The sequence below is a fragment of the Glandiceps talaboti genome, chromosome 16 (assembly GCF_964340395.1).
Source record: "Glandiceps talaboti chromosome 16, keGlaTala1.1, whole genome shotgun sequence".
Lineage (NCBI taxonomy): Eukaryota > Metazoa > Hemichordata > Enteropneusta > Spengelidae > Glandiceps > Glandiceps talaboti.
This window is the reverse complement of record NC_135564.1, coordinates 18,562,497-18,624,256: the sequence shown is the minus strand read 5'-3', so window position 1 is coordinate 18,624,256 and position 61,760 is coordinate 18,562,497. Positions and strand designations below refer to the sequence as shown.

The following is a 61,760-nucleotide window of genomic DNA, read 5'->3' as shown; positions in this document are numbered from 1 at the left end:
CCATTGGAGGCATGCATCAACATTATATACTATATATATATAGGTCATTCAATGCACAGTTCTATGTAATAAGTAGTTTTCATAAACCAGCTAAGTCCAAAGATATAAACTCAGCTAGTCCCACTTCCAGGTGTTGACTTCATATCTGTGTAACAAATACACTATTTCAGTTGTAAAGATTTCCTTGTCATATCATCCATAAACTATTACCATGGTAAATGACAATAAATATCAAAGTCAATTGTACACTTTCTGAAAGATCATCTGGAGTGGTTGCAAACTTTTAAAGCCAGCATGGTCTCCGTTCAAAAGTCTCCCATTTTAGTAGTCTGTAAGGTGTGCCACGACAGGGCGCCCTCACACATCAGAGAGAGGAGGCCAATGAGTCTAATTTTAGACATGAATTATCACATTTGTTGTCATGTACTAGGGAAAGATGAGGATAGTCACTCAAATTCAAGTTTGTCATACATTTATAAAGAGAGCTGGATCCTTGATTTAAAAGTTATTAAAATTAAGGATGATTTAGGTGAAATATTTTTTGGGGGTCTTAGTCTGGAGAAGAAAGAATTCTCTAGAAAGGTGACACTAGGTAAAGAAATTAACAGAAATTAGTCACAGGTTATTTGACATGCTGAGGGGTGGGGGTGGGGGTGGGGGTTGGCTGTAGTCTATAATGCTATGGAATAGAATAGAATAAAAAGTTTCAAGTATAGAAAGATGCAGAGAGCACAAGTTGACACTTGAAAAATTGAAATGAGCCCGTGACTTGGCAGACGTGTCCAAGACACAGACTTGGGCTCTTTGTGTAATATTTGAATCAAAATGGTGTGACTAGCACATGAATTTGTTAAAAAAGAGTACATTTGTGTTGAAACTTGTGCCAAATACTTATGCCGAGGGCTGTGTGCAAGCAATCAAGAACATAACCACCTGTGTCCCCTACTGCCTAATGGATTGAACCATCTTGTTATTGGACCATACCAAATTGTCAGCTGTGGTTAGAGGGATGCAGAGTGGATGTTTCTCGCTATAAAAGCTGTTATAGTATGCAAATATATATCTTAGAGTAGCTAATTTTTTGTTAAACTTCAAGCTTCAGTAGCTGTGAATGACATTTTTGATAAGTTCTGGGTTTTTATTATGTTCTTGTACTCACATAAGCATGTATAATAGGCCTTTCCAAAGTATGCCACATGGTGGCGCTCTACTTCCTGTCTGTGTGTACCTTGGGGGTATACGCAGTATAGGTTACTCAGTTAACATAGAGCACTGCTGCTTTCCTCGATGTCTGAACAATACGAAAAACATCCCTGATTTACATTTGTACAGAATACCAAGGGACAAAGCTCTTAAGAAATGGTATTATGAGGTGATGATACCCCCAATTTGAGTGAGGGCGCTGTATTCTCAATTTCCTGTTTGCGTTCTGGAATGGCTTATTGACTACTCAAACCCTATCAAATTATGTACATTGAGGGTTTGTTTATAAACAAGTAACATGATACATACTACTTACAAACAGACATCAAGGCAGTGTACAGAGTACCACCATCAATGGCTAGTAGTAATACGATCTGAATGATTCTAGTGTTGCCTGGTTGGTGCATTTTTTCAATTTGCAAATATTAACAAAAAATGTGAATTCACAGGTACTGGGACTTTTAGTAACTATACCTCAACTGCTGAGTTAGTTTGAACTGTTGAAGGTCAAAGTTCAGAAGTAGATATCAACTATTACATCTCGCATTATAGACTTGAAAGCGTATTTTCCATTGGCTTGTTGGAATATTATATCCTGGTTACATGCAGGAAACCAGTGTATCATATCTTTATAAGAGGATTTCTCTGAGTTTGGTAGAAATCGCACAAAAAATAAAACTTCAAATGTAAACTGACAACAAAAAAGTAACCACTGTAGATTTAGAAAATTGTAGCATTTTTAATTAAGACATATTATTCTTTTTCAGTTACCGTTTTTTTTTTAATTTTAAAAAGAAAAGAGTACGCGAGCTACAAATTTGGCATGTTTCTGCAAAAATATTGGCAGTTATATACATGCATTAAAAACTTCTTGAATACATTTCATTTTGTGACTAGGGTAATTCAAGTTTTTGATTTGAACTTGGAATTGAAATAAGTCTGATTTATGGTGCAAAGTCAACCGAACTCTTCCGTAATTGGAGGAAAGTAATAATCCTATAACTGCTATAATGAAAATGGAATTATTAATTGTGAAATATCAGAATTAATATGGCATAATCCCAGATTATTTAAGTTGTAGTTTAGTGATGTTTTTGCACTTGGATAGAGCGTAGTCAAAATATGTGCAAACAAATTGAAATTTAACATCTGTTTCCCCTAAATATTTGCATATTAGAAGGTTCACCTGTATGTGCATTTGTGGAGTAGAATGTACAGTAAGGCTGATACACATGTAAATCAGTTATATTTGTTTTCACTTCCTTGGCTTTCACTTGGAAAGGTTTAACCAATATCACAGTTTTGTGGGACAGATTTTACACAATATGATTATGAGAACAGACGAGGAAGACTTGTGTGTTATGTATGAGTTATGAATTATTTATGTCCTTGTAAATAAGTTTAAATGCATGAAGTTGTAAGAAAACAGTTCATACAAGACTGATTGGCTGATAGGATGTGCAGATACTTGCCATCATTATATTAAAATGAGTGTCGAAACTCATGCTCTGATTTTCTGCCACCGTAAATTCAAATATTGTTATACTGCCCTCTTTTGGCTAAAATTGTTGTAACTTTGTTTTTATGCACATATACTGTTAAAATAGTTATGACATTGTCTTTATTGTACAACAATTTCTGTAAAGAGTGCAATTGCTTATTTAGGACATCTTATAACCTGCTTGCCATACAAGAGATTCAAACACCCTGGGAATCATGCCAATTCTTAGAAATTTGAAGACATAAGACAGACTTTAAGAATCTTTGTAGCCAAGAAACTGTATCATTACCATCATATCTAACACCTATCAGCTTAAAATAGACTGTTACTGGCACAAATGTATGATAAATATGGCTAATATTTGAACAGCGCCATCTCTGGTCCAAAAAAAGAGTACTTTTGTTTTTTCTAAGGTCTTTCCAATTTGCCAAGGTTTGCCCAGTATTTGGCGCACTTGATTTATAGCCTGTAAGTGGACAGAGTATGTTTATAACGCAGTAGGAGGTAGTAGTCATAGTAACAAGGTTTTAGTAAGCACTTTGTAAAAATAATTGATAATAAGAACAAAAACACAATGATTTTGGTTGCTGAATGGTAAAGTACAAGTTAGTTTTTTTTTTTTTTTAAACATAGTGATGTTATCAGTGCAAAAAAATGACTTATTTCTATTTAGTCCTATGTGGACTTAAAAAATCTTATAAATTCCGAGAACCGTGACTTTTCTTTCTCCTTTTCCCTAAGGCATAGCCGTTTTGTTATTATGTATAAGGTCCTAACTCAATGTATGAAATACAAATCTCGTCTAACTAGATATTATTTTAGAAAAATACTGTATGTATCTAAAAAAATTATGAAAAAAATTATTCACAACATATTTAGGTCACATGCATATGTGACAGATGACCTAGGTGTCATAGTTCAAAAGTCAAGGGTCATAGATAGTACCGGTATATATATGTATTGTACTTAAAAAACAATTTGTCTCCAATATTGTTGGCATGGCGATAGCAATTTTCAAGGTGACTTTCTTTAACTGTGTAGTAGTGCTGTGAATTGACAGTTATGTAGATTTTTTTTTTCAAGTATTGTAAGTTCATTTATTTTGCAATTCTCTCTCTCTGCGACTGTGGCTATGTAAAATAGCGATGTCAACACCAGTTTGGAATAAACTGTTCCCTGTTTTGACCTCCATGGTGATGTCATGGTGTGCTGGCTTACTTGGAAATGTAAATTAAAAAAAAAAATCATTTATGGCAAAAGTGAACAATGTCTTGCGTCTTTATTGTGTATTTTAAAGTAGTCCTGTGGATGAGAAAGAGTGTATTTATTTTTGGTTTTTGATAAATTACACATCAAGCTGCCCTAGCTATAACTTGGGTATTATTTGGTTGACCAGACAACCAATGAGATATACACTGAAACACTGTTGATGTGCAAAGAATGGGACTATATGACTACAGAGGAAATGAAATGTGGTAGGGATGTTGATAGCTAGAGATGTGTGGATGAAAGAACTATTTATAACATCATTATCCCATTTATGATATACAAATTGAATATTTACTAAGTTCAGTCATGTATGTATGTATGTATGTATGTATGTATGTATGTATGTATGCACATTTGTGTGTATATATATATATATATATATATATATATATATATATATATATATATATATATATATATATATATATATATATATATATATATATATATATATATATATATATATATAACTTGGTGAGTATCAATCTGCTAAGACAGTGCTCTATACCGCAGTGGCAGAGCGCAATAGTTTTGGTAGTACTGGAACTCTTTCTTGGTTGTAACTCGGAGTTTCACGCATGGTGTGATCGTCAGACAACTTTGTTCAATACAACATGACCTCATCTTTGAAGATTGTTTGCTGTTTGCCCTTTAATAATGTGTACAAGTGTCTTTCTAAAACACTACAGAATATAACACTCCAGTGACACTGACAGGTAGTCTCGTTGGACTTTTAAAAATTGATGTAGCAAGTTTATCAAAGGTAAAAATGTCTGGTCACACCAAAATCACATTCTCATTTTTACTTTCAGGTATTGAAAAATACAAACACAATTGCAGTTTAGAATGGAGAAAGACTTTTAAGGAAATATATGGTTGCTGGTTTAATAATTATTCACTGTTGAGAAACATCACTTGAACATATCTAGAACTTGAACTTGACCTACAATGTATGTCTATCGCCCCCTTAAGTGGCTTTGATAATCATAACATGTCTATATGAATTCTATCCCACAGTCTTTTCTATGCAAGGACCTTCATGAACTTTCATGTGTTTCTTAAGAAGACTACTTATACGAAAACACTTCCCACACTGTTCACAGAGGAAAGGTTTTTCATTTGTGTGTATAGTAATGTGTACCTTCAACTGACCACTTTCATTAAATCGTTTCCCACACTCTTTGCATACATATGGTCTTTCATTAGTGTGAATTCTCATATGTGTTTTCAGATTGGTATTTCCATTAAAACCTTGCCCACACTCTTTACATATATACGATCTTTCTGTTTCATTTGTGTGGGTTCTCATCATATGTGTCTTCAAATCACAACTTCTGCAATAACTTTTTCCACATTCTTTACACACAAATGGTCTTTCTTTTGTGTGGATTTTCAAGTGGTCCTTAAGACCACGTCTTTGTTTAAAACCTTTGCCACACTCCTTACAAACAAATGGTCTTTCGTTTGAGTGGATTCCCATGTGTGCGTTGAGATTGGAACTATGGTTGAACCCTTTGCCACACTCTTTACATACAAATGGCCTTTCACTTGTGTGGATTCTCATGTGTACCTTAAGATCAGATCTTAATTTAAAACCTTTCCCACACTCATTACACACAAATGGCCTTTCATTTGAGTGGATTCTCATATGCACCTTCAGGTGATTACTTCTACAAAAATCCTTGCCACACTCTTTGCAAACAAATGGTCTTTCATTTGTATGGATTGTCATGTGTATCTTCAAAACAGATCTTTGTTTAAAACATTTCCCACACTCCTGACATACAAATGGTCTTTCGTTAGTGTGAACTACCATATGTGTGTGCAGATTTTCACTACGATTAAACCCTTTACCACACTCTTTACAGAGATAAAGATCTTCTTTAGTGTGAGTTCTCATATGCATGTTTAAGTGGTGATTTTTATGAAAACCTTTCCCACATTCTTTGCAAAGAAATAGTTTTTGTTGACTCATGTTAACATCTTGACGGGTATTGTCATTGACAACTGAGTCTGTACTCGAGTGACATTTTTCAGAAACGTAATGACCATCGCCTATCTGTGCATGGTATTTATGTGTCACTTGAGGACCTTCAATGAAGTGTTTTGGGTCAACATTTACATTTGATGGCTTTGAATGAGAATCTAACACAATTTGATTTATTCCAATTCCCCAGGCAATGCGTTCATAAGTCATAGATCCTGTGTTCTGGTCAACATCTTCTACTACCTCTGTTTGGTCAGTTGTCTCATGATGGACAGTTTGGGCAGGATCAGGGTTTTCATCTCTTTGACAATCTTCACTTGTTACTTTCCAATAATTTTGTACAGAATCAACATGTTCTCTTTCTGACTCCGATTGTTCTTTCTGTTTCATATGTACCCCGAAGAAAACATTTTCTTCATTGGTATTTGACTGAATTTGAACTTTGTCAGACAAATCATGACTAGTGTTACAAGTTATTTTCTGACAACATGGAGTGTTTATGCTAATAAGAATATCTTCCTGTTTAATCAAAACATCCTTTGTACCTTGTGACTGTCTTTCATCTTTGCCAGTGGATAGTTCAGTGGGACAGTGAAATGAATCTACCAAATTGTCCTGTACGATATCTTTTCTATAATGGTGTACATGAAGCATCCCATGGTTGCTAGTATCTTCTTGATTGATTATCAATCTCTCCATGTCTTGTGTCTGTTTGTTATCATCTCTGTCTTGGTTTGGTTCAGTCAGAGGACAACTTAAACTTGACAAGTTACTTCTTTTATTCTGCTTATAAATACCTTTTCCATTTCTTTGAATCTTCCCACGTGAAAGTCACCATGTCAATGTTTTATGGATACTTGTCCTTTTAAATACACACCATAAATATTAGCCAGGATAATCAACCAATCAGGAACTCAAAGATCTGTAAAAAAAAACCCCAAAAACATGAATATATGAATATTTTGTATTATATGTATGCATCCAAATGTACAGAGAGAAAGTATCAAAAATAAAATATTTTTCAGAGGCAAATGAAGCATACAAATATTTTGTAATTGTGTAGTGGGAAATAGTGTATCCCCCCTTGTCAGTGCCAGGGGAGGGGGAGGGGGGAGGGGCACTCAAATCTAGGATTGTGTCTCCTGCACACAACAAACCAGGACTGCCTCTGCCAAATTGTAACACAATTAGATTCTGCATGTAGTGCAGAGATGTAGAGTTTTGGATGTTTACTTCCCAGAATCCCTACATATCCCAGTTTTCTTTGCAATATCTTTACATTTACACCACCATCATTTAACTGTTGTTATTGGCGGTCTTGTTGCTAAGCATATTTGCATACATTTTTGGCATATTGGCATTTGGGTGTTGCTAAGGACATGGTTATGGTTGCTGGGGCCAGTTGAGGCAGTGTATTGAATATCTATAGTTTGATATCTCTAGAAACGTCCCCATCAAATTTAAGCCTCCCCCCCCCCCTTTCCAAGCAGTTTTCTAGAAATAGCCTAATTTATATATCATTCATCATCATCATGTCAGGAACAATTCTTTGTTACACACTCCTAATAACATTGCCACAACATTTGAATGAGTTCAGACCAATCTGCACCATATATAGTTTTTGACTACAGGTATTTTTTTTACCAAAAATTTACCTGTGGTGCAATCATTTTGATCTCATGTACACACCCTGAATAATGTCCCCCACCAAATACTAAAGCAGTCTGGCAGTTGACAGACAGACAGACACTTTGCCATGGGTAGAGTTGACTTCTCAGACAGAGGCCTCTGTTACAGAGGTCGCGCACAGAGTTCAGACACTACATCAGACCCTAGATGATTTCGTCCAAATGATCCATTTTACAGTCTGAACCGATGGCAATCTTGATGGTCTTTCATTCTTAGTGAAAATGTAGTCAGATATTAAACATATCTCTGTATGAAGTGCACATACAGATATGCAATGCAATTTTTTAGCTCAGTTGCAGAATCCTCACTGTCGTCCGACATGATGGCAAAACCGAACACTCTTTTTTTAATGTATCACTGCAAGTCAAACTCTCATCGTCTTTCTTGTTTAACAAACTTTAATATGCATGTGCTAATAAGTCTAAAATTTATTTGTAAATATGTTTTCAGTAGGGAATTACGTAGACGTGGTCACAAGTAAATGTAATAAGCATAAATATAGTGTGCTACTTTGCTCTGAACAAATATTCTTCTGCTCTGAGGTAGGCTGAGGTCGCAGTCTCAGCTCTGATCGATAAAGTCACGTCTACTACAAAATCTTTTGTAGTAACCGTGATAAAGTCAAGTTTATCAGGAATATTTTGAACGGGCCGTTCGTGTACATCTTCATACATGGACGTTTTAACTCGTACATGATGAAAAGGTCATCAGGATAGCTTTAAACTTTACGAAATGATTGATTTGGACAATATCTTTTAAGTAACCTCTCAGGGTCTGATATACATGTGATATAGTGTCTAAAGCTCTGTAGGCTCTGCGACCTCTGTGACAGAGAGCCCTTTGTCTGAGAAGTCAACTCTACCCTTTGCCATGCCTATGGTACTAGTACTGAACATCAGTTCAGTTATGCTAACAATGGAAAGAAACATGTTGACACTTTTTTGTTGTGTATTTTACAGTGATCAAAGTTTTGACGTTTCAATAGCAAGCAATTTTCTCACAAGATAATGTCAATGTAATACAGTATATTAAATATATACTATAAATTTTGTAGTACTACATACTGATTTGTAATTAATTGTACTGTCGGAATAATTATCAATTTTGGTCAATTAACTTGGGGGGGGGGAGGTGTCGTACAGCCTAACTTTAATTAATTAAGTTTTTAACCAAAAATTGACTGAACTATAGCTATTGGCCTCACCCAATGTAGGCTTGAAACAATTACAAATATTTTGAAACCCAGTGGAGAAGTAAAGTGGTACAGCTTACAAAGTGGCAGGGGAAAACCAAAATAAAAAAGCAGTGTCCCCAGGGCACAGGGACACACATCATTGCTTAGTTATGGCATCTAGGTGGGAGGGGGAGAGGGGTACTAAAGTTGCTATCCAGTTGGCAATCCTGAACTTGTCTCTCGATCAGCTGTGTGACATGTTTGCAGGCTAGGCCAAACAAGACGGACTCGATTCTGACACTGTTCTCCCAATACAAAACAAACGTACGTACCAAAGCACAAGACAATTATTAGACAGAAACTAGTATGCATACCTAATGTCTGGATATACATGGGTTACGAGTTGTTCTGTCTGTGACTCTGTTGTGTTGCTGTTCACGAACCGACGATGTTGTGTGAGAGCTTGCAATCGCTATCTATCACGTGATGGTAAAGCGCCCTCATACAATTCTGGCTGACGTAGAAATTGTATTTTGTTTTCCTGATCTTTTAAAATAATGTAAGCTATTAGAGAATACAAGTTTGCGTGTGAATTTTTATTATTTTAAAGGAAACAATTCTTTTTATAGTGTGTTACTCCTGATTGTTTCGTGCGTGCAATATCATGAATATGCCCTATAAAAATCACACTTCAATCGATTCTTCATCCCGGGGAGGGGGGGGGGGGGGCAACTCCCATAGACGGCAATACGGGGAGGGTCGGCGCGAAAGGGGTCGGTTTTTTATGCTGGATGGTATCACACTTTGGGTTTCAATGTTTGAGCGGAGCCTCCCCGTAAGCTTAATGTTACCTATGGAGTTATCCCGCCTCAAATTTACCTGTGGAGTTATCCCCCTCAAATTGACCAAACATATGAAAATTGAATCCAAACAACAACAACAACAACAACAACAACAACAACAACAACATGAAATAATTGTTCAAATGCTAATGAGCTTAATAATGTGATAGTGTCATTTCTTCTGAACCTGAAACATGTAATGTTAAACATGCTACGACATTTAATGTAAAATTGCGTTTAAATTTCAGCTCAAGATGCATGGGGGTATGATGTCCATGTACACACGTACAGATGCACATACATTGAAAACGACAAACAGGAAACAAGCAAGCAGACAGACTGACAGACAAACAAACAATCAGACAGAAAAACAAACAAGCAGGCATGCAGACAGACAGACAGACAGACAGACAGAGACACAGACAAACAATCAGGCATGTAGACAGACAGACAGACAGAGAGACAAACAATCAGGCATGCAGACACGAGACAGACAGACACAGACAATCACACATGCAGACAGACAGACAGACAAACAATCAGGCATGCAGACAGACACAGACAAACACAAACAATTAAACAAATATAAATGTGCAATTTTGAATAGTGGTAATTTGTTTTATTTAATTTTTATTTCATCAGGTTTATCTTCAGCAGTGATTCATGAACAGTAAATAAATGTCATTCTCTCAATGAAATGTGTCTTCACTATTGTAATATTTTACAACGGTTTGTGAACTGTTATGTGTTAGCTACAAACATGTCAAAGTCCATGTTGCTAGTGCTGTGACTGTACTAACTTGACCTAGACATTACAGTGCCAGCATCAAGGACATTCTAGCTGTACGGATTGCAACCATTTATTTTTATGGGGGTAGGGATCACAATCACAAATACTGGAGAAAACAGGAAACACACACACACACACCTTGATCAAGAAACTGGTTTTATTACCCAAACTAAAATGAAAATACAACTCTTTGTACAGTAAAACTGCTTGTACATGTACTACACATATAATTTAATTTAAGAAACTTAAATTCCACATTTGAAATTACTGATGGCTGGTTGTGGTAAATAATTAAACAACTCACACAGTTTGATGTAAAAGTCTCTGTTTTTGTCGAAGTCTGAATTGGTACTGTCCTTATATATGTAATACAACACACAAATTATCAGTGACTGTTCACACAAATGAAATATTCTGTTCCACACACAGTTCACAGTCGATCTAAGATGTTGAGCTTGTCATTGGGATAGCGTTCAGGATTTCTTCACATAGAACTCCACAGATACAGCAAAGTTGTAAGTCCATGCATCACAGACATGATGCAGTGGAGCGTCCAAGGACTGTTTACATAGTTTTTTTATATATAGATATGTTTACCATATACTTCAGTCATATGTCAATCTAATATGCTAATTATCTGCTAACTGATTTACATTTCACATAAACCACTCAACCACCTGGTAGTATTAACATGATAATTCACTACCAACTAATTCACATACAAAGTAAACACTCACTGATTTCCATACAGTGTAAACATGTTTTAACCATGGTTCAATCCTAAGTCACTGTCCAGGCAAATATACTTTTACAAATCATGTCACCTCTTTGTGACACACTTTTTACACATTTCTTAGTTTCTGACACACTGTTTGTACATAATTATAGTAATATAGCACAATACACAGTACAGTATAGTAAGGAGAGATTGCTTTCAGTTTTTTATTAATCATAATTTTGTTGGATGATGTATCTCATTTCAATGAAGTTTCATGTCTTTCCAGATCACTCCCCACTAAAACATTTCCCATACATAATAATGAAAATTTCTAATCAGAGTCAAAAAATTCTTGGAAGTAAATCCAAAATTTCTGCTGATGTCTCATCAGCATTATCAGGGGGTATACTACAATGGGTTATATACATTACAGGTCTTACTTTTTTGTTTATCTATGTTTTAAATGTGCATGGATTCAAACATATAATTTCACATAATTACATGTACAATAAACTGTTGGTACACTCGTTGCATACCTATGATTTTTCCATTTGTGTGGATTCTGATTTGTCTTCAGAATGTTCAATGTATGAACCCTTTACCACATTCTAACTGAGAAATCAATGATCTCTCATTTGTGTGCCTTATCATGTTTGTCTTCATACCCATTTTTTCTAAAATGGAAATACCCTTCCCACACAACAATGGTCTTTTATTTGTGTGGATTCAAATATGTTTCATCAGATTATCAATTCTACAAAATCCTGTGCCATACTATAATAATAAGACCAAGTGTTCTTACTTATGAGTACTACTTACGAGTAACGCTTCATCTGTTCAGGTCGCCAGGCTTTATCAAACTGTTTGTTTGCTGGCTTTAGTTTGACAAAGCCTATTGACCTGAACAGGCAAAACGTTACGAGTAAGTAATTAGAACCCATGGTCGGGGTACAAGAACATATTATTACTAGGTTTTTCTGACCTGATGAACATGTTTAAGGATACTGCTGTCCCACACTATTTGCAGATAATGGTCTTTCATTTCTATGCGTTTTCTTATGTTTCCTAAGATCGCCATTTCTACAAAAATCCTTCCCACACTCTTTGCATACAAATGGTCTTTCATTTGTATGGATTATCATATGTGACTTCAGATAGCTCATTTGTATAAACCCTTTACCACACTCTTCACACAGAAAGAGTTTCTCGTTCGTGTGGATTCTCATATGTGTAGTCAGATCACAATTTCTATAAAAACCCTTCCCACACTCTTTGCATACAAATGGTTTTTCTTTTGTATGGGTTCTCATGTGGATGTTACAATCGCCACTTTTGATAAAAGTTTTGCCACACTCTTTGCATACAAATGGTCTTTCGTTTGTATGAATTCTCATATGATATTTCAGAGTGCTAAATTGTCGGAACCCTTTGCCGCACTCTTTACATATAAATGGTCTTTCATTTGTGTGGGTTCGTACATGTGTTCTAAGATGGCTATTTTGGTTAAAGCTTTTGCCACACTCTTTGCATACAAATTGTCTTTCATTTTTGTGAATTCTGGCATGTGCATTCAGACTCCCAATATAATTAAATGCTTTCCCACAGTCTTCACACACAAATTGTCTTTCATTTCTATGGCTTTTCATGTGCGAATTTAGAGCTTTAATTTGTATAAAACCTTTATCACACTCTTTACATTTGAATGGTCTTTCATTTGTGTGGATTCTAACATGGACTGCCAGATGACAATTTTCATGAAAGCCTTTACCACATTCTTTGCATACAAATGGTCTTTCATTCAGATGGGTTCTCATATGTGTCTTTAGGTTGGAGCTATAATTATACCCTTTACCACACTCTTTACACACAAATGGTTTTTCATCTGTATGGAGTCTAACATGGGCAGCAAGATGATTATTTTCATGAAACCCTTTACCACATTCTTTACATACAAATGGTCTTTCATTTGTGTGAGTTCTTACATGTTTCTTCAAACTTAAACTATAATTAAACCCCTTACCACACTCTTCACATACATATGGTCTTTCATTTGTGTGGTTTTTAAGATGGGCTGTCAGATGACTATTTTCATTAAACCCTTTACCGCATTCTTTACATACAAATGGTCTTTCATTTGTGTGAGTTCTTACATGCTTGTTCAGATTAGAGCTAAAATTAAACCCTTTACCACACTCTTTACATATAAATGGTTTTTCATCTGTGTGGATTAAAATGAAATGTAATTTCAACTTGCTATAGTTTTTGAATTGTTTCCCACACTCCTTACATACATGTACAACTGGTTTTTCATTTGTTGGGATTTTAGTACCATCTAATTTTACATCATCACCATCATTACGTTGTTTCTCTCTTTCTTTACACACAAATGCTCTTTCACCTGCGTGAATTCCTATATGTTTCCTCAGACTAGAAATATGCTTAAACCTTCTACCACATTCTTTACATGCAAAAGGTCTTTCATTTGTGTGGACTACCATATGTTTCTTTAGATCACCACTTGCATGAAAACCTTTCCCACACTCCTTACAAACAAATGGTCTTTCATTTGTATGGATTCTCAAATGTACCTTCAGATGCCCAGTGCTAGAATATCCTTTCCCACATACTTTACAAACGTATGGTTTTTCTTGGCTACTCATGTCTGGGTGACTGTTATCATTCACAAATGCATATGTTGTTAAATGACACTTTTCAGAAAACAAGAGACCATTGTCTATCGGTGCACGGCTTTCACATGTCATTTGAAGACTTCCAATGTTGTGTTTAAGGTCAACATTAGTACTTTCTGCCTTTAGATGAGAATCAAACACAGTTTCATTTATTCCAACAGGAAAGGGTTCTCTCAGGGCAAGATGTTCATAAGTCATAGATCCTGTGTTCTGGTCAACATCTTCTGCTACCTCTGATTGGTCAGTTGTCTCATGATGGACAGTTTGGGCAGGATCAGGGTTTTCATCTCTTTGACAATCTTCACTTGTTGCTTTCCAATAATTTTGTACAGAGTCAATGACATGTTCACCTTCCGTCTCTGATTGTTTGTCATAAGTCACAGCTGCACCAAAGACGTTTTCTTCATCAGTATTTGACTGAATTTGAACTTTGTCAGACAAATCATGACTAGTGTTACAAGTTATTTTATCACAACATGGAGTGTTTGTGCTACTAAGAATATCTTCCTGTTTAATCAGAACATCCTTTGTATCTTGTGACTGTCTTTCATCTTTATCAATGGATAGTTCAGTGGGACAGTTAAATGAATCTACCAAATTACCCTGTACGATATCGCTTCCATAATGGTGTACATGAAGCATCCCGTGGTTGCTAGTATCTTCTCTATTGATTATCAATCTCTCCATATCTTGTGTCTGTTTGTTATCATCTCTATCTTGGGTTAGTTCAGTAAGAGGACAACTTAAATCTGACAAGTTACTTCTTTTATTCTGTATATCTGTCACCTTGTCCATGTTTTAGGGATAACTGTACTTTCAAATATGAATTAGGTATCCAGATAATCATCAAATCATCAGAAACTTAATTATCTGTTAAAATAACACAAATATGAAATTATTGAATACTTTGTAAATGTTATATGTATATTCTGAAATGTGCAGATAATGAAGAGAATGAAAAGTGTACAGTATTTTTCATTGGAAACATATAACACTCAAGTATATCATAGTCTGAAATAGTGTATCCCCAAGCCAGTGCCGGGGGGGGGGGGGGGGGGGGGGGGGCACTGACAACTAGGATTGTGTCTCCTGGACACTACAACCTGAGATTTAGTGCACCACCCCAAACACTTACAACTAGATTGTCCATATAAATGTAGTACCCCCCCCATGAAATATTTATATCATGTTGCTATTAGTGTTATTTCCATGACTGAAATCTAAGTGTAACTACATTGCAAACTTCTTGTAAAAGCTCTCACACTCATTACTAATGTGCTATTTATCATTACCCAAGACAAAACTATGAGCTTGGTTAATAAATTCTGGAGCAATCACAGGCAACGTTCGGTATTTTTTGAATATCGCCTAATAACGTCATTAGGGACGTCAGTTTCTTTGGCCGAGGAGGGGGGGGGGGATTGGTAGGGGTCACTCAGCTTTTGAAATTGGCAGTAGGGAGGGTCATGCTGTTTTTAAAATTGTGGAGGGGGGGGGGGGTTATTGTGTTTTGGATTGTGTTGGAAGAAATAAATCCTTTCTACAATGGCATATAGTGATATATTATAGGCTTTGTCTCAATCTGATTAAAATCTGATGTAGATGTTGGCTAATCGTGCGTTGCTATCTTACCATCGTTATTTAGCCTCCTCTACGATCAGACTAAAAATGTAAACATGTACTACAAAGGTCAATTCAAGCTAAATAACGACGGTAAGATAGCAACGCACGATTAGCCAACATCTACATCGGATTTTAATCAGATTGGGCTTTGTCTGCAATGTGGTACATGTAAATATTTGTTCTTGTCCCTGTTTCTTACATGAATATTCTTTAATATTACTTATTAGTTCAAACATAACTATACATATACATATACACGTATTACCTAGCTACCACGCTAGTTACAGAACATATGTAAATGCTTGGCTGTTTCACAATCAATGCTTCATTTATATTGCACTTTGGGGCAAAAGTGAACTTGAAGGTTTCATAATGGTAATCTTTTATTAATAGTTTATAAAAGAAGTTAAACCAAGTTGTTCTACTCGTCAGTATGAACTTGTCAGAAGGGATTAATACACTTTCTATTTTGGACACTACATGTTATTGACACTACAAATCACCACATCTCATCAGATTCCAGTTTTTATTATACACTACTAGGTATGACATGTTAGTGCTGTCTTGTATTTGAGCTTGGAAATTATTGTCTGAAAGGGTCTGAATAGTCTAATAATTGACTTTTCAGAGTAAAAAAACTTCAGGGCTTTTAGGGGACACCCCCTAGGACCCCCAGCCCACATGAGGTGTACACATCCCAGTCTCAAGCTCTTCCCCCTACCTCTTACTGTCAAGATGCTATCAAATTATATTTCAAAAATATTTCAACCCTATGTAGTTGCTTTTTACATGCTGGTGCTGTCTTATAAAGCGTGGAAATTATTTTCTGAAAATGTCTGAATAGTCTCAAAATTGACTTTCCTTAGTAAAAAACCTTCCAGAGGGAGACCCCTATGACCCCCCCCCCCTCCCCATAAGAGTTGTACATATTCCCTTCTCAAGCTTTCCCCCTACTTTTCACTGCCATGATGCTATTTAACTCCTTTTGGAATATATTTACCATGTGTAGTCAATAATTATAATTATGATAGTGCTAACCTGGGATCTTATAAAGTAGATGCAAGACAATCAAGCAGTCCACACTGAGTCAAGATCAAAAAATACCTGTCATGTGAATATTATACATGGGGGGGGGGGGGGGGGGGGGGTTCAACCTGTTTTTGGTTTTACAGATGGGGGCGGTCAGTGACTTTTTGTCAGCCCGATTTAAGAATCTACGGTGCTTCACCCCCCCCCCCCCCCGCCCCCGGCCGGAGAAACTGACTTGTCCCTTATTATGTATTATGATCATCCTGGACTAGCACCATCCTGGAATGGAATATGAGTTCACAGGTGACTGTGGTAGTATAACAGTTTTTTAGTGCCACGCCCCCTAGCTCTATAAAGTGTCTAGTGTCTAGGAGATACTCGAACCCAATGAGGTATGAAAGGGAGTCTCCCCTTATACCTCAATGTCGAACCTGAGGGGCACAAAAAACATGTTCACTTCGCACAGTGCAGAACATGACTACCAACCCATGGGAGTATCACCCACAAAATGTACATACAGTCACTTCCTTGTTATGTCTACGATGTAGTCAAATATACTGGTACAGTAATACAGTACATGTATATATATATATTCACTCAATGTGCATGGCGTGGGGGGGGGGGCACTGACTGAATTTTGACTGAAACAGTGACAGTGAAAATGTTACCAGCGGCAGCAGTTGAACCACACAGTACCAGCATAGCAACAATATGACGTTTACATCCTTTTGCGAAATGTGAGATAAGAATGAGAAGTGCATACTTACCTAATCGATGGATATGAATGTGCTTGTGTCTCTACAACTGCTCAAATGTTGACTTCGGATAGGTTACGAATTAATCATCTTCCGTCTGCGACGTTCGCCGCCATATTGTGCAGCAGTGTGGATTTGAAAAGCGCCCTCGCACGAATTGTCAACAAAAAATCCTACACATTTACGAATTACTGGCATCACAGGGAACAGGACGAATATATAATTTTGTTCTCGCGAATTTCCGGATTTCTAATATTGTTGGCTTATTTTGTATTTCAAATATTTTTTTAAATATTGTCATCATAACCAGTCGGTACAAAACACAGGTACAGGCCAGGCCAGGTCAGGTATAAAAGACTGAATATTTTTTTAAATTCACATTCACATTCGGATCCTGAGATCCGTCGTCTGATTTTATTTGCTGTATATGTTGGTTTTCATGGCAAATTTCACCTTCTCTTTTATAAATGTTAATTCAACAAATGTAAGTACTCAAATATGTTCACATTCTGTTGAAAACGTCTATGATAAATATGCCAAACCGCTCCAGCGATATCTCTCTTGACAGCCATTAATTACTAATTTTAATTGCCACTCATATGGAGTGTCATAAAGTGTGTAGTAGGCAAGTAGAAATCAAAGCCTATTTGTTACCAGAAGTGAGTATAAATGGTAGATGTATGCCCAATGACAGAAATCTGCAATTACAAAGCATAGAATGTACCATTACCTGAACTGATTTTTGCACCAACTTTCATTGACCTTTGATGCACTGTATATGTTAGTCTTGGTTACCCAGACCCTTGCCATTGAGGGCTTCACTCCTGCTGGTGGTGGGGCCCTCAACGGCAAGAGTCCGGACACAGACAAGTAAGAAACAGATTAGCAACGGGTATTGTTCGAGGTGTTAATTTGGGGATTACCAGCTTGATCCTTACCTTGGGTATGCTGCAAGGGTATCTTGTGTTTCAATGTTATGCTGAAAGTTGCCGTAGTCCCTCTTTGGGTACTATTGGTTTTTTGTTGTTTAAACAACACTCTGTCATCTGTATGGGTCAAAGGTCTGATAGTGTAATTTTCAACCAGAAGCTGACAATTTCTGCAGAAACGGCTTGAATATCGAGGGAGATTTAGCTGAGTTATTGCCTTTTAAAACTTGCTTGTTTGGGATGGTCAAGATTTTTTATGAATATATAATGAGTATATTTTATTGAAAAATGCAGAAATATGGAACAATTTACACACTGTATGACAAACTCTGACGATAGGTCAAGTTGTGTTCTATATATGGCTCTATAGTAAGTCACACTCATGGATTTTCGTCCTACCCACTTGGATTTTTGTCAGAAAAGTAGATACTTCATTCCAGTCGTAACATTTCCAATGTTTATATGATGGTCTATGCAGCTTGTGTGTATATGGGTGATGAATGTACATATGTTGGTGGTAGGATCTAGCTTGTAAATTGTATACGTACTGGAGTTCCCCACCGGTGTGGCCATGATCAAAGTGAAACAAAGGAAACCATACAAAAACGCTTTGAAAATGATGTTTTAACTAATAAAGAAGGCAAGCTAGCTTCACATCATAAAATAATAATGTTAATGTTGGGTTCTTATATAGCGCTTTCCCACACCGTGCTCAAAGCGCTTTACAATTTATTACCCTGGCTCGGATCAGAACGGCACAGCGGCCCTTTTAGTCTTCCTCAACTCCCCGGGGAGCATACAATCCATTGCAGCCATTTCAGCGCATAGGATTAAAGCCTTCACATTGCAACCTACATCCTACCAGGTCCCCAATTATACAGCTGGGTTGACTGAAGCACAGTCGTGGTTCAAATCTTGCCCAAGGACTTTAGCCACTCAGAAACAAACAGCAGGCAGCGACAGGGCTCGAACCTACAACCTGTAGATTCCAAGCCGGTCACGCTAACCATTCACACATCATGACTCCATATATCTTCAGTATGATGGTATTTTTTTTGGAAAACAATGCATAGTCTGATTGTATGTTTTGCTTTCCAGCATGGTACTGAGAGTTGATTGTTTTTATTTTGATTCATAAAATGCATGTACCCTATTGCAATTAACATAAAGAGATGACAACTTTTGTTGCAGTAGTGTTGTGTCTACATGGAAAATTACCTGCATCATGCCAAACACATGTTTAAGTAGTGTTGGTCGACAACATAAGACGGTGTGTGTTTACATGTCAACGTTCTTTGATCTCTGTCAGCTTCAAGTTTGCATGAGAGTTCAAGTGCAATTGGCTACATTTGGATAATGGGAGAAGGCCCGTTGTCAATCTGTTTCTTACTTATCTGTGGTCTGGATAACCAGACTGCATATATGTATCAATATATATTAAAAGCGTAATTTTGAACATGCCTATAAAACAGATTGAATATAAGGCTAACTTTGAAATATTCTTATTATTACACACAATGTTTCAACTGTTAAATTCTAACGACTACTATACATATTATATCACACACTGAATAACCTTTGACCTTTTCATCTGGAACGTGTTTATGTAAACATGACATTTCAACAAAAAATTAGGACGTACAGTACAGAGAGCATTACCAATTTTCACGATGTTTTTATCAACTTTTGCAAACTGCCAAAGGTTTACCCTCTGAGTTAGGGTGACAGATTTCCAGTCGTGATACAGAATCACCTGCTGGATCGTTATTTATCTTCGGGGATGACGCACTTAGACTAATATCCCAAGACATTTCATTCTTGAATGAGCAATTGTCACTTCATTTAGCCAAGCCATTTTCATATATAAACATATTGCAATGGTATACTAGTATTTTAGTTGTGCAAATCGTCTGTGTTACTAATAAATGCTGAAACTACACGAAATACAACTACTTTCCCATATGAGTGTCTGCCATCTTTTTTTTTTCCATGTGCAACATTCTGCATTTGGCAAAACGTTTTTACTCTTGAATGCACCCAGTACATACAAGAATGAGTATGAAATCTAAAGTAATGTTTCTACCAAATACCAAGGCGATTAGTCTCGTTCTTTCAATTTTAATTCATTTACACACACAGAAACACACACACACACACACTTCATAAGGCATAAATCAGACAACTGAACCTCAGTTCAGATGTGCTAACAATTATCAGATAACTACAGTTGTCTACAAAACCACTGGTGCTATTTTATTTCTATATAAAGTAAAACTTGTTATGTACAAGTAGTCAACGTTGTGTTCCACTCAATTACTTTCATTCCAATTTAAAATGACAATGCTGACAATTTGAAGTTGCATACTACATCAAATGATCACAGTTTGTAGTACATCTTAATCATGCTCTTACAAACAAATGAATTTTCACTTCTCTGAATCTTCAAAGTGTTGTTTGGATAGCATCTTTAATAGGATGCGTCTTATTTGAATGAATTTTCAAATCACTATGATATCCAGTAAAACATTCCAATACACATCACATATGTTTTACTTTTTCATTTATCTATGATGGCTTTCAAATGTGCATAGATGTACAAAAAGCCTTGCTAACACTTTTAGCATACTTATGGTTTTACATTCGTGTGGTTTATCATATGTGTCTCCAATGAGCTCATTTGTGAGAACCCTTTACCACACTCTTCACAGAGAAATAGTTTCTCTTTTGTGTGGATTCTCATATGTTTCTTCAGATCATTATTTCTATAACAACCCTTCCCACACTCATTGCATACAAATGGTTTCTCATTTGTGTGGATTACCGCATGTGTCTTTAGAGTGCTCATTTGTGAGAACCCTTTACCGCACTCTTCACACAGAAATGGTTTCTCTTTTGTGTGGATTCTCATATGTATCTTCAGATGACAATTTGTGTAAAAATTCTTCCCACACTCTTTGCATATACAGGGTTTTTCCTTTGTGTGAGTTCTCATGTGTTTCTTTAGATCACCATTTCTATAAAAACCCTTGTTACACTCTTTGCAAACAAATGGTCTCTCATTTGTGTGGATTAGTATATGTGTCTTCAGCTCACAATTTCTGTAAAAACCTTTGTCACACAGATCACAGAAGAATGGTCTTTCATTTGTGTGGATTCTCATGTGTATCTTCAGATCACCACTTCTATAAAAAACCTTTCCACATTCTTCGCATACAAATGGTTTCTCATTTGTGTGGATTACCATATGTGTCTTTAGATCATAATTTCTATAAAAACCTTTGCCGCACTCTTTGCAAACAAATGGTCTTTGAGTTGTATGGCTTAGCATATGTGTCGTAAGATCACCATTTCTATGGAAACCCTTCTCGCACTCTTGGCACACGAATGGCCTTTCATTTGTGTGGATTATAATATGTATCTTCAAATCACTATTTCTACAAAAACCCTTCCCACACTCCTTGCATACAAATGGTTTCTCATTTGCATGGATCACCATATGTGTTTTCAGAGAGCCCATCTGTGTGAACTCTTTACCACACTCCTTACAGACAAATGGTTTCTCATTTGTGTGAATTCTTACATGTTTCTTTAGATCATCATTTCTACAAAACTCCTTCCCACAATCTTTGCATAAAAATGGTCTTTCATTTGTGTGGATCATCATATGCGTTTTCAGTGAGCCCATTTGTGTGAACCCTTTACCGCATTCTTTACAGGAAAACGGTTTCTCATTTGTGTGAATTCTCATATGTTTCTTCATATCAGTATTTGTATGAAAACCCTTCCCACACTCATTGCAAACAAACGGTCTTTCATTTGTATGGGTTCTCATGTGTTTCTTCAAATCACTCTTTCTGTAACAACCTTTCCCACACTCACTGCATACAAATGGTTTCTCATTTGTGTGAGTTAGCATATGTGTTTTCAGCTCACTATTTTTATAATAACCCTTCCCACACTCTTTGCATACAAATGGTCTTTCATTTGTGTGGATTCTCACATGTTTCCTAAGATCACTATTTGTATAAAAATCCTTGCCACACTCTTTGCATACAAATGGTCTATCGTTTGTGTGAATTCTCATATGTGATTTCAGATAGCTCATTTGTATAAACCCTTTACCACACTCTTCACAAAGAAAGTGTTTCTCATTTGTGTGGATTTTAATATGTACCTTCAGATCACCATTTCTATTAAAACTCTTCCCACATTCATTGCATACAAATGGTCTTTCATTTGTGTGGATTCCCATATGTTTTGTCACATCGCCTTTTCGTTTAAAACCTTTGCCACACTCTTTACATACAAATGGTCTCTCATTTGAATGGATTCTAACATGTGTTTTAAGATGATGACTTTGTTTAAAACCTTTCCCACACTCTTTGCATACAAACAGTCTGTCATTTTTGTGAATATTAATATGTCCAAAAAGACTACTTCTGTGATTAAAACCTTTTCCACACTCTTTGCATACAAATTGTCTTTCATTTCTATGGATGTTCATGTGTGCCTCAAGAACTTTCAATTGTTTATACCCTTTACCACACTCTTCACATTTAAATGGTCTTTCATTTGTGTGGATTCCAATATGGACTTTCAGATGACCCTTTTCATTAAACCCTTTACCACATTCTTTACATACAAATGGTCTTTCATTCGTGTGAGTTCTTATATGTTTCTTTAGACTTAAACTATAATTGAACCCTTTACCACACTCTTTACATATGAATGGTTTTTCACTTTCGTGACTTCTTATGTGTGTCTTCAAAGTACTCTTATGTTTAAACTCTTTCCCACATTCTTTGCATACAAATGGTCTCTCATTTCTATGCCTTGTCATGTGAACTTTCAGACGTGACTTTTGAGTAAAATCTTTGCCACACTCTTTACATACAAATGTTTTTTGTTGGCAATTCACAAGAATGTCTGGATGACTACTGTCATTGCGAAGGGAATCATTTTCAGAAAAATAATGACCACTGTCTATCTGTGCAGCACTTTCATGTGTCATTTGAGAACCTTCAATGTTGTCTTTTAGTTCATCATTTCTACTTTCTGTCTTCAGATGGAAATCACACACTTGATTTACTCCAACAGGAGAGGGTTCTCCCAGACCATGGGTAATGTGATCATATGTCACAGATCCTGTGTTATTGTCAACATCATCTTTGTGAATTTTGACATGTTTCCTCAGAGTAGAAATATGCTTGAACCTTTTACCACATTCTTTACATGCAAAAGGTCTTTCATTTTTGTGGACTACCATATGTTTCTTTAGATCCCCATTTGCATGAAAACCTTTCCCACACTCTTTACAAACAAATGGTCTTTCATTTGTATGGATTCTATAATGTACCTTCAGATGACCAGTGCTAGAAAATCTTTTCCCACATTCTTTACAAACATATGCTTTTTGTTGGCTACTCATGTCTGGGTGACTGTTATCATTCATAAATGAATCTGTTGTTAAATGACACTTTTCAGAATAAAAGAGACCACTGCCTATCTGTGCATGGCTTCCACATGTCATTTGAAGACCTTCAATCTTGAGTTTTAGGTCAATATTTCTACTTTCTGTCTTCAGTTGAGAATCAAAGACAACTTGATTTACTGCAACAGGAAAGGGTTCTCTAGGACCATGGGCAGTGTGTTCATAAGTCATAGATCCTGTGTTCTGGTCAACATCTTCTGCTACCTCTGATTGGTCAGTTGTCTCATGATGGACAGTTTGGGCAGGATCAGGGTTTTCATCTCTTTGACAATCTTCACTTGTTACTTTCCAATAATTTTGTACAGAATCAACATGTTCTCTTTTCATCTTTGATTGTTCTTTCTGTTTTACATGTACCCCAATACAAACATTTTCTTCATTGGTATTTGACTGACTTTGAACTTTGTTCAACAAACCATGACTAGTGATACAAGTTATTTTGTCAGGAAGAGTCTTTATGTTAATGACATTATTGTCTTCTTTAATCAAAACATCCTTTGTATCTTGTGACTGTCTATCATGTTTGTCAGTGGATAGTTCAGTGGGACAGTGAAATGAATCTACCAAATTACCCTGTACGATATCTTTTCTGTAATGGTGTACATGAAGCATCCCGTGGTTGCTAGTATCTTCTTTATTGATTATCAATCTCTCCATGTCTTGTGTCTGTTTGTTATCATCTCTGTCTTGGTTTGGTTCAGTAAGACGACAACTTAAATCTGACAAGCTTGTTCTTTCATACTGCTTATCGGTCACACTTTCCATGTAATATTGACACTTTGAATCTTCCTACTTGATTATCTCCTTTTCCCATATTTTGTGAACTCTGGATACTCAACCTTTTAATAAACCAGGATTATCTTCAAATCCTTAGTAACTTGAAAATCTGTTAAAAATAACAAAATAACTTTTATAATATTTTTATTATACATACCTGTTTTAATATGCAGGTGCAGATCTTGAAGAGAATAGAAAATATACATGTATTAAATGGGCAAAATGTGCTTTATAGACAAATTTGCATACATTTTTTTTAAATGTTCATTCACATACTGTATGAATACCTGATTCTATCTTTGCAATAAACATGATGATGTAGCTGTTGCTGTGGGCGGGGTCATGTTGCTAAGCACATTTACATACATTTTTTGAATGTTTATTTACAAAATTGTATTTGTCTATTAATCCCTCTTGTTATCTTTGTGATATACATGATCATTTGGCTGTTGCTATGGGTATGGTCTTGTTGCTAGACATATTTGTATTATTTTTTGAATGTTTGTTCACTTGTCTGTGAATACCTGATGCTATCTTTGCAATACATGTATACATGATCATGTTGGCTGTTGCTATGGGTGTGGTCTTGTTGCTAGGTATATTTACATACATTTTTTGAATGTTTATTTACTTGTCTAAGAATCCTGTTATCTTTATAAAATACACCACCGTTTGGCTGTTGCTATGGGCGTAGTCATGGTTGCTAGGGATATTTGTATACATTTTTTGAATATTTATTCACCTGCCTACCAGATGATGTTATCTGACTAAAATATAGTCATTTGGTTGTTGCTAAGGGCGTGGTCATGGTTGTTAGGGTCAATTGTGTCAAAATGTTTTGGAGAAAATATGCAGATGAATAACAATTCTAGAACCATCACATTTTTTTAAACCCAAATCACACACCAGTGGTAAGATCATTTTGATTTGAAAAATTTCCCAACTAGACACCCAAGTTAATACATCCACCAAATATCATGACAATCGATCTGGCAGTGTTTTACACACAACAACAACAAACAGACAGACAGACAGACAGACAGACAGACAGACTGACTGACTGACTGACTGTCAGACCCTTAGCAATGCCTATAGCACTACTGAACCATATCAGTTCAGTTGTGCTAAAAAGCTAAGAAGATAACCCAAATTTGGAGACGACTTTCAAGGTAAAAAGTCAACCTGCTATTATGGGTGTATAGGTACTTGAATGGAGTCACTTTGTAAATACCTCCAAAGTTATAATGCATATTCTGGTGAAATTAAATAACAATTCAGTCACTAAATAAAATGATGTGCATACATGTATGTCTTACAGCATGTTATGGTACCTTTGTGACAGGTTTGATTGAAATTGGCTGGTGCATGCACAGACCTAATTTCAATATTTGCATATCGCTGATGGGAGGATCTTGTTGTGAATAAACCTTCATCAATGTACACATTTCCATAGGCATTCCATTAAATTTCAGCCCAATCTGCTCAGTAATTTTGGGAATTATAAATTTTTGAGCAAAAAGACACATTTTAGCCCTAATTTGCACATCACTGATGGGATCATCATGTCATTCCCATCAAATTTCAGGCCAGTCGTAGTATTTTTGGTGGATGTTAAATTTATTGACCAAAAATCACATTGTTGATCCAAAACACACATCTCTCACTTTCAATTGAACAATTTTCCATCTACACACCCTAATTAATGTGCTCACCAAATCCAGGGTAATCGGTTGGGCAGTTTTTGATTTAAAGTCGTTTACACACACACACACACACACACACACACACACACACACACACACACACACACACACACACACACACAGTTTTGACACACAGTTGTTACCATTCAAAATTATTTTATCATTATGAAAAATTACAATTAGTCAAGGTACTAGGTCAGGTCAGTAGTTTTATATGATTGTGTTTTGTTCTGCTTTGACCACAGGGAGCTCAGGCTCAGTTAATTTTGTTTACAAATACAAACAAACAAAATACAAACAAGTAAACAAACAAACAGACAGACAAACAAAAACTAACAAACAAAATAAACCAACAAATGAGTAGATACATACATGAGTAAACGACAACAAACCAACGAACAAACACTCCCCCCCACCCCACCCACAAAGGTCACATCTGGAAATAACCCAATGTCACCATTTGGGGGGGGGGGGTTGTTTGTTGTCGTTTACTCATGTATCTACTCATTTGTCGGTATATTTTGTTTGTTTACTTGTTTTGGTTTGTGTTTACTTGTTTATTTATTTGTTTGTTTTGGTTTGTTTGTTTACTTGTTTGTTTGTATTTGTAAACAAAACTAACAGCCTGAGCTCCCTGTGCTTTGACAATTGCCAACAGTTAGTATAAACCTTTTGATCTTTAAAAGTTTAGTTGCTGCTGCCAGAGACACACAATGCATGTAAATATTCTAATTGTACCTTGGAATTTGACATTTATAGCCACTGTGCAGTGTTTGTACTTGCAAATGATCACAGCAACACTGTACAACATTTTACCAACAACTCTCTCTGATTTGTAGTGTTGGACATCATCTCCTTGTAGTCAGACAAATCTCACCAGTGTACAGGGTTTTGTAAAAACATTTTTTCCATTTGGCAAGCGTAGAATTGCCACTGATGAGTTTCTGAATACTCATTTTCATCGGTTCTGGTATCAATGATTTATTGTAGAAGGAGTAGCAATTTTAGGAATTTGTCAGCAGATTTTCTTGAAAGACATGCAGAATATTTGTAACAAAACTAAGGAAAATATATGCACCTGTTATGACTTTGCCAAAGATATAGATTTATTTGAATAGGTATGACAAAAGAAATTTACATACTAAAACTCATCATACACACTGACTGCCCAAGTTATTGACACTTTGACAGTGAAGTGTTTTATTCACAGCACATGCTTCATTTAGTTGTTAAGTTTACTTTTATACAAAATTTAGAACTTTATTTTTGATTCCTAAGCGTTCTTTTGCTATATATTACTTAAAGTTAAACTTAATTACTATGCTTAAAATGTTGAAAAGTATGGATTATTGAAGAAGTTATAATATAAGGAACCTCCAAGCATACCAATCAGAGAGAGTTGTGGGTAAGATATTGTACAGTGAGCAACACTTTTGGACTTTTGGCCTGTGACAAATGTAAGTTGTAACTTATACTCAAATGCCCCCCCCCCCCCCCCACACACACACACACACACACACATACCAAATGGTGTACAACTGTAAAAAGTACACAGTCAGAGATATTGACACTAAAATCCACAGGCACTCGAATCAATCTGTATGATTTTTTTATGTATAGTAAATTTACTATACATTTTTAAAAAAATCATAGATTGATTCGAGTGACATACAGTGCTAAAATCATGGCCTGGGGACGAATGCATCTACCACGGGCATTCGAATCAATCTATGATTTAAAAAAGAAAGAAAAAGAGTAACATATCTGGAGAACTTGGAGTGAAACTTAGACGATGGGTCGCAGAATCGAGTCCTAGATCTACCAGCGGTCTAGAATCATCTGTGCAAAGACCTTGCATCTAAAAATTCGATGTGACCGACGCGATAGAACTACACTAGACTATCCGTCTGACTATCGTCGTGTGGACTAGCCGTCTGCAACCAGGACTGAAGACAATCAAAATAAATCTGCGTATGGTATCGGTATATTATGTACCGTGATCCTTCTGTGAAATATAACGGGAATGAGAATGAAAAGTACATACCTAGCTAGTCGCTGGATATGACTGTGCCTGTACAACAGCTTTTGATAATAAATATTGCCTCCAGACGCGTCAAACCTATATAAGTTGACTCTTTTCAGGATGTCAGCCATTTTGTGTACTAAGCAGTGTTGATTTGAAAAGCGCCCTCATACGATAAATAGTTAATAATTTAAATATCTATCTATCTATCTATCTATCTATCTATCTATCTATATATATATATATATATATATATATATATATATATATATATATATATATATATATATATATATATATATATATATATATATACATACACACACACACTAAGCAGTTTCAACAGAACAACTTAAGAAGGTAGAAAATCAAGACAAAATCAAGACAAGATCTACTACATTAAAGAAAGGAACAAACCAACAAGCATGAAGGAAGAGTAATTTTCCCCCTAACATACACCAACGTTTCAGTTGTTGGAATCCATCTCACAATATAACACTCAATGTTCAAATTGAAAGGAAGAGAACCACCAAACAATGATCAATCAATCAATCAATCAATCAATCAATCAATCTTTTTAGCATAACAACATGCCATAGCAAGCACATGGTAAACTATATGAAAAATAATAAATTATAAAATTTAATAATGATAACATCATTGTCTGCTCTCCGTGCTCGTACTGTTTTCGAACAGAGTACTCTGGAGTTCTGTACTCATATGTTTCAGCCCATTACACGTTTTCATTGGCTGAGTGAATTCACTCAGCGCTCTTGTGCTGCTCGGGAAAACCTAGTGTATAGTGTCATATGTATGTAATGAGCTCTCACAAGAGAACAAATGACAGTAACATAACAGTTAAAAAGAAATCACGTTGTTTACACTACATCAGATTTTAATCAGATTGATATACACCATAATTGCAGTATCTTTGTTGCTGGGTCAACTGTGTTTTGACAGTTTATCCACTTGCCCAACCATCCATATTATTATACTTACAATATACATCACAATTTCACAGTTGCTATGGGCATGATCTTGTTGCTAGGCATATGCACATTCACTCTCTGGATATTTATCCACTTGTGTAGCCTTCTCCATTTTTATGTTTGCAATATCCACCATTATTTTGCTATTGTTCTGGGTGTGGTTTTGTTGCTAGGTATACACATATATGTCCATTTTTGGAAAGTACATGTGCTTGTCCCTGTTGTTATCTTGACAATGTACACTATACTACACATTGGCTATTTGTAAAAACATTGTTTGATTTCTTTACAATACAATATGTATATGTGTTAGAGACACAACATACATTTATAAACCACACACAACTTCGGCTGGATAAAATCAAGAAAACTCAATGACATAATTACACTAATATTGGTTTTTATTTCTACAAGAACTGAAAATTGTATATATAGCCATAGACCCTCCACCAGGGTAGCCAAGAATGGAAATTGTGTTACATTCACATAGTTGACAATTTGAGGTTGCACATTACATCATTTGATAACACAGTAAATATGACTGTAGTTTTAACTTCAAAATTGAGTCATTGACATAGTTGTTTTATTACATACCATTATGGTTCTGATGTCCTATAATAACAAAGACTTACATGCAAGGATATAACGTTTATTGATACTTTAATACAAATGTATTTATACATCTGTGGATTCTAAAATATGTCTTGAGATCATTACTTGTAGCACACCTTGACTATCCTCTTACAAAAGGATTTTCATTTGTCTGAATTGTCAGAGTACTGCTAAGATGGCCTCTTAGGATGAGTCTTATTTGAGTGAAGCTTAATGTCTTTTTAAACCACTATGATATCCAGTAAAACATTCCAATACACAGATGTTTTACTTTTTCATTTATCTATGATGGCTTTCAAATGTGCATAGATGTACAAAAAGCCTTGCTAACACTGTTAGCATACTTATGGTTTTACATTCGTGTGGTTTATCATATGTGTCTTCAATGAGCTCATTTGTGAGAACCCTTTACCACATTCTTCACAGGGAAATAGTTTCTCTTTTGTGTGGATTCTCATATGTTTCTTTAGATTATCACTTCTACGACAAGCCTTTCCACACTCTGTGCATACAAATGGCTTTTCATTTGAGTGGATTGTCACATGTTTCGTAAGATCACCATTTCTACAAAAACCCTTCCCACACTCACTGCATACAAATGGTTTCTCATTTGTGTGGATTAGCATATGTGTTTTCAGATGAAAAATTCTGTAAAAATCCTTCCCACACTCTTTGCACACGAATGGCCTTTCATTTGTGTGGATTCTTACATGTATCTTCAAATCATTATTTCTATAAAAACCCTTCCCACACTCCTTGCATACAAATGGTTTCTCATTTGCATGGATCATCATATGTGCTTTCAGAGAGCTCTTTTGTATGAACACTTTACCACACTCTTTGCACATAAATGGTTTCTCACTTGTGTGAGTTCTCATATGTTTCTTCAGGTCATCATTTCTACAAAACTCCTTCCCACAATCTTTGCACATACATGGTTTTTCATTTGTGTGAGTTCTCATGTGTTTGTTTAGAGTACCATTCCTATAAAAACCCTTGCCGCACTCTTTGCAAACAAATGGTCTCTCATTTGTGTGAATTAGCATATGTGTCTTCAGCTCATAATTTCTGTAAAAACCTTTATCACACAGTTCACAGCAGAATGGTTTCTCATTTGTGTGGATTACCATATGTGTCTTCAGCTCATAATTTCTATGAAAACCCTTGCCGCACTCTTTGCAAACAAATGGTCTTTCATTTGTGTGAATTCTCATATGTGTCTTAAGATCACAATTTCTACAGAAACCCTTCTCACACTCTTTGCACACGAATGGCTTTTCATTTGTATGGATTCTTATATGTATCTTCAAATCACAATTTCTATAAAAACCCTTCCCACACTCCTTGCATACAAATGGTTTCTCATTTGCATGGATCATCATATGTGCTTTTAGAGAGCTCTTTTGTGAGAACCCTTTACCACACTCTTCACACAGAAATAGTTTCTCATTTGTGTGGATTCTCATATGTTTCTTCAGATCATCATTCCTACAGAACTCCTTCCCACATTCTTTACAGGAAAACAGTTTCTCATTTGTGTGGATTCTCATATGTTTCTCCATATCAGTATTTGTATAAAAACCCTTCCCACACTCATTGCAAACAAATGGTATTTCGTTTGTATGGGTTCTCATGTGTTGCTTCAGATCACTCTTTCTGTAACAACCCTTCCCACACTCACTGCATACAAATGGTTTCTCATTTGTGTGAGTTAGCATATGTGTTTTCAGCTCACTATTTTTATAATAACCCTTCCCACACTCTTGGCATACAAATGATCTTTCATTTGTGTGAATTCTCATATGTGCCTTCAGACAGCTCATTTGTATAAACCTTTTACCACACTCTTCACACAGAAAGTCTTTCTCATTTGTGTGGATTTTAGTATGTACCTTCAGATCATTACTTCTATTAAAACTCTTCCCACATACATTGCATACAAATGGCCTTTCATTTGTGTGCATTCCCATATGTTTTGTCACATCACCTTTTCGTTTAAAACCTTTGCCACATTCTTTACATAGAAATGGTCTCTCATTTGAATGGATTCTAATGTGTGTTTTAAGATGGTGACTTTGTTTAAACCCTTTCCCACACTCTTTGCATACAAACAGTCTGTCATTTTTGTGAACATAAACATGCCCAAAAAGACTACTTTGGTGATTAAATCCTTTTCCACACTCTTTGCATACAAATTGTCTTTCATTTCTATGGATGTTCATGTGTTTCTCAAGAACCTTCAATTCTTTATACCCTTTACCACACTCTTCACATTTGAATGGTCTTTCATTTGTGTGGATTAAAATATGGCCTTTCAGATGACCCTTTTGATTAAACCCTTTACCACATTCTTTACATACAAATGGTCTTTCATTTGTGTGAGTTCTTATATGTTTCTTTAGACTTAAACTATGATTAAACTCTATACCACACTCTTTACATATAAATGGTCTTTCACCTTTGTGACTTCTTATGTGTCTCTTCAGAGTACTCTTATATTTAAACCCTTTCCCACATTCTTTGCATACAAATGGTCTCTCATTTGTATGCCTTGTCAAGTGAACTTTCAGACTGGACTTTTGAGTAAAATCTTTGCCACACTCTTTACATATAAATGGTTTTTGTTGGCAACTCACAAGAATGTCTGGATGACTACTGTCATTGTGAAAGGAATCATTTTCAGAAAAATAATGACCACTGTCTATCTGTGCAGCGCTTTCATGTGTCATTTGAGGACCTTCAATGTTGTCTTTTAGTTCATCATTTCTACTTTCTGTCTTCAGATGGAAATCACACACTTGATTTACTCCAAATGAAGAGGGTTCTCCCAGACCATGGGTAATGTGATCATATGTCACAGATCCTGTATTATTGTCAACATCATCTTTGTGAATTTTGACATGTTTCCTCAGAGTAGAAATATGCTTGAACCTTTTACCACATTCTTTACATGCAAAAGGTCTTTCATTTTTGTGGACTACCATATGTTTCTTTAGATCACCACTTGCATAAAAACCTTTCCCACACTCTTTACAAACAAATGGTCTTACATTTGTATGGTTTCTATAATGTACCCTGAGAAGACCAGTGCTAGAAAATCTTTTCCCACATTCTTTACAAGCATATGTTTTTTGTTGGCTACTCATGTCTGGGTGACTGTTATCATTCACAAATGCATATGTTGTTAAATGATACTTTTCAGAAAAAAAGAGACCATTCTCTATCTGTGCATGGCTTCCACATGTCATTTGGGGACCTTCAATCTTGAGGCTTAGGTCAATATTTCTACTTTCTGTCTTCAGTTGAGAATCACAGACAACTTGATTTATTGCAACAGGAAAGGGTTCTCTAGGACCATGGGCAGTGTGTTCATAAGTCATAGATCCTGTGTTCTGGTCAACATCTTCTGCTACCTCTGATTGGTCAGTTGTCTCATGATGGACAGTTTGGGCAGGATCAGGGTTTTCATCTCTTTGACAATCTTCACTTGTTACTTTCCAATAATTTTGTACAGAATCAACATGTTCTTTCTGTTTCACATGTACCCCAATACAAACATTTTCTTCATTGGTATTTGACTGACTTTGAACTTTGTTCGACAAACCAAGACTAGTGATACAAGTTATTTTGTCAGGAAGAGTCTTTATGTTAATGACATTATTGTCTTGTTTAATCAAAACATCCTTTGTATCTTGTGACTGTCTTTCATCTTTGTCAGTGGATAGTTCAGTGAGACAGTTAAGTGAATCTACCAAATTACCCTGTATGTTATCTTTTCCATAATGGTGTACATGAAGCATCCCATGGTTGCTAGTATCTTCCTTATTGATTATCAATCTCTCCATGTCTTGTGTCTGTTTGTTATCATCTCTAACTTGGTTTGGTTCATTAAGAGGGCAATTCAAACCTGACAAATTTATTCTGTCTTTCTGCTCTTCTGTCATCTTTTCCATGCCTTGCTGTTCCTTTGAATCTTCCCACTTGACTATCTCCTTTTCCATATTTTGTGAACTCTGGATACTTGACCTTGTAACTTGAGAATCTGTTAAAAATAATAAAATAACTTTACTAAATATGTGTTTTAATAGCTCGCACAGCTGCTAAATGACTAGTACGCATGCACGTTGTATAGTATGCGATAAAAAATTGGTGGTTCACCCAAGGATGCATTGCAGCTCAATCACTACGCATGCACATTCTATGTACTTAGACTTACGCTATTTTAGCCAAACTGGTGACTCCAAATTTTGAATCACACCCTTCCTCAATGAGTGACAAACTAGTGAATGTGTCAAAGTTATTCACTGTTTAGGAGTTATCTCATTATATAATTTCGTTAATACTCAACTATTTACAAAGACGAGGTGTGAAATGACCACAGCTAGCTGTGAATTTAATACCTGCCAATATGATGCTGTAGACTTTTGACTAGCATTCGTGAATGTCGTTAAAAATATAAAACAGCCTCATATACCTTTTGATAAAATGGTGACATTGTGTCTGATCATTAGTTTTCTGTTCGATGTTACTCTGAAAAGACTTTAGTTAGTAGTTAGACATCATCATACATCGTGTGACAATGAAAACATGTATTTTCCAAAATGGCGGGTAGTGACAACACGAACTATAGCGAGGTTTTGGAGTCCTCAACAGTAAGGTAGTAAGTCTCATGTATTACGATATTTCCCCCAGACGCGATGTGTATGTCACTATGTGTACATATATATGTAACTTTTTTAGAGTTTTGAAACTGTACTCGTCTTTTGATATTTAGTTTGAAACAGTTTTATCTTTTCTGAGAAAACTAATCAAAAACTGTGATTGAAAAAAGTCAGTGTGCAAAGACTGAGTTTAGAATGGATTTAGACAAGGGTTACAATATAGAACTGTGAACAAGTCTCATTCTCATTATATACAAATATAAAGGCAACGATATTGTACTTTTGCTAACACGTAACAGAAAGACCAATAATATCAACTTAAATATTTCATGATTTTAATATAATGATGACCTAAAATGGTCACCAAATGCAACCATTTAAATTTAAAAAAATCATCAACTTCAACTTCTGAGTTATAATGCATATTGTGAAATTAAACAACAACTATGGCCACCAGTGTTCATGGTGATTCTTTTTCATTGTGTATGTTGTATGCAAAGCCCATTGAAATTTGTGTATCGACCTAATTTTGATACGCCGCCATTTTACTTCCGGGTTTATAGTACCGATAGAACATACCATGAAAAATCAAGGTAGTGTTAATTGATGTGGCAGTTGTGGAAATTTAGTTTTGCCATATCTAAATTCAGTGTATTTTATCAATAACAATGTTTTAAAACCATCTTTTACAAATGTAATGTATGTCGGTCAACCGACCGCAAATATTATAATCAGTGTTTACCTAACATTACGGGTTGAGCCTCATGGTTTCAATATCGTGTATACAATAACAAAAAGAACAGGAAATGAAATAGCTTTTGTGGAACTGCCAATGGGGGGGGGAGAGAGAGAGAGAGAGAGAGAGAGAGAGAGAGAGAGAGAGAGAGAGAGAGAGAGAGAGAGAGAGAGAGAGAGAGAGAGAGAGAGAGAGAGAGAGAGAGAGAGAGAGAGAGAGAGAGAGAGAGAGAGAGAGAGAGACACACACACACACACACACAGACTTAGTATGTCATACTTTACACTAATTCATTTTAATCTTAAACTGCCCACTACATGTGGCAGCAACTCTGAAACTATCTCGCTCATAATACGTACTACAGACGCAAGACGTCAATGATGTGTACAATGTAACAAAGCAGTTAGCACTGATAAAAAATGTTGCGTCTTGTGAATATAAAAATATAAAATAATATTTTTCAGCGACACTGTAGTACATGTACTTTGTTTCGACATCAGAGTAACTGAGAACAGTTAACTATGATGTTAACATTTGCCCAACATTGTACATTTGTTTTGTACTTGAAATACTAACAGGCCATTAATCAAGTACGAGTACATCAAAACACACAACTCAACTTGTGACCTCGAAAACTTGAATACTGGAGACATGAACATGAGAACCAGTTCTGATCTAAACTTTAAACGATCGTAAAGTTTACATAACAGCAATACAAACTTCATTTACTTCCTTGTCAATAATTCTAGCTGAGTCTAAAATTTTGTTGCATCCCTCTTTGTCTGAGAAAAGAAAATCTGCCTAGCTCTGTCCAGCAGAAAGTCATGCAAAGGGGCCCTCTCCATAGATAGCAACATTGAGTTATTGGCGTGTTCATCAGAGAGCCTGTTATGTTGAGCAGATTTTATCCTATTCTGGTAACTGAAACCTCGCTCGCATGGGATGGATAATACTGGAAGTACTGTCGCAATACAAGCCAATTTTCTGAATTCGGGATACATGTCTGCATACTCCTGAATTACATGTATCAAATGACATGTTTCACTGAAACAAGGGTGACCATGTGCACATAAGGCAAATTTCAGTGGTCTGAACTCCAATCTCAGAGTCTCACCATCAACAAGTGGGTCAAGGTCAGGATTGCTGTGATTTACTCCATAATGGTTAAAAAGTGAATCTAACGAATCTGTGGTGTACTCACAAAGCTGATTGTCTTGCTCTGGGTATTAACTTGCGTTCAGCACATGGTCCAAACATTCGAGGATGTTGGTGCATTCTGCTGGAAATCGCTCACCCATTCTCATAACTAAGTGCTCGATAAAAGCATTTGCGAAACCAGTGACGTGATCTTGATGTGCAGTCATTAACGCATGGCCATAATAATACTTGTTGTTGGTATTGAATTCGTTGTGAAACTGATGCTCATAGGGTCCTAATCCTACCGGTTCTAATTTGGTTTCTAATTTGGTTTCTAGTTCTGCCACGGTTGATATAATCATTGGTTGAATAATTGACAGACTGATGTCATCGCGTTGAAACACTAAATTACAACGATCAACATACATGTTGTTGCAACGAACTGTTTGATCTGTTGAAGCAATCCAACAGTGACTGGGTTTTTATTGTGCAGGGTTTGCGTTAACGTGTTATTCCGCATCCCAGACGCAATGCATTTGAATGGGACCCACTTGAATTTTCACCTGTGGGTCCCTGGGACCCATTACGATCTATATTCAATGACGGTGACAATGTACGTTCATTCAAATGAGAAAGTCAAACATCAAGCGTGGTGGCAAGCATGGGAAACACGTTGCAATTTGTGTACATTTTGACACTTGTCGAGCATTTTCACATGATGATCTCCACTTTTATTTATCCCCAAAAGACTTTGATTCATCCGACAAATGGAGTTTGTAGCTTTAAAAGGCAGACAGAACTTTGATCTGCATCACATCGATCACAACCATGAAAGATTTCTTTGCTCCGATATCTCGCACAAGTTTCTCTGAATCAACTACCACGTCATCAAAGCCACCACCTCTCGTCGGGAGAAGTGAAAATATTCCCGAGAAAGAAAATGGAAAGAGACCGTCTGCAGCAGTCCATCTTGACAGTGCCCCAGCCTTGAAATGTTCAAAGAAGGGTGGCCGACATGAACACTTCTTTCGCAGTGCTTAACAACATATCCCTGGCTTGAGTATATGAACGGTGCCATGTTTTGTAAGTGGTGTAAGGCAGAAAAGAAGAAGAATAAGTTTGTTGATGGCTGCAAAAACTTTCAGAAGTCAGCACTAGATTGTCACCAAACCAACAGAGACTACATGTATCTTGACATTTTGTTAGCGAGAACCGGCTGAAAGGTAATTAACTTAACGTGTAATCACTAGGTGCATTGTACTTGTCCTAACTGCACTTAGCGGTTTTTGCTCGGCCATGTCCATCTCCACTAACATCGATCACCCATATCCATGCGATCGGTAATTTTTCATTTACATGTGTCACATGATGAACACAAATCAACTTTAGTATTGCATTTTTACGAATATTTATATGTTTTGTAAGACAGATGTAAAGTTCCTGATGATGCTGACATATGGTTTTAATTGTATTTTACAGTAGTGTAGTGAGAATGTAAACAAATATGGCCGCCTCCATGATTACAGATGGGAACTTCCATGTGTGATGTACCTCTCTGTATGAAAATGGCCAATAAGTTCATATGTCCCTATAATGACATGTTATTTATTTTTCTCTCTTTCTCTTCTTATTCATAGAGTTTCATAAAAGCCTCAGCAGCAGCTACTGAGAAGTCATCCAGTACACTGCAAGCCCAGATGAAGTGCACATAATTGGTTGGTGAAAGGAGATATGCCACAGTCAAAGTTTACATCGCTGGTTGACCTGCTGAAGGAGAACGAATGTCCTGACTTGAAAAACGTTTCTGGTGAGCAGCTAAAATTAAAACCATCACTCCTCGATCGACGACATGGAAGAAGCCATAGCAGAAGTTATAGACTCTGGTATTGATAGACATTCAGTCTAGTTGTGTCTTTGGCATCATGGTAGAGGAGAGTGTAGATATAGTTGTACGTAGAGTAATGTCTGTAGTAATTCAATTAGTCATTGAGGGTAAACCAAGAAATTATTTTTTAGGTAATGTTGAAGTTCAAGATGGGAAAGCAGAAATGATTATTCATACATGTAGTGTTGGTGAAATTTTGCAAGGTAGAAACATTCCCTTAGATAATTTTGTAGGATTTGGAAGTGACGGTGCAGCAGTGATGACAGGCAGGAAAAATGGAGTTGCTGCTATAGGCTAAGGCGTGATGTAAACAAAACATTAATTTCTGTACATTGTGCTGCACACTGTTTAAGTCTTGCTAGTTCCCAGGCTGCTAGTTATATTGATTCACTGAAGAAGTATCAGCTAGTTTTAGATAATCTGTTTAAGCTTTTTAATGCTTCACCTGTATGTTATAATAAGCTCAGAGAAATTCAATGTGTTAGGTGAAATGCAGGTAGCTTTGTAACAACTGTTGGCTGTCAGTATTCCAAGCTGTAGAGGCTGTATATAAGTATTGGGACAGTTTAGTGGCTACTTTAGAGAATGAGACTGCTGAAAAAAATAATTCCCATGCTAAGGGTTAATTCAATGAAATCACTAGTAGTTACAGTTTCCTTTCAATAAAGGTAAATCCTATATTTTAGGCATCATTTACAGGCCACCAAATTCAAATGGAGACATTTTCATTGAAAACCTTGAGAAGATACTAATTGATTTTGAACGCAAATATAATGGATGTATTATAACAGGTGACTTAAATATTGATGTGAATCAACTCTCAACTACCTCAGAAAAACTGCTCAACACGCTTTCCTGTTTGCACTATCAACAAGTTATTAAAACTCCCACACGAATAACACAACACTCCAAGACAACAATTGACCACCTCTTCACGAATCTAAGCCGTAAATCCATTGATTCTGGTACTATTTATGCAGATATTTCTGACCACCTGCCTATCTTTGCATTCATGAATAATTTGAACATCTCACTCTCTGAAGTAACTTACTGTGGCCAATCTAGGGACTTTTCCAAGTACAATAAAGAGGATTTCTTACAGGAACTGGGTGCAGAAACTTGGGAAGACATCTATAATTGTCAAGATGTAAATCAGGCATACGGTAATTTCAGTTCAAAGTTTCTTGAAATCACAGTTAAACATGCCCCTTTAAATTCAAAAAAAGAAAGGGAGAAAAAGAAAAAATACCGCCAATGACGTTGTAGCACAACTGTAGTTTTTAAAAATATTTATCCATATGCTAGTCCATACTAACAATAGGTGTTCATTTGCTGAATGACTATCCAGTTGCCTATCCAACCATGTTGCTATCTTTGCGATATACGCGATAATTTGCTGTTGCTATGGGTGTGGTCATGTTGTTAGATATATTTGCATACATTTTTTAATGTTTTGGTTCACTTGTGTATGAATTCCTGATATTACATTTTGTATCTTTGCAATATACAGTCAAACCTGTCTTAGTGGTTACCCTGATAGAGTGGTCACCTTCTCACAGCGGTCACTTTGTGGCAGTCTCATCCAATTTACCATTGTAATGACACCTGACAGAATGGCCACCTTTGTAACGTGGCCAGTGGCCACTTGTTACCACCCCGGTTTGTTAACAAAACTGTGTACATTGTATTACGGTCAGTATCTTTTATTCTATCTATTCTATCTATTCTTCCAAACTGCCAATTCTCACAGAAATTTATGAAAGGCAGTCCGATGTTTTGTTTGGGTCTACCACGCTTTTGTTTAACTCATCGGTGGGTGAAGTGTTAATGTCCACGTCATTCATAACCCCCGGGGAAATAATAAGGTGTGTATGTTATTCACAACAGCCAAGTGGGGGACATCGGCATGGTAACATCAAGCGACTGACCGCCAATATACGTTATTGTGCCAGTAATGGTCGTTTTAACACTTTCTGAGCACTGAAAGGAGTAACAGTTTAAAGTGCGGAGACAAACACGAACATCAAAAAGGTGGGTCATAGGTCAAAGCATGCAAAGTGCATCATCATATTCACACGTGGGCTAAACAAAAACATCAATAGTAGCCACTGTGCTTATAATCAGAACGATGACTTCATTCTTGTACCATTCTATGCTTTCGCATCATATGTATCGTATCGCAACTATAGCTCCTGTGTATTATCAAACTCACATGGCAAAGAGTATTCGGAAGACGTTAACATTGAATGAGAAGATCGAGATGATTTGTCTGCACGAGATGAGTGGTGGTTCAGTGGGGTCACGCAAACTAGCGGAGAAGTACGGTGTTGGGCGTACCCAGATTCAGAACATTTTGAAACGGAAAGCCATATTTTTAAAATGAGTTTGAAAGCAACGCTCCGGGAGATCGACGAAGAAAAATCCGAAAGACTGGTAATGAAGAAATCAATACGCTGACATGGGAGTGGTTTAAAGATGCCGTGGCGAGAAAAATCCCTGTAAGAGTGTAAGTAGCCCCATGATGCAAGAACGAACGTTGCCGTTTGCCAGAGACTTAGGTGTCGACGACTTCAAGGGATCGAACGGTTGGCTGGACAGTTTCTGGAAACGTCACAACATCGTGTTTATCACCATGAATGGTGAAAGTGGAGATGTTGATAATAATGTTATCAAAGACTGGAAAGAGAAGTTACCATCACTGCTTGAGGGATACGAGCCTAGAGACGTGTACAACATGGACGAAACGGGACTCTTCTATCGATCAACTGCAAACAGAACTCTAATTATGAAGGGAGAAGAATGTAGGGGAGGCAAGAAATCAAAAGAGAGACTCACAGTCATGCTCTGCGCGAATATGATAGGAGAGAAAGAAAGACCACTAGTGATAGGAAAAGCAATGAAGCCGAGATGTTTTAAGAACATCGACCCCAAGACATTACCAGTAGATTATTACGCAAACAGAAAAACATGGATGAACTCTGTTATCTTTGGCAATCGGTTCAACAGTTTTTGACTTTAATTGTTTACACGCATACACACACAGACAGACAGACGCCGGGCGACTGAACCTCAGTTCAGTTATGCTAATAAAAATAGTTGTAAACAAAAACAAAGCTACAATTATTGCAGCTCGGATAGAACTAGTCTTGCTTGCTGACACAACCCTAAACACGACTATCTGTCTGCAAGCAGGACCTGCTACAGTGCTATTTAATAGCATACTGAAGACAATCAAATAAATCTGCGTACGCGTACGGTATCCGTATCGGATATACCATGATCATTGTGTGAAATGTAACGGAAATGAGAATGAAAAGTACATACCCTGGTACATACCTAGCTAGTCGATGGATATAATGGTGCCCCTACAACAGTTTTAACAATAAATGTTACCTCCAGACGCGACAAATTATAAGTTTCTTCAGGGCGTCCGCCATTTTGTGTACTATAGCTAGCAGTGTGTTGATTTGAAAAGCGCCCTCAAACGATATTCATGTGTATCGTTAATTATATGTATATATACATGAGTGCAATAATGAGTAGAACAGTCCTGATAAATAAATTTGATCCTGATGTTTCGAAAGATATATATGATAATAATAATTATATATATATATATATATATATATATATATATATATATATATATATATATATATATATATATATATATGTACCTATCTGAGGATTAGGGGGAATATACATGCGGAAAAAATCTACCATAGGGGGAAATCATCTTTAGGGAGAAAATTTTGTTTCCCCTTAACGTTTTGAGATTATGATTCAATACTTTCCGATGTGCCTCTTGAAGTGTTAAAGATTGACACAACAGGGAATGATAATACAATCTCATATATCAGGTTTCAACCACAGGAACTGATTTAAATTGGTGATATCAGGGACTCCAAAATCGACAGTTTATATGTTCGATGCATAAAAAGTCAACCATGGGGGGAAGTGAGGTTTTTTTAAATTTAAATCTTAATTTTCATATAATATCTGTATTATCTCTCCACATACATGTTACCGAGACTCAAACGGACATATTCGCCAAGTCTCGAGGATTATTGTTAATTTTTACGCCCAAAAACCAAAATATATAGTGATTGGGCCCTTCTAAAATTGCTCCTCAGAAGTTATATATTTGACAATGCGCTGAAAACTTCTGTTTGCTACATCGAACGTAAATTGTCACGTGACTTACAGTTGTCGCGTCAGATTCAGTCCGTGGTGGAGTGCAGAGCTCGGCTGACCACAGTGATTGAGTGAAGAACTTTTTCAGTAAGTATCATTCCAAAATTGTAAGTATAATTCCCCTTTTTTGGAGAAATTTGATAGTTTATTATGATAGTTCTAAGCTAAAAAGATTATTCAGTCAGAAGTCAAATCATGTCTGCAGTCGGTCGGACATTGTTGAACACCACTGCCTCATTCTTCGTAATGTAGTATTTTACTGTTTCAAAGCCAATATTTCGTAACCTCTTTTTGAAATACAAACCCCAATACTATCAAAACAAAAGTATATGGTTTGGCTGTGTTACGAAAATATTCTGGCAGAAATGAAGTTATTTAATTCTAGATCGATTGAGAAAATGTCCGTCGCTTCAAAATGAAACTTGTAAACTGGATGCCCCCTTGTACTAGTAGTTGTACAGTATAAAGCATATCTTTGTTTTGAAGCCTTGCATCTTGGACATTTTTTCCTTCAAAGCCCAATGAATATAATTTAATCTTGATTAAAACAATTTAACTTTTATTTCGGTCACATATATTTATGATGCGTCTAAAACCTGAGTTTCGTATCGTATCCAACATGGCGGGCACAGTGCAAGGGGCAGGTGGGCCGGGTGTCCGAAGTTTTAAAATTAAGTTGCGCGGTATACTTACAAAATTGTTGAAAGTATAAAGTTTTTTACATTTTTTCACTGGATTTGTTTATGAGCTGTAAGTCGAAAATACTTTTCACTCAGAAATAAAGTCTTGTTCGATTTGAGAACGATTGAAAAAAGAAATCCCGATCGTCTGGACCCCGGGGCCTGAACAACATTATAATATGTTGTACATTGGCCGCCATCGTATCGTCCGTAAATAAATTTTGGTGTTGAATTTTGCATTTGTTCGAAAATCAATAGCATTCCCTCAAAATTCTAGTTTAATTTTTGAATCAAATGATGTTTATAGCTATTTCGGTTGAATACTAGGTATGATCAATGTCAGCGCAATAGGTAATCGTCAAATTGTTATCAGCTGTTATCGTTCAGTACAACGTCAAACTGTACGCCGGCGTACACCGTACAATTCATTGATTGAGTATCAGTTTTCTCCAAAATGTGTGTGGGGGGGGGGGGATCTTTGTACTTTTTAAGGTCTAAAGACATCGTTAGAAGAAAGTGATACGGTAATATCGAAATCGTTAAATCTGGTAATCGGTAGTTGTCCCGTTTCTAGACGGTTTTCTTACTACTACTGCTAGTACTGTACTTACGATATGCGTAAGTTCGTTCACCGCTAAATGGTTTTATTCTTGTCTATGACGGTCCTAATACAGAACAATGATGTTATTATAGGGATTGGCGATATTCTTATAAAATCGGTAGCGATGTCATTTCCACAGTCACACACTGTGTTGTGTGTGTGACTGTGGAAATGACATCGCTACCGATTTTATAAGAATATCGCTCGCAGAGTGACCTTTGTTGTTGACTCTGTTAGTTTGTTGGTGATTTGTTTGTGCCATACTGGAGTTCAGAGTCGAGTGACGCTTGAACTTTTGAAGCTTTTCGTCCCTCCTGCTATCAGACATGGTGTCGCGACATGTCGAACGTCGAATGCACAATTTAGATAAAGTTATGGATGTCCCGATATATCTTGGTTATGACAAAGTTGATAGTATCTGTGAGACAATAGACTCGAAGGAAGAGTTGGACAGAATTCTTCGTGAACAGCATAAGTTTGCCAGGTCACAGGGCTCGCCATCAGAAGAACACGTGTTAATATTAAATAACAACAACAACAAAGGTATAACTGGATTGCCAACTCCATGGAGGTAAAAGGAATAGTATGCACAGAGCGTTAAGCCAATATTAACAAGGTACCTCCATGCCAACTCCAACACAAACATCAACTTCTAATGAGTGCCAGCAAAAGAAGTATTGAGACGTACCATATACTGATGTAGATGCTGATGATGGTGGTGGTGGTGGTGGTGGTGGTGGTGATGATTTAGTTTTGAATGTAATAGAGAACACGGACAGTGAGACTTGTACTGACTTAATTAAGTAGTACCAGTGAGTCAGATGAGTGACACTGATAATGGCAATACTGAAGGTGAAGGTGATGACGATGATGATGATGATGACAATGATATCAGGAACTTTTACAAGTGACCAGATCAGGCAGAGTATGCACACCATGGAAAGCATGTTTTAGATACTAACTAGATTGTGTGTGGTTATAAGAGAAAGGTAACTAGCTAGTCTTTCACTGTTTGTCACTTTACATGTACAAATATTGCTTTCTAATACAGAGTCATAATCCTTTAATTTGTATGAATGAATAAATGTTTTATTCGTATAATATTAGGCCACCGGCCTTTATGTACAAAACTTTATAAACCAAAAGTTGTACAGTTGTTTACCGTCATCCAGATTTTTCAATCATTTCAGCTCTTTTCTGAAAAGCAAAGTGAACATAACATGAGAGTTGTCTAATTAAATGTTCATGTTTTGTTGATAATAGTATTAAGAACTTAAATACATTTTGTAGAGCAGGTGGGTCGAAGAAATAATCTGGAATGTACTTCCTTTGTATGTCATCATATGTAGGACAGACCAGACAAAAATGATATTCATCTTCAATTGTTCCATTTTGACAGAAAGGACACACTCGATCACTTCTAGGGGGTTTTGTTCTTTCCCATCTACAGTTTTCAATTTGTAGCTGATGAGATGACGTACGAAGGCGACAGAGTGCATAGCGGAACACTTTTTTGTCCACTACGTCTAGGTAAATCTCATATGATAGGTCAATAAAGATTTGAAATTACAATACATGTCTAGTTTAGAGGTTTCTAACATTTCACTGTGTATTAGTTGACTATTGATATCCTTGCACCTGTCCTTGAATATATTGATAAAACTATTTTCATTTCCAACACCCTGTGTCTGCCATACTTCACTAAAACCAAAACAACATAACAAGTGTTTGACGTCAAGGGCCCAACAATTTACATCATTTTCAGCCGTTCCGTACTGATACTTATAGCATAGAGACAGGATGCAGTCTGGTTTCAAATTTAACAACTTAAACCAATACTTGATTATTTTGATTTGTCTGGTAACAATTAATTGTAAACGACCGGTTTCAGGAAGGGAAGCACAGTTTGGCGTATGTCGATTTAAACCCAATATGTAACGTAGAAATTTACTATGGACACGTTCAATGTCAGTTTCTTTATGAAAACCCCAAATCTCTGCTGCATAGTTGAGTATCTGTGATATTTTTCCATCAAAAACTTTAAGCGCGGCATTGACTGGTATGTCTCCAAGTTTAGCCAGTTGGTTTTGAACAGTAAACATAGCTTTGCTGGCTTGAAGTGCAAGGGTTTTCTGAGCTAAATACCATTTGCCGCTACTCGACATAATGATTCCGAGGTATTTATAAAAAGGGACAACGTCAAGTTTGTGCCCATCTAAGAACCATTTCTCAGTTTTCTTAATTATCCCACCTTGTTAAATACAATAATTTTAGTTTTGGCATGATTTACATTTAGGAGCCAACGTTTACAATACATGGACAATTTATTTAATAATCTTTGCAGCCCAACGACGGTATCACTCATTAAGACCAGATCGTCTACAAATAGTAATAGCCACAAATTTAGGCCAGCAATATAGACTCTGGCAGATTTTTCGGTTTGTAGTTCTCTTTCGATGTCATTTACAAAAAAGCAAAATAAAAGTGGGGATATAACAGACCCCTGTTTAAGCCACAATTACAATGAAAGAAGTTAGTCAAACCATGAGGTGTTCGAACACAAGCTTGAACATTGCTATACATTGACATTAAAGTACGAAAGTAATTTCCCTTCATACCAGATTTGAATAACTTATAGAAGAGTAGATAGTGTTGTACCCTATCAAAGGCTTTTTCAAAATCGACTTACGCACAAAACATTCGTCCTTTGGGTTTAGCTAAATAATCTGTAATAATAGTATTAAGAATAAATATATTATCTATTGCACTTCGCTATTTCTTAAAGGCTGATTGTAGTTCGATGATAGGACCGTTTTCATTTAACCATAAATCCTGTCTCTTATATAAAATGGAACAAAATATCTTGCCAATAACGGGAGGTAAATTTACATGTACAAATATTGCTTTCTAATACAGAGTCAAAATCTTTTAATTTGTATGTATACATATAATGGGAAGATTGGTTAACCTTCAGTATATGCAATTGTCATGTTTTACAAAATAGGACAAAGAGGAGGGTTACTTTTTACAAATGGAGAATGGGGGAAGGGTCATGTTAAAATAATTTTTGGTACACAGCAAAGTATTAAGAAAACAAAAATCATGGTGTGCTGACATCAGATAGATCCAGTCAGCAGATAGTCTTGCATTTTCAGCTGGCAGGCTGCAATACTCTTTTGTGAATAATTCCTATGGTTTGTCAGAAGAATTTCTCCCTATGGTCACTTTTGCTATAAGGGGAAATATACATATATCTAGTGACAATATACACATTAAAATTTCTCCCTATGGTCACTTTCACTGTAAGGGGAAATATACATATTATACCTAGTGACAATATACATGTACACATTAAAATTTCTCCCTATGGTCACTTGTACTATAAGGAGAAATATACTCTGGAAATAACAGCGTTGAGGTTGCTTGCTTGTGGCAATGAAGAATGAGACAAGTTTCAAGCAAAGACAAACAATATAATCAGTGTCGGTAACTTTTCAAAGTATAAACACCATGGGATCCAACATCCAACGACTCTGTTTACTGATTAGGACACTGCATGTGATAATGATCAACTGGGGCAGTGTGGCTCATACCAGAGGCTCATACCATTATGAAGTATAATATTAGATACAATTTCGTAAACAACAACAACAACAACAACAACTTCATCTTATTATAATTCAAGCTACATACAACATGTTATTTGTTGATCACTGAAATCAGTATTGAAATGGTTTTATTGTATCTATTCATGTACTACGAATGATTTATTTTGTTATCCAACAGGCGCACAAGTAGCACTACTTTTACAAAATGAAGTCATCCCTCGAAAAATAGTTCATGTAAGTTTACGCTCAAAAGTTGGGAGAGTTGAAAAAAAATACTCGACATGTGATCGATTTATCATTATTTAAAACTCAACTGTTTGTCTGACATGTAAATAATTGACTTTGGCTTTCCCATCGACTTGCAAGGGTAGACGATGCCTCCTGTAAACATGCTATACCAAATCAAGTACTGTTGTCTTCGCTTGGTACATGTAATTCTGACATCTTTGCTATGATCATACATCCTCTGATTAGCAAGAAGATGACTTCAATTCTGGTCGAAACATTGTGTGACTGTACAAACGTGTGTGGTCAATCAGATTAAAATCCGATGTGGTGAAAGCGGCTAGATGTCCTTATTTACCTCTATTCATCGTGTTGTGACGTTTGTTTTGTTCAATCACTGCGAACAAAACAAAGTCACAACACGATGAATAGAGGTAAATAAGGACATCTAGCCACTTTCACCACATCGGATTTTAATCAGATTGGTCTTTACCTAAATTGTCCTTGCTTGAAGCTCACTTCATGCAAGCAACCGCAACTCTCTACATTCCATAGTTGTACATATACCTAGTGAAAATATATACATATGAATTTCCCCCATGGTCACATTTCCTGACTTGAGTTTGTGCTCATTGATTGCCAAAAATGGATAAAATGTTAGCCTGCTAAAGGAAAAAGAAAGGAAAGATGAAAGAAGTTTCTATAATGCTGCATCAACTAGTAACCACTATGAATTCTAACACAATTTATCTCTGCTACATTAACACAATAAACATATTTATCTTTATTGGTAATACTGCATTCACAAACACCATCTTTTGGGAGGCTACATGGAAAAAAATACAGCTTTCAAAAAAGGTATATAAAATTAAAGAAACTGATTTTCTTTACATAATACTTCATTAAATTACCTCTGAAACCTCAGGGAAAATACCCCTGGAGCTTCTACTGACATCCTCTCAGGTCGATACTGAAGAGAAGGGGGCACTCCCTCTCTTGCTATCAAAGATGTCTTATTTTTGTAGTCTTTCTTGTGTTTTGTTGTGGTGGATTGGAGATGGTGGTTATTGAACAAATATGGGACATTGCAAATGTTTGGAAATGTAGCTTATTAAGAGTATATGTGTAATGAATAAAAAAAATGCGTAGTCTGATTGCTTTCAATTTGATGCATATGATAATGTATGTCCTGTCATGTTGTAATCAACGTATAAACTTAGAAATGTCACATTTTTGTTGCCATTGTTGTGTCTGGAAAAGTACTGCATCATGCCAAACACGGGTACATAGTGGATGACACATTATTGATTACAGTACAGTTACCATATCACGCTCCCACGTCAAAAAAAACCGCACTGTAAGACATGTTTAGCCATAGTTCTCTTCATCATGAATGAATATATCATGCTATATTAACGTAGTGACGTTGCACCACCTCATTAACATGACAGGTCAACCTGATTCCGCGGTATTTTTCAACTATGAGGGTATTGTTTCGGAAACGCGATCGTAAACGTATTTTAGATCGATGTTGTTGCACATTAGTGATCAGGTTGGTTCAGTGATATGCAAGTGTGGCATGGGTGGTTATGTTTTGGTTACATTTGGTGTTTTGGCAATACTTTTGGATCGATGAAAATCGGATGTCACCGTTTTGGTAATGGCTTGGCCAAGCTTGGTTTCCCAACTTGTGTTGTATTTATGACATCGCTACCAATTTTATAAGAATATCGCCAATCCCTATAATAATGTCATTGTTCTGTATTAGGACCGTCATAGACAAGAATAACACCATTTAGGAAAGGAATAACAGTTTACAAGCGACTGTGCTTCTGACAAGTTCATAGTGATGAGTAGGGAACATTTTAGATTAACTAATAACTTCTTTTATAAACTATCTATGAAGATTATCGGTCATTACGAAACCTTCAAGTTCAATTTGACATGTTCTGTAACTAGTGTGGTAGCTAGGTAATACATGTATATGTATATTTATAGTTATGCTTGAACTAATAATTAATATTAAAGAATTTATGTAAGAAACAGGGAGAAGAACAAATATTTACATGTACCACATTTCAGACAAAGCTATACATGGTACGCCATTGTATAAAAAGTCAAAAACAGGGTGACCGACCCCCCTCCCAATCCACCCCCTCCCCCCCCCCCCCAGGCTGAAGAAACTGACCAGTCCCTTATGACTGCTTTCCATGCTGATGAAGTTCCATTTATGACAACTCGCTGACGATCAGTTAGCCATGCCTTGACCCACTGAAGGACAGGACCAGTTATACCATGGTTTTCCATTTTGTTAATTAATCTGACATGGGATACTTTGTTGAAAGCCTTTGCAAAGTCTAAGTATATAACATCTACATATTGTGTCGTTTCATCCAGAAATTTGAGTAAGTTAGTAAGACATGACTTCCCTTGACAAAAACCATGTTGCAAGATGAGAATCTGATATATGTGTTCTTTTTTACAGTATCGATGCTACAGCTAGAAGAACCAAACTCATGTATGGGGCGTTTGGTAAATCATGGGGTACCAAATTCCAAAATGAAATTACTTAAATTGGATGGATCACCAGTGCTTTGCCTCTTCACAATTAAAGATATTGAAGAAGGAGAAGAAATTCTCTGTGATTATGGTGTGAAGAATTTGCCATGGGAGCAAAAACAGGTTGGTGCAATCTCCTGTATCCTAAATAGCAAAATTAATGGTAGCCGAAAATATCTCACTATCGAGTAATATACTACCTCTGATAGCAGAAAAAGGTTTAAGTTGCCATAAACATATCATTTCTATTCCCAATATAGTGACGAGTGAAAACTTTTGGCAATCAATGAGCACAAACTCAAGTCAGGAAATGTGACCATAGGAGGAAATTTATATGTATATGTTGTCGCTAGGTATATGTATATTTCTCCTTATAGTAAAAGTGACCTTAGGGAGAAATTTTAATGTGTATATTGTCACTAGGTATACATGTATGTATCATTTCCCCTTATGGTGAAAGTGACCATAGAGGGAAATATTAATGTGGATATTGTCACTAGGTATATGTATATTGAACACATATTGCCTGGCCATGAGGGCTATAGCACCTGTTTATTACACCCGGGGGACTGTGAGTTACCAGAATCACATGCTATTTCCCTCGGCCTTCGGCCTCAGGAAATAGCATGTAATTCTGGTAACTCACAGTCACGAGGGGGTAATAAACGGGTGCTATAGGCCAAATATAGGCCAGGCAATATGTGTTTTATAATATACCTCATGAAAATCTTGCTCTCTTCTCTTGAGGTTGGCAGACGACATCGTTCGAAGCTGCCATTTTGACCTTGCTGTGAACTTTTAATGTGTATATTTTCACTAGGTACATGTATATGTATATTTCCCCTTATAGTGAAAGTGACCATAGGGAGAAATATTAATGTGTATATTTTCACTAGGTACATGTATATGTATATTTCCCCTTATGGTTTAAATGACCATAGGGAGAAATATTAATGTGTATATTTTCACTAGGTACATGTATATGTATATTTCCCCTTATGGTTTAAATGACCATAGGGAGAACTATTAATGTGTATATTTTCACTAGGTACATGTATATGTATATTTCCCCTTATGGTTTAGATGACCATAGGGAGAAATATTAATGTGTATATTTTCACTAGGTACATGTATATGTATATTTCCCCTTATAGTGAAAGTGACCATAGGGAGAAATTTTAATGTGTATATTGTCACTAGGTACATGTATATGTATATTTCCCCTTATGGTTTAAATGACCATAGGGAGAAATATTAATGTGTATATTTTCACTAGGTACATGTATATGTATATTTCCCCTTTTGGTTAAAATGACCATAGGGAGAAATATTAAAATGTGTATATTGTCACTAGGTACATGTATATTTCCCCTTATAGTACAAGTGACCATAGGGAGAAATTTTAATGTGTATATTGTCACTAGGTACATGTATATGTATATTTCCCCTTATAGTGAAAGTGACCATAGGGAGATATTTTAATGTGTATATTGTCACTAGGTACATGTATATGTATATTTCCCCTTATGGTTTAAATGACCATAGGGAGAAATATTAATGTGTATATTTTCACTAGGTACATGTATATGTATATTTCCCCTTATAGTACATGTGCCCATAGGGAGAAATATTAATGTGTATATTTTCACTAGGTACATGTATATGTATATTTCCCCTTTTGGTTAAAATGACCATAGGGAGAAATATTAATGTGTATATTTTCACTAGGTATATGTATATTTCCCCTTATAGTGAAAGTGACCATAGGGAGAAATTTTAATGTGTATATTGTCGCTAGGTACATGTATATGTATATTTCCCCTTATGGTTTAAATGACCATAGGGAGAAATATTAATGTGTATATTTTCACTAGGTACATGTGTATGTATATTTCCCCTTATGGTGAAAGTGACCATAGGGAGAAATATTAATGTGTATATTTTCACTAGGTACATGTATATGTATATTTCCCCTTATAGTGAAAGTGACCATAGGGAGAAATTTTAATGTGTATATTGTCACTAGGTACATGTATATGTATATTTCCCCTTATGGTTTAAATGACCATAGGGAGAAATATTAATGTGTATATTTTCACTAGGTACATGTATATGTATATTTCCCCTTTTGGTTAAAATGACCATAGGGAGAAATATTAAAATGTGTATATTGTCACTAGGTACATGTATATTTCCCCTTATAGTACAAGTGACCATAGGGAGAAATTTTAATGTGTATATTGTCACTAGGTACATGTATATGTATATTTCCCCTTATAGTGAAAGTGACCATAGGGAGATATTTTAATGTGTATATTGTCACTAGGTACATGTATATGTATATTTCCCCTTATGGTTTAAATGACCATAGGGAGAAATATTAATGTGTATATTGTCACTAGGTACATGTACATGTATATTTCCCCTTATAGTACATGTGCCCATAGGGAGAAATATTAATGTGTATATTTTCACTAGGTACATGTATATGTATATTTCCCCTTTTGGTTAAAATGACCATAGGGAGAAATATTAATGTGTATATTTTCACTAGGTATATGTATATTTCCCCTTATAGTGAAAGTGACCATAGGGAGAAATTTTAATGTGTATATTGTCGCTAGGTACATGTATATGTATATTTCCCCTTATGGTTTAAATGACCATAGGGAGAAATATTAATGTGTATATTTTCACTAGGTACATGTGTATGTATATTTCCCCTTATGGTGAAAGTGACCATAGGGAGAAATATTAATGTGTATATTTTCACTAGGTACATGTGTATGTATATTTCCCCTTATGGTGAAAGTGACCATAGAGGGAAATATTAATGTGGATATTGTCACTAGGTATATGTATATTGAACACATATTGCCTGGCCATGAGGGCTATAGCACCTGTTTATTACACCCGGGGGACTGTGAGTTACCAGAATCACATGTATATGTAATTCTGGTAACTCACAGTCATGAGGGGGTAATAAACGGGTGCTATAGGCCAAATATAGGCCAGGCAATATGTGTTTTATAATATACCTCATGAAAATCTTGCTCTCTTCTCTTGAGGTTGGCAGACGACATCGTTCGAAGCTGCCATTTTGACCTTGCTGTGAACTTTTAATGTGTATATTTTCACTAGGTACATGTATATGTATATTTCCCCTTATAGTAAAAGTGACCTTAGGGAGAAATGTGTATATTTTCACTAGGTACATGTATATGTATATTTCCCCTTATGGTTTAAATGACCATAGGGAGAAATATTAATGTGTATATTTTCACTAGGTACATGTATATGTATATTTCCCCTTATGGTTTAAATGACCATAGGGAGAACTATTAATGTGTATATTTTCACTAGGTACATGTATATGTATATTTCCCCTTATGGTTTAGATGACCATAGGGAGAAATATTAATGTGTATATTTTCACTAGGTACATGTATATGTATATTTCCCCTTATAGTGAAAGTGACCATAGGGAGAAATTTTAATGTGTATATTGTCACTAGGTACATGTATATGTATATTTCCCCTTATGGTTTAAATGACCATAGGGAGAAATATTAATGTGTATATTTTCACTAGGTACATGTATATGTATATTTCCCCTTTTGGTTAAAATGACCATAGGGAGAAATATTAAAATGTGTATATTGTCACTAGGTACATGTATATTTCCCCTTATAGTACAAGTGACCATAGGGAGAAATTTTAATGTGTATATTGTCACTAGGTACATGTATATGTATATTTCCCCTTATAGTGAAAGTGACCATAGGGAGAAATTTTAATGTGTATATTGTCACTAGGTACATGTATATGTATATTTCCCCTTATGGTTTAAATGACCATAGGGAGAACTATTAATGTGTATATTTTCACTAGGTACATGTATATGTATATTTCCCCTTTTGGTTAAAATGACCATAGGGAGAAATATTAAAATGTGTATATTGTCACTAGGTACATGTATATTTCCCCTTATAGTACAAGTGACCATAGGGAGAAATTTTAATGTGTATATTGTCACTAGGTACATGTATATGTATATTTCCCCTTATAGTGAAAGTGACCATAGGGAGATATTTTAATGTGTATATTCTCACTAGGTACATGTATATGTATATTTCCCCTTATGGTTTAAATGACCATAGGGAGAAATATTAATGTGTATATTGTCACTAGGTACATGTACATGTATATTTCCCCTTATAGTACATGTGCCCATAGGGAGAAATATTAATGTGTATATTTTCACTAGGTACATGTATATGTATATTTCCCCTTTTGGTTAAAATGACCATAGGGAGAAATATTAATGTGTATATTTTCACTAGGTACATGTATATGTATATTTCCCCTTTTGGTTAAAATGACCATAGGGAGAAATTTTAATGTGTATATTTTCACTAGGTACATGTATATGTATATTTCCCCTTATAGTGAAAGTGACCATAGGGAGAAATTTTAATGTGTATATTGTCGCTAGGTACATGTATATGTATATTTCCCCTTATGGTTTAAATGACCATAGGGAGAAATATTAATGTGTATATTTTCACTAGGTACATGTGTATGTATATTTCCCCTTATGGTGAAAGTGACCATAGGGAGAAATATTAATGTGTATATTTTCACTAGGTACATGTGTATGTATATTTCCCCTTATGGTGAAAGTGACCATAGGGAGAAATTTTAATGTGTATATTTTCACTAGGTACATGTATATGTATATTTCCCCTTATGGTGAAAGTGACCATAGGGAGAAATATTAATGTGTATATTGTCACTAGGTACATGTATATGTATATTTCCCCTTATGGTGAAAGGGACCATAGGGAGAAATTTTAATGTGTATATTGTCACTAGGTACACAAGGGAAGGATATTTTACCTCTTTTGATTGTGCCATGTGTGTAACCTGTTGATCTGTGCCATGAGTATAACATTTCATTACATTCTGAATAAATATGATGAACTTCAGTTCAGTGTTATACCGGTATGTATCATAGAAACATCTGTGTGTGTGTGTGTGTGTGTGTGTGTGTGTGTGTGTGTGTGTGTGTGTGTGTGTGTGTGTGAACAATTTCAATTGAGAAATGCCAATGATATTGGGTGAGGACAATTTTCCTTTTTTTGACAGGTTCAATGTGTTTTACAGTATCATGGAAACGTGTGTGTGTGTGTGTGTGTGTGTGTGTGTGTGTGTGTGTGTGTGTGTGAACAACTTACACAGATTGCTTTAATATTTGGTAGAGATGTTACTTATGATGTCTCGTGAGAATGTTGCTCAAATAAACATTACACCACAGGTTTGAAATTTGGGTCATAAAATGTGAAAAGTGCACACTTTATGAATAAACAACCATGAATGACATCTCAAAACATTCTAAACCAAACATTTTCTATGTATCATTTCATTTCAGGAGGGAGCTCCTTCCAAAGTGATCCAGACCACAATTCCTCAGCAGTACCAGGTAGGAACATATATACATGACTCTGGATTTCTGTTATTTTACTTTGCATATATAATCATCACATATCTTACTGTATGTAAGATTTGACCGTTATTCTTGTATATACAAGACTAATATATTCTTGATTCATGGAATCACACAATAACACAGATGTGAACACTAAGGAATAACTTACCTGTAACTTAGTTTAACTTGATCATGAAAGCCAGGCTCTATACTATCCATATTGATGCATTGCTTGGTTGTAACAATTCTGTTGTTTGTATATATATGTTGAATGTTGCACATATGTACTGGAGTGTATGTATATGATGTACATTTGTTTGTGTTATTATGACCAATAGAATAATTTACATTGAATTTCGTTTCAGCCACCAGAGTCTCAGCTCAAACTATGTGTGATTCAATAGGCAAAGTTGATGGTAAGTACAGGTACTTCAGCTTTGATAACATCACCACTACATACTTAAGTCCAGTTTACCTGCATCCTTCTCACACACAGATGACACTTATTGTCTACATAGATTTATCAATAACCGCCTATCTTATTTTACCAAATGACTTCAGCATGTGAAATCTAGTGCTAACCACCATCTTATCCATTGTATAACTCCATATATTTGTATTGCATACTCAGTGTTTGGGTTATAGTTTATACACAATATGACAAATTACCTCAATGCACAATTGAATTTACTGATATGTTGCAATATTGCTGAAAATTTAAAGCTTATCCTTAAATTCACAATTTTACAATAATTTCCACATTTAAGGGAACATGGAAAAATTCTGCTCATACATGTCTGTATTATCCATTCTATACTACTACAGCAGTTCTGGAACATATCTTATTTTTTGCAATAATTTATAGTGACATCAATTGTGCACATTGATCCCCATTTTGTTTCTTTACATTTGGTAGCGCCATATCTTATTCACTAAGGAGACACTTCCCGGTGACATATAATGTGAATGTAATGACTTTTAATTTCCCATATCATGTAATGGGGAGATATTGACATAGACATATGATAAGTCTTCATATCCACACCCAAGAGAACAAACCCACCACAGTTTACATTTCAGACTTTAGACAGAAATGCAAATTTTAGACAGAATGTGAATATCACTCATCACAACGTTCACATTCCTAAAACATACCCTCACTGAATTTTAGTTTAATCGGTCTAGTAGTTTTTGAGTTTTGATTTTTAGAAAAATGTATTATGCTAATTTTTATACCAGATAGGCCAGTGTATCACCATTTTTCTTCATATCCAAACCACATGAACATACCTTCAAAATATTTCAGCTTAATATGCCCAGGTAATTTTTATTTGAGACTTCTAACCCCAAAAGCATATTTCAAGACCTAATATATTTTGGTTTTTCACATTCACTAGAAATATCAACAGCAAGTGTAAGCAAGATCAGTTGATCTTTTTGTAACAAAAATCTTATTTTTTAACCCATATCCCATACATGTAATGTGATCAACTAGAAACCATAAGTGATGTCCTCACCAACTATCAAAACAATTGGCCCAATGACTTCTTGACTTTAATAAGTGGTAGTAGAAATATGTACCTTAGCTATAATACTTTGGGGAAGTTTTGAAATTACCACCTGCAGAATACATGTGAAATTCTAGTCAATAATGCAATTATAATTACTTTACCTTTATTGCAGTTGGGGATCTTGGTGCTTCTAATAAAACCAATAATGAACAGCCCAAATATCATACTTTCAAGACAAATGCTGGTAAGGACAATTATTTTTCTTTTCTTTTTGTGTTTACCGGTAATGAGTAATGCATTGCTGCTGACATTAATCGAAACTACTCAGATTTTAACATTTAATTTAGTATGTATTTGCGTACTAAGTAAATATGGGTTCATAACATTAGCAAGTTAACTAGGTATTTGATAAGCAAATATATTCCTTTATGGCAAAAACAAAAATGCTCAACGGGCAACTAAACCCAACATATTGGGCAGGTAGGTCAATTTTAAAAAAAAATAGTAATCATGATATAGGAAAAAAATCCAAGTTGATTTTATTCACTCATTTTAATTTTATCACTTGAAATATCAATAAATTTCCAGTTGAACAGTTTGGAAATGAACGCAAATTTACTGTTAAACTAATTGTGTAGCTCCTCTTGAAATGTTAAGACCCACCAAATGAAACCCTAGAATTATTTTAGCCACCCCTTCTATTAGCTACACTACAGTGGATATGTGCAATTAAGATGTGGTATGCATTAAAAACCGTGATAACCAACTACATTACCAGTCAGAACAAGATTACTTTTCATATGCAAAGGAGATGTTTGTTGAACCGCAGGGAGCCCATGAACCATGTTAGAAACAAACAGCAAATAAACAAGAAAACAGGAAAAATAACATAAATAAACAAAACAAAAACAAAAAAACCTGCTGTCATGCAGTAAACTAAGTTAGAGCCCAGTGTTCTTTCTCTGCAAATTTATAACTCTAATCTTTTGCAAATCATTTTTTTTAGTCAGCATTTGCTTAGTTTTCTCAGGAAAGTTACAATTTTTTTCAAACTATATATAGAAAGACAAGGACAGTTTTAACACAAAAAGAATTTTTTTTTTTGCATCAGAGATCACTACAAAAATCAATCATCAGATCTATAGTAGAGCTCTAAATTTGTTACCTGATTAGTTGAAGTAAGTCCAATAGTGTGTCCTGTCAGTGTTGAAAGATATGTGCATTGAATGAAGATTTGAATCTACTGCCATTATGTATATGCCAGTATGTTTACAATGGTTTGTTTTGGTACATACCATCAACACAAAATAATACCAAACTGGGGACATTATTTTTTTAATGTGCCACACAGTGTCACTGTTCAATTCATAACTTTGTAGCCAAATTGGGCTACCATTTGCATTATTTAGTGGTTCAAAGTCAAACATTGGTAGTTTTTAGATGTGGGACTACCTAAAGATGCCATAGACATTCCATGCAAATGACCCCCCTAGGACTTTTTAGGTTGCACACAATTGTACACAATGTTTTGATAGTGATCATTTTACACCAAAACAGGTGGGATATGGTCTCATCTACAAGTATATAATTATGAAATATTGAATTTTAACTTACATGAATGTATGATCAGTACCTTTACCAAGAAATTGGGGAAAATTGGTATGAAACACATTTTTGGTCAAAAAAGCATGTGAAATTTATTTTTTTGATAAATACAAGGATTACATTTACAATTGGAAATTAGCTGTAAAAATTAATAGACAGATAGTATGGGTGTTGGGTAAAATATTTATCATGTTTACAGTAAATACAAACAAATTTGCATACACAAATACTGCATACATGTGAGTCTGGCAGCATAATGATACGTCTCACAGACGACTATATCAAATACTTCGTTTGTTTAAAGAAATCTGATGAAAGACAATGATGTAGATCCTGCCACATTATCCTGCCATAACGTCTTTATCAGTTCATGTAAACCAACACGTAGGAGTGATGGATCATACAGCATTGGCATCTGTGGTTTGTCATCGGCAGGATCGCGCGACCTGCCATTGACGACCTCACGGTGTCACAAGGTTTAATTAATAATGGAATATCCCCAATCAATTTCTTATTCGCACTGGGTTAAAAAGTACATAGCCACCATTTGCAATAACTCTTTTTTTGTTTAGTTTTTCTGTTAAGAGCAGAAGTCCATATATATATATATCTATATATATATAACACTTAAACAGGATATTGTTTCTTCTCATTATTATTTACAGGAAGAGGACAAGTTCGTGAATGTTTGAATGCGAACACAGACTTTGGGCATGATTTACCAACAACCTCTACCAAGCTGATGAATGAGATAAGAAAAGGAAAAAAATGATGAAAAAAGACTGAAACAAAAAGCAGTGGGACTAACATTGTCTGACCATGGACATAAGTAGACTGAATTCTCTCAAATTTGGATCAAGGAAAATAGCGCCAATGGTGTTGAAGCACAACTGTATTGTTTTTTAAAACATCTATTCATACATGAGCCATGTTAGGTTATATGTTTTCATTTCCTGAATGACTATCGAGTTGCCTATCCAACATAGTTGTAATCTATGCAATTCATTTGACTTTTATTATTGATGTGGTCTTGTATTATGGGTGTGGTCTTGTTGCTTGGCATATATTTTCATCAATGTTTCGAATGTTTATTCATTAGTGTAACAATTTGCGATGTTATCTTTATGAAATATGCTATCATTTCAGAGCTCAAAATTCGTGTTTTTAGTCCCTGCTGGACGCAGTCCGGGACGGGAACTTATGGATTGGGGTCCATCCATCCGTCCGTCCGTCCAGAGCTGTTTCTTCGAGATGCCTGGACTGTTTTTTTTTCAAACTTGGTACAGGGGCAACATACAATGGCATACATATGCATGTTAATTTGTTTCATGCTACAATCCAATATGGCTGCCTAACAGCTATTTTGTTTGCAAATTTTCCATGTCCAAAGCCATAACTCAGACATGCTTGAATAGATCTCATTCAATATTGGTATTAGGACAGTGTTCTATGACATACATGTGCATAATTATTTTCATCATGATACTATCCAATATGGCTGCCTGGCAGCCATATTGTTTGTGATTTTTCCATGTCCAAATCCATAACTCAAGACGTGCTTGCACAGATCTTATTCTAAGTTTGTATTAGGACAGTGTTCTATGACATACATGTGCTTATTCATTGTTGTCATGATACTGCTACTACTGCCACCGAACGAAAAAAAACCTAGTAATAATAGTAGTATTACAGATGTACGGGTTTGTCAATCATTAAAAAGTCACCGTCTGCAACTTACCGCCGCAATTTGTGTACATTATACTCACTACTACTCACTCACATGTTTTACTCTATTGTTATCTGTGATAACTGTTACGTCATTCATAAATGTCGGCATGATGATTTAACTTACGGCCGTAATTCACATAATTTTCTGGAACATTCTTCTCCTCTTTTCAACCAGTTAACAATTCTCGACGTGTTTAAGTTACACAAGTATTTAGTAGGTGTTTTTGTTTACGATTTAATACACAATAATTTACCACACTCTATAACCGATTATTGCTCGCTGTTTAATTATGAATACAATACACGACAGAAGGCTCAGGGCAATTTGTGTATTCCGCCAGTGAAGACATCAGTTGGACAACAATCAATATCATATACAGGTGTTGTGAGTCGTAGAGTTGAACGGTATAAGTATGGATAGTTCTAACGTTGCACTCTAGCACTTACACTCTCATACTCTCGTACGGGATCGTTCAAGTCCAAGTCGGGAATTAGTCACGACTGAGAAGAGATTACCTGTATATTTTGTATTAAACTGATAATAAATAAATCTTTTCCAGTAAAAAAATGACTTCGTGTTTGTGTTTAGTGAGTATAATGTATGCAAATTGCGGCGGTAAGTTGTCGACGGTGACTTTTTAATGAATGACAAACCCGTACATCTGTAATACTAGTTTTTTTTTCGTTCGGGGGCAGTAGTCTGGGGGGCAGTTGTTCTTCAGGGGCAGTTGTCCGGGGGGCAATTGTCCTTCGGGGGCAGTTGTCCGGGGGACAATTGTCCTGTTACCTATTAGCACAGTGTTCTATGACATACATGTGCCTGTTCATTGTTATTGTGATACGATCCAATATGGCTGCCTGGCAGCCATTTTGTTGGGCAAATTTTCCATGTCCAAAGCCATAACTCACACATGCTTTAACAGATCTCATTCAAAGTTGGTACTAGGACAGTGTTCTATGACATATGTGCATATCCATTTTCGTCGTGATACGATCCGATATGGCTTCCTGGCAGCAATTTTGTTGGCACAGTTTTCATGTCCAAAGCCATAACTTAGACATGCTTTAACAGATCTCATTCAAAGTTAGTATCAGGACATTGTTCTATGACATATGTGCATCTCCATTTTCGTCGTGATATGATCCAATATGGCTGTCTGGCAGCCATTTTGTTTGTGAATTTTCCATGTCCAAAGCCATAACTCAGAAATTCTTTAACCGATCTCATTCAAAGTTGGTATTAGGACAGTGTTCTAGGACATATATGTGCATATCCATTTTCGTCGTGATACGATCTGATATGGCTTCCTGGCAGCAATTTTGTTGGCACAGTTTTCATGTCCAAAGC

General features: G+C 35.8%; 3 protein-coding genes and 1 pseudogene across 3 annotated transcripts; 1 reads left to right on the top strand and 3 right to left on the bottom strand.

Annotated features, from left to right (window-relative positions):
- Nucleotides 1–4,979: 4,979 nt before the first annotated feature.
- Nucleotides 4,980–14,658, bottom strand: LOC144447188 (uncharacterized). The gene is made up of 3 exons (XM_078137091.1): nucleotides 12,432–14,658; nucleotides 12,234–12,347; nucleotides 4,980–5,791 (listed from the first exon to the last, which is right to left on the bottom strand). The coding sequence occupies exons 1-3, from the start codon at nucleotides 14,656–14,658 to the stop codon at nucleotides 4,980–4,982; spliced, it is 3,153 nt and encodes a 1,050-aa protein (XP_077993217.1).
- A 6,167-nt stretch (nucleotides 14,659–20,825) lies between these two features.
- LOC144447186 (uncharacterized) lies at nucleotides 20,826–24,347 on the bottom strand. Its single transcript, XM_078137090.1, has 2 exons — nucleotides 22,910–24,347; nucleotides 20,826–22,747 (listed from the first exon to the last, which is right to left on the bottom strand). The coding sequence occupies exons 1-2, from the start codon at nucleotides 24,345–24,347 to the stop codon at nucleotides 20,826–20,828; spliced, it is 3,360 nt and encodes a 1,119-aa protein (XP_077993216.1).
- Nucleotides 24,348–30,138: 5,791 nt separating this feature from the next.
- On the bottom strand, nucleotides 30,139–31,779 carry LOC144447351 (uncharacterized). The gene has a single exon (XM_078137322.1). The coding sequence runs from the start codon at nucleotides 31,762–31,764 to the stop codon at nucleotides 30,139–30,141; it is 1,626 nt and encodes a 541-aa protein (XP_077993448.1). The 5' UTR covers nucleotides 31,765–31,779.
- Nucleotides 31,780–37,156: 5,377 nt separating this feature from the next.
- Nucleotides 37,157–38,899, top strand: LOC144447185 (uncharacterized protein C17orf113-like; annotated as a pseudogene).
- Nucleotides 38,900–61,760: the final 22,861 nt, after the last annotated feature.

Excerpts from the sequence above, each read along its gene's own strand:
- LOC144447188 (XM_078137091.1), bottom strand. The coding sequence starts at position 14,658 with ATGGACAAGGTGACAGATATACAGAATAAAAGAAGTAACTTGTCAGAT. Across the intron at positions 12,348-12,431 it reads ATGCAAAGAGTGTGGGAAGG|GGTTTATACAAATGAGCTAT; the intron begins GTTTTTATAGAA and ends AGTGTGGTAAAG. Across the intron at positions 5,792-12,233 it reads AAATGGCGATCTTAGGAAAC|ATATGGTAGTTCACACTAAC; the intron begins ATAAGAAAACGC and ends ATCTGCACACAC.
- LOC144447186 (XM_078137090.1), bottom strand. The coding sequence starts at position 24,347 with ATGGAGAGATTGATAATCAATAAAGAAGATACTAGCAACCACGGGATG. Across the intron at positions 22,748-22,909 it reads ATTCATATGTAAAGAGTGTG|AGTGTGGTAAAGGGTATAAA; the intron begins GTAAAGGGTTCA and ends TTAAATGTGAAG.
- LOC144447351 (XM_078137322.1), bottom strand. The coding sequence starts at position 31,764 with ATGGGAATGCACACAAATGAAAGGCCATTTGTATGCAATGTATGTGGG.